Below are 63,911 nucleotides of genomic sequence, written 5' to 3'. Positions count from 1 at the left end.
TACAGGAACTATGGACAACTGAAACCAAAACACTTGGACTGATACACAAAAAATCCGCACTATTCCAACATTAGTTTCTCACATAGGCATTGAGAAATGAGAGACTACTGTCAAACGATCGGCAGCTGCTGTGAATCAGTTTATTGGGAGAGGTCCTAAGAGTCGTTTGCCAGAGTTAAAAGTCTTATCCTCTCCTGTGAATGTTGGATCCTCTAGGAAGTATGGGATCTTTCACCATTTATCCATTTGACTGCAAGTAACGTGTCAGTGGTAGGTATAGGCGTTCTGTACAGGTCAGACAGGGACTAGAGAGGACTCAGGACGTCCCCCTTAATCAACATGTTCAATGTGCTGTCTTCCACTGAAAGTGAACCAGCGGGACTCGCATCATCTGTTGGGAAACCAGTTTTCTCCCGTGTAGAGACGAGGCAAATGCAAAAAGGTGTGGGTCAATTAACCACTGGCACTTCAGACATACAATGAATAATGGTTCCCATTAGACAAATGGCAGCAAATGGAGCTCACCTCTTTGTAGGTGTCCACATTAAAACTGGTATCAGTGACCATGAGGCAGTTGTGTCAACAATGATCAGCAAAGTACAAAGGGCAACTAAAACAACAAGTAGAAATATATATATATATATATATATATATATATATATATATATATATATATATATATATATGTTCAACAAATTAGATAAAAAAGCAGTAGTGTCATAGCTCAATAAAGAACTGGAAACTTTTAGCATAGAAGAGAAGTATGTAGAGGAACTATGGATCAAGTTTAAAAGTATAATTGACTATGCACTGTGCAGATATGTACAGAAAACTTAGAAAATGCAAGTGTAGTAAAGAGATACTTGCAATATGCTTGTCTGTAATCTTCTGAAGTATTGCTATGAGGTATGGGATAAGCATCAGATATGATTGATGGGGGACATCGATAAAGTTCAACGAAGGACAGCCAAAGTAGGGGAGAGAGTTCCACAGTTATGATACGCGAAATGGAATGGTAATCATTAAAACAAAGGCGTTTTTAGTTGCAATAGGATCTTCTCATGAAATTTCAATCACCAACTGTCTCTTCTGAATGCGATGATATTTTGTTGGTGCCCAACAAGATTGGGAGATGTGATCATCATAATAAAATAAGAGAAATCAGAACTTGAGTTGAAAGATTTCAGTGTTCGCTTTTCCTGCACACTGTTTAAGAGTGAAAGTATGTTGAAATAGCTTACAGGTGATTCGATGAGCTCTCTACCAGGCACTTGATTGTGAATTGTAAAGTAATTATGTAGATGTAGATGTATGCAGCAGAACAGTTCGTAATGGGAAGGACCTACGATGGTATACAGTCCCTGTAAAGAAACTGCTGAAGAAACAGAGACCACTGCATAATAGGAGCAAAACAAAGGATAGAGCTATAAAAAATGGTTCAAATGGCTCTGAGCACTATGGGACTTAACTTCTGAGGTCATCAGTCCCCTAGAACTTAGAACTACTTAAACCTAACTAATCTAAGGACATCACACACATCCATGCCCGAGGCAGGATTCGAACCTGCGGACGTAGCGGTCGCGCGGTTCCAGACTGTAGTGCCTAAAACGGCTCGGCCAACCCGGCCGGCATATAGAGTTATAGGCAGAGTAGGCAGAGAGATACTAAATGAAACATGTCTGGCAGTTAAGAGAGCAAAGTGTGAAGCATTCGATGACTACTACAGCAGAATATTATCAGCTGATCTTTCACAAGACTCAAAGAAATTCAGGTCATGTGTAAAGGCTGTTAGTGGTACTAAGGTTAGTGTCCACTCAATCAAGGATAACAAAGAAGAAGCAGAAATGCTTAACTCCGTTTTCAAATATTCCTTTACAAAGGAAAACCTGGGAGAATAATCCCAATTTCATCTTTCTACTTCTGAAAATAAGAGTGAAGTAACTGTTAGTGTCAGTGGCGTCGAGAAGCAGCGGAAATCACTTAAACTGAACAAATCTCCATGCCCAAATGGAATCCCTATTAGTGTCTATACTGCATTTGCGTATAAGTTACCCATCTGTTAACTATAATCTATCGTAGATCCCTCAAATGAAAAACAAGCTCCATTTGTTGCGAGGAGACACAGATCACTCCCATTTACAAGGAGGGTAGTAGAAGGGATCCACAAAACTACTGTCCAATAGCCTTGCCATCGATTTACTGCAGACACTTGGAACATAGTCTGGACTCAAACATAATGAGTTATCTCGATCAGAATACCTTCCTCCATGGCAGCCATGATGTAGCCCGAAAATATCAATCGTGAAACGCCACTCGCTCCTTTCTCACACAAGGCAGTCAAGTAGAGGTAGCATTTTGATTTCTGAAAAACATTTGACTCAGTACTACATCCACATTTATTATAGAAAGTAAGATGTATGTGGGTGGTATCAAGTGGAATTTGTGACTGAATTGAGAGATTTTTGGTTGGGAGGCTGCAAAAAGTTATCTTGGATGGGTGCGACACACAGAAGCGTGTTGGGACCATTGCTGTTCATGTTGCATATTGATGACCTTGCAGACAATATTAATAGTAACCTCAGACATTTTGCAGATGATGCATTTATCTATAATGAAGTACAGTCTGTAAGGAGCTGCATAAATATTCAGTTAGATCTTGGTAAGGGGTCAAAGTGCTGTAAAGTTTGGCAACTTGCTTCAAATTTCAAAAATGTAAATTTGTGCATGTCACAAAATACTAAACGGTGTGCTATGACTGTGTAATCAGTGAGTCACAGTTGGAATTAATACCGCAGTGTAACGCTTTGTAGGGATACGAAATGAAAAGAGCACATAGGCTCAGTCATGAGTGAAGCTGGTGGTAGACTTCGGTTTATTGGTAGAGTATTGGGGAAACACAGTCATTCTATAAAGAAGATTGCTTACAAATCACCAGTGAACTCATCCTACAGTATTGCTCAAAGATGTGGGACCCACGTCAAACAAGACTAACAGGGGATATTGGTCATATACTGAGAAGGGCAGCACAAATGCTCACAGGTTTGTGAGCCTACTTACAAAGGTTCAAGAACTGTCTTTAAATCATGATTTCGGGAATATAATGCAACCCACCTACATATCGCTCCCATAGGCATCATAAGAACAAGACTAGATTAATTAGAGCGCGCGTGGATGCACTTTTCCCGCATTGCGTATGTAAATGGCATGGGAAAATAACGTAATAACTGGCAACAAGGGATCTACCCTCTGCCATGCACGTCACGATGGTCTGCACACTATAGATGTAGATGCAGACAGAGAGGCAACAGACAACATGCAATACTACATACAGGACACGGGTTAACACTAACGTTGCGAAACAGCATTTAGTGGTAGCAGGCCAGGAACAGGTTCCTCTGATTTGTGCCGACCATGGTGCAGATCCAGCCGTGTAACACCTCTATTGTGTTACCAACATATTGCGAACATCGGTAGTCCGCAGATCAGTACTATATAGCCGCGGACAATGTTGCAGAACGTGTTTCGAATTCGGTGTAAACGCGCCTTTGGACGATGCTGCATCCAGTCTCGATAATGCCAGCTATAGCATATTATTGTATGATACTAAGAAATGCCCCAATTGATGTAGCTGTTAATATCCTAGTGAACAGCTGCGAAAGCATTGCTACAAAGTATGAAAGTCTGAAGCTCTTTTAAAAGTGTGGGAACACGGCTTGGTATGTAAAGTGCAATCGCTTATCGCACGTTATATTTGGCGCCAGTTGTAAATGCTTGTGTTTATGCATTTTGTAGATTGATATTATTTTGGCTTTAATTCGGTCCTTTACTATATAATCAAAGTTACCTGTGTATAATCTGGCGTTGTTATAGCGATTTTCTGTGTATTGTTTTGTAAGTAAGCAGCGACCTACAAATCATCAATTGCGGATGCATTGGCAATACTGAAAAAAGAAAAGACGTGATTTCTGCTCATTGGCAATGTGTGTTTATGTGTTGTGTTTACGGTGGAAGTACGTGTGGAAAGGAGAATGATCGAATCTTGCACTAAAAAACGTATGGTTTTTGCTGTTACATGTCTCGGCGGGTGGGTTTTCTTCTGATACATGACAGTGAGTCTGCCACATTATCTGTAGTGAAATCTGAGTTTCGATACTAAATGTTTACTGAATTTCCTGTCTGTGTACGGACTTACTTCGCTCCTTTCATCATTTAAAAGAGGGTATTCATCATTGTGTCTATTGCAGTTTTGCCCCTTGCGTTTATGTGGAGCGTATGTAGCTGATTCTGTATCATCAATATATGGAACAATCAACTGTGATGACTGTAGACGTGTGGATCTTTTTAGCCATATTTTATTGTAGATAACGGATGAAAAGTAAACGTTCATTCGTTTTCAGTTCGTCATGATAGCTATTCGGGTGGAATTAATATTGCTGTTTAGGCTTTGATGTACGCGTGCTTTGTTCGTATTTCTGAGAAATTTATCTATCTTAATGAACTGCTTTGTTATTTGACCATCAGTAATGATGGTTTATTACACCTTTTAATTTTGTAGATGTGCTTAGTTTCCGTACTAGGAACTACTCTAGAAGTCTTATAAAAGAGGTTACGTTTGACACCTTCTGCGTCATTCACATTTTCTCTTGTAACCCATAACAGCAGTTAGGCTATTGGTCTTCAACGCTAGTGATATATACAGATGTTTGCAGGTATTAGTCAATAATGTCTTCATTGTATGTTTTCTCTTTCCTTGGAAAGTGTTACCGTAAAGCATAGCCCCACCCAACACTCGCATCTGTTGTGATGTGATGGCTCCCATATTAGTTTTATACAAATTAAAGTAACTTTGCAGTTTTTTGGCAACAGGATCCATTGAAATATACATTTACTGAGTAAATTACTTGTTTATTATTACCAACACATTATAAATACTTAGAACCATAAAATGAACAAATATCCATCTTATCTTTCTTAAACTTTGAAAGATATTTCACTATGCAATAGGGATACACAGTTCATCATTAAATTCACACCACTCTTCCAAGAGTGCTTCGAAGTAATTATGGTAAGAGAGGGGGCAAGGTTAACTTTATTCCTGTGTTACTAATCAGAGTGAAGTCCAACCTCTTATGGCATACACACATAGCAACTAAGAACATTTGTTGCTGTATGTTCTTTATAAATAGTTCTGGAACAAAGATGTTAGCGATGTTGTGTGAATCTGTTTATCTTTTAGGGCAATAGTGATATCTTGGCTTTTCTCTTGATTCATGCTGTAGTTAGTTTTTTGATACCGACAGTAAGTTTTATTTACATACTCTAGGCATTGACACATGTGCTTTTTTAAGTACCATACTTGGTTCTGTAAGGAATCTTCTCCTTGGCATTAAGTAATTAGTGTTCATCTTGTATATTAGTTGAAATGTATTGCTCCCAATTTTAAAGGGTTGATAGCATCTGTGCCTCCATTTTTGAGATTGTAAAATGTAATCATGTTATGTTTATTTGCTTCAGCAATGTCAGTATCTGTTCTGTCATCACTATGTATGGTAATACCATTATTACATTCTTGTTCTTTTTTGGAACATATGAGCAAAGGAGGCCATTATTACAAAGTTTCTCTCTAAATGTGAAAGTGCTGTTATTTACTGGCAAAACCTTTATTGATCTCAGTTCTGGTGGTGGGACTATCCTCTAAATCATCTGTAGGATAGCTACTAAGTACTGTGAGTTGATGATTAGTGTACAGTTTGTTAGTGAATGTTATAGCTGCAAAATAGTTGCCCATTGTTGAGTTTCAGCCTGTATTGTCAATGGTTGAATTAGTTGTAACACCATATTCCTTGCATCTTGGGTACTTTATAAGGATCAGTAGGGTTTTTGCCTGCATCTGCTTCCATATTTGTGGCATAAAAATTCTAAAATCACATGGTGCATGTACTTTTCTACGATATGTTGATGGCTTATTTGGATATATTGTCTGAATTTGCAACATCCACAGAATGCTTCCAGTATCTTGTCTAATTTTGTCACTGCTTCTACACTGTAACATCTCATATATTTCTTTAACTGGTGCCAGGTTGTGTGTTGCCTTCTTCTGTACCCTGATACACTTGTCATCAAATTGGAGAAGAGCATAGAACCTCCATTTGGTCATTGACTGTAGTGGTCATTGACTGTAGCCCCGCCGGAGGCTCATAGTTAATTGGTATTGATGTTTTTTTACTTTTTCACTCAGTTGTGAGGTATAAAACAGCAAAGAAAGCAAATAATTGTTCATAGTCTGTCTGTGAGCAGTCTCGGACATACATGAATATGCTGCTGCCATTCTGCATAGTTTGTAGTTTGTGTATTTTACAATATGATCAGTTGCACTGTCTGGACAAAATAATTTCCTGAAATCTTGCACCATTTTGGAATATTTTGCTTCCCATTTTACACCTGGAAGCTGTGTCTCACTATTCTGACGAGTAGCTTTTGGAGGAGGGATGTTTGTGCTTTAATCATTTTGTTTCCCACCGATAGCTTGATGCATACAACAATTTGCAGAAGTTGAGGTTACTATATTAGCAGTTTCAGAAGCACTATCAGACTACTTGGTTGCTGTGTTTATTTCAATAAGTATGCCAGACACAGACCCAACCGAGCAGCTAATGTTGTGTACTACATGCCTTCTCTTTCGTGAAGACTCTGCTACTGACTGGCCTCAAAGGCAGAATTTCAAGCAGTGAATAAGAAAAGAGTCTCAGTACATCAGTGTAATTTAATGGACAGTAGAAGTTCCTACAATGTCTCGAAGAATTTGCTGAGTCTTTTTGGAGTCCTTGATTTATGCATATAAAACTGTTTACTTGAAAAGTCCAAGTTTTCCACAACTCTGGAAAAAATCTGTTCTTCACTCTCACAAACAGCTTCACAATCTGGCCAGGTTTACACTCTACTTGCTAAAAATGTGAAACATGCAGATTGTTTCTATATAAATAGACCTATAAGTCTGTAAAGTAGTGACTGAAGATCATAAATAATCAGTTTTTTAAAATGTTACTTTTGTGGTCTGTTAGTGTCCTCCTCTGAGCCATGTCTGACTACTTCACCGGGGATTAACATTTGGTGCAAATTGTCCTGAGCTCGTGAGTTTTCTACAGTATATGGAGGACAACTGAGAGCCAACTTTAACTATGCGGAGGGTAGTATACAAACCATGATGTTTTCAAATGACACCATGGGAGGTTTGTCAGTAAACCACTTTCAAGTAGCAGGTAGTTACATAGAGTTTACTGATGCCTGGCATTAACACAGTAAAATTGTTATGGTTGCAGTATTTTTCCCCCTTTTTGTAAGTCTCAGTTAAATTCCACCATATGTTTTGGAGGCCGTTTTTATTGTTGTTTGATTTATATAAAACCTGCTTTTTTGAAACCTAGTAGATCAGAGGTGATGAAATTGGTACGAGGGTAAACTAAACCTCAATGGGCGTAATATTGGTCTCCCTCTTAAAAAGCCACACTGGTTACTTTTAAATGCTGTAGATGACATAGAACTAGTATCAAGCAGTCATATGACCCTCAGCTGCTGATGTAAGTCATCAGAGTGAAAGGATGTGGTATGTCCAAGTCTGCTATATGAAATCAGTGTCTTAAGATGGCTCAACATGGAGAGGTGACAGGATGGCTGAAAGGAGCTATCGTATTTGGACTGCCCATGACTACACTATGAATAAAAGTATGTGATTCTTTGGTGTACCACCTGCGGCAATGTAACACAGAGTGAGAACAGTGATTGTTAAAAGATCCTAATGGACAGGACTGGAGACCACTATCACATCTTGTGAATGACAGTGTTTCAAACAGGAATTTCTCCGCATGAGGCTATAGGCAGAGAACTTGTTACACAGCTTACTCAACCCTTCCTCCTATAAGGAACTTTTAATGCACACAGTGTGTTTGCGGCTGTCCAGTCATGTGCCCCAGATGTAGAGTTATTGAGAATACCTTAATGTTGCCATACACATCTCTTGGACAGGAAGCAGAGCACATACTTATGAGCATAGCCACAGGGTTGTTCACAGTTACCGATCTGTCAGTATGGTCTTCAGCTCCCACACACTCTGCTCAATGGGAAGTGGGCGAAGACATGCACTCAACGGATCTCTTCCTACTCTGGATTCACCTTCCAGGTGGAGTGCCAGAGAGAAAACCACCACAATAGATGCTGAATAAGACAAGTGGCACCATACAGACAACATTCTGAGTTTGAACATTGTGATAAAGCCCAGCAGTGGGTGTACTGTATTAGCAAATTTATCCACCATTCTGCTGAAACATTCATACCAATCCATGGACCTGCTTAAGAGGCAAATTGTCCCTTGTTGGAACAGTGGAAGCCATTCCACAATCAGGGGGAGGTGGGTTGTTGTGAACGAGTTCAAGTGCCAGCCAACTGCAGAAAACCTCTCAGCTTTGGTGGTAGCAAGAATGAAATTCTCGTAAATTATTATAGAGAACAGGAAGATACCATGGCAACATTTTCTGGCCAATGTAAACCATTCCACTAGAAGTTCAATCAGATGAGAGTTCATGAAGAGGATTTCTGGAGGTGCCCATTGGCTATTGTAATGTGGAATGGGAATCTCCAAACTCAAAAGACATCACTCAGATAATGGTAGAATATTTTGACAGAGTTACTCCCACTGCAGGCAGTATCCAGCTTTCCAGCATTACAGAGTGGTTGCTGGTGGCCAATGATGAACGATACAACTTCCACTTTTCTATGTTGGAGATGGATTCTGCATTATTTACGCCTCATGATGCTTCGTCTGCTCATGGTAGGATTACAGTATACCACAACCACCTCACAGAGCATGCAAAGAAATCCATCTTGTCCTTTTTAACTTCATTTGGGCTTCAGGACATCTTTCCAAGTTGTTGAGAGAAGCAATTTAATAACATTTTTAAAATCTACTAAGGACCGTACATGCCTGAGTAGATTTTTGTAGAGTTGTCCTCACCAGCTGCAAGGGGGGAGGGGGGGGGGGTGTTCAGAGCAGAGCAGATGGTCTACATCTACATCCATACTCCGCAAGCCACCTGACGGTGTGTGACGGAGGGTACCTTGAGTACCTCTATTGGTTCTCCCTTCTATTTCAATCTCGTATTGTTCGTGGAAAGAAGGATTGTCGGTATGCTTCTGTGTGGGCTCTAATCTCTCTGATTTTATCCTCATGATCTCTTCACGAGATATACGTAGGAGGGAGCAATATACTGCTTGACTCTTCGGTGAAGGTATGTTCTCGAAACTTCAACAAAAGCTCGTACTGAGCTACTGAGCGTCTCTCCTGCAGAGTCTTCCACTGGAGCTTATCTATCATCTCCGTAACGCATTCGCAGTTACTAAATGATCCTGTAACGAAGTGCGCTGCTCTCCGTTGGATCTTCTCTATCTCTTCAATCAACCCTATCTGGTACGGATCCCACACTGCTGAGCAGTATTCAAGCAGTGGGCGAACAAGTGTACTGTAACCTACTTCCTTTGTTTTTGGATTGCGTTTCCTTAGGATTCTTCCAATGAATCTCAGTCTGGCATTTGCTTTACCAACAATCAACTTTATATTATCATTCCATTTTAAATCACTACTAATGCGTACTCCCAGATAATTTATGGAATTAACTGCTCCCAGTTGCTGGCCTGCTATTTTGTAGCTAAATGATAAGGGATCTATCTTTCTCTGTATTCGCAGCACATTACACTTGTCTACATTGAGATTCAGTTGCCATTCCCTGCACGATGCATCAAGTCGCTGCAGATCCTCCTGCATTTCAGTACAATTTTCCATTGTTACAACCTCTCGATATACTACAGCATCTGCAAAGGCCTCAGTGAACTTCCGATGTTATCCACAAAGTCATTTATGTGTATCATGAATAGCAACGGTCCTACGACACTCCCCTGCGACACACCTGGAATCACTCTTACTTTGGAAGACTTCTCTCCATTGAGAATGACATGCTGCGTTCTGTTATCTAGGAACTCTTCAATCCAATCACACAATTGGTTTGATGGTCCATATGCTCTTACTTCGTTCATTAAACGACTGTGAGGAACTGTATCGAACGCCTTGAGGAAGTCAAGAAACACGGCATCTACCTGTGAACCCGTATCTATGGCCCTCTGAGTCTCTTGGACGAATAGCGCGAGGTGGGTTTCACACGACTGTCTTTTTCGAAACCCATGCTGATTCCTACAGAGTAGATTTCTAGTGTCCAGAAAAGTCATTATACTCGAACATAATACGTGTTCCAAAATTCTACAACTGACCGACGTTAGAGATATAGGTCTATAGTTCTGCACATCTGTTCGACGTCCCTTCTTGAAAACGGGGATGACCTGTGCCCTTTTCCAAGTGTTTGGAACGCCAGGCTCTTCTAGAGACCTACGGTACACCGCTGCAAGAAGGGGGGCAAGTTTCTTCGCGTACTCTGTGTAAAATCGAACTGGTATCCCACCAGGTCCATCGGCCTTTCCTCTTTTGAGTGATTTTAATTGTTTCTCTATCCCTCTGTCGTCTATTTCGATATCTACCATTTTGCAATCTGTGCGACAATCTAGAGAAGGAACTACAATGGAGTCTTCCTCTGTGAAGCAGCTTTGGAAAAAGTCATTTAGTATTTCGGCCTTTAGTCTGTCATCCTCTGTTTCAGTACCATTTTGGTCACAGAGTGTCTGGACAGCTGCTGCCGTATCTGGATCTTCTTAGAATTCAGGCAGTCTGGTATCACTCTGTCTTTGTTAGTATGTCCCTTCTTGTAGTATATGTGCCACTATCCTGGGACAGCTCCATGAACGGGGCTTCCAGGGATGTCTTCCAGTCTTTATATGGTACTTCATCTCACCACTTTTTATCTAGTCAGTGATGCCCTCTTACGCCATTTTGTGTCCTCAAGGTATTGTTGTAAGTGTGACTATTTTTGCCACAGTAATCAGCAGTATAACATCGCAGCAGAAAGTCCTGTCCAGTGTTTATGCATGACTTCTCCATCTTGTGTTCCTATTCCAGCCTTGCAAAGATAACCATTCAATTTCAGCTGACTATTTTAATGTTGGAGATATCGATGAAGGAGATAGGTTTTAATTTCTCAGTTGAGAAGCCTGTTTTTGTCTTTTTTAAATGCTAATGTTCTGTTTTTAACTTTTCTAAATTGAGTACATATGACACCGGTCTTAATTTTAAGAAAACAACAAGGTTTCTGGGCTTCATACTCTATTTTAAGTGTGGCGGGTGCTACACCTTAAGGACATAAAGGCACAAGTTCTAAAACACTAAATATTTTAAAATCTACTAGCCATACTTAATGGGAAGTAGACCAAACTTGTCTGTTCCAGTTTTATAGAGACTTAATGTGATCTCAGTTTGATTAAGGGGCTAACAATGTACCGGGTGATCAAAAAGTCAGTATAAATTTGAAAACTTAGTAAATCATGGAATACTGTAGATAGAAAGGTAAAAATTGACACACATGCTTGGAATGCCACGGGGTTTTATTAGAACAAAAAAAGGAATTATTGCTAGACGCGTGAAAGATCTCTTGCGTGCGTCGTTTGGTGATGGTCGTGTGCTCAGCTGCCACTTTCATCATGTTTGGCCTCCCAGATCCCCAGACCTCAGTCCGCGCGATTATTGGCTTTGGGGTTACCTGAAGTCACAAGTGTATCGTGATCGACCAACATCTGTAGGGATGCTGAAAGGGAGCTTCTGACGCCAATGCCTCACCATAACTCCGGACATACTTTACAGTGCTGTTCACAACATTATTCCTCGACTACAGCTTTGTCTTACTTTGCTATGCTAATTATTGCTATTCTGGTCAGATGAAGCGCCATCTGTCGGACATTTTTTGAACTTTTGTATTTTTTTGGTTCTAATAAAACCCCATGTCCTTCCAAGCATGTGTGTCAATTTGTACCTCTCTATCTACATTATTCTGTGATTTATTCAGTTTTCAAATTTATACTGACTTTTTGATTACCTGGTATTTATAAATGTTGGATGTGGCACACCCTGAGGGAATAGGATGACCATTAAGGCCATTACAACTAGCCTCATACCAAGCCTCTGTCTCGCTCCCCCCTTCCCCTCCGATTGGACTGGCTTGGTGGTTTACCCCCGCCCTCTGCCTTCCCACTCCTTTCCTTATGGGGTCTGTTTTATCTTGAGTGTCTATCTTGTTCACCTGTGCTTCTTCCTTCGTGCACCTGTCATTAGTCACTTTCTTTCCCTCCTCTGTCAATAGTTTGTAATTTTATGGCCATTGTAGTTACCTCTTATAGTGTGAGGTTTTATCGGTTTTAGTTATTCCAAGGTTGGGGGGACTGATGACTGCGTAGTTTGGTCGCCTGCCCCAATCCAACCTACCAATCATCATAACAAGCCTCTGGGCTGAGGCTGAGGAGCCACCACTTAACATTACGTGGCAGCTCCTCATAGTGAACAGGCTTATAAGAGAACTTACCACACTGCAGGTGCTTGCATACTGTGCCGTTGCTCACTTACAAATGGAAAGACTCTTTAATAACTGACGTCAAGCAACAAGACCATGTGGGAACGAGGCCCTGTGAGATTGCACGAGGAATTGCCTTTTGGAGATAGGTGTGGCAGATTCTAAAATTATTTTCGATTTATGTTATAAAAAAATTAATAAAGGTGACACTTCAGATTAACTTTTAAATCTTTTTTTATAATATTTTAGATAGTCAGTGTGGTTTTAAAATAGTTACACAGATGGCTGTAAGCAAGGGGATTCCTTGACTGTTCAGTCATGTTTCCTAATTAAATCTTCTGGATTCACCTTTCTAATGAATATGTCGTCATTACTGCAGACCTCTATGCAGTCCTGAAGACACTGGAGCAGATACAGGGTCTTCACAGCAAAAAGTCCATTTGTTGATATTCCTTTATGCTCTGTTGGCATTGAAGCAAATGTACATAGTAGAGAAATTGATGCAAAATATTGTTGATATCCTTTTTTGTCCCTGAACTACAAGAAAAATACGTATCATTCTGCTGAGTATCACAGAATGTGGCAAACAAGGGAAACGTGCAAACAGTCAAGGAGACCTGCTGAATCCGTGAGGTGACAGAATATGCTGCTTCCCTGGCATGCTTTCATTTTGTTGTTGAGACAGTCATACAACTGTGGGGGAAGGAGAGGCTTGCTGTGAGAGACTATAAGCTGCAGACAGTGAATTCAACAGCCAGTTGTGGTGTACGTCACACCAGTTATTGTGGCAAGATGAAGTAACACTGATGTGCCTCTGAGTAGGGCACTGTCTCATAACATCTGGCTTCATACTCATGCAAGAGAACCTCCATCTGTGACGTGTATGACGTACAATTCACTATATCTGACATTTTCAGTGAGTGAATTTTACATTGCGATGAGAGGTCTGAAGCGAATTGGGTAGGAATCTGACCTCTGTTGTAGCTGACGTCAAAAGGAGCGTGGAAAACCTTTAAAATTTTGTGTAGTGTCTTGGCTCCAGCCTAAACTTTGAAACTGGAAATTTTAGTGTGTTTTAGAGTGGCTATGGCTGCTTCCAGCATTAATTCCTTCCTCTGTTTGTTTATTCCAAGTTTTGGAGCTGATATGATGTGTAATTTCAGCAATTATGGAAAGGATAGACTGCTACTCACATTAAAGATTACACACTTAGATGCAGACAGGCTTAATGAATACACTGTTACACACTGATCTTTCGATCAAAATCTTCTTCAGAAAGGAAAGAAAACATACGCACACACACATTCACACAAGCAGGCGCACCTTACGGGCACATGACCGATACCTCCATCCACTCTGACCAGACTGCAACTGTTGTGTGTAATGGGGCGGGGAAGGGGGGGGGGGCGGTAACAGAGTACAAGTGGGGGGGATAAGTGTGCTCTCTGGCAGAGCATGCAGGGACTAGACGGCGGCAGGACAAGGTTGCCAATTACAGTGTCAGGATGCTGTAGGGGAGGGGGTGAGGAGCAGGAAAGGAGAATAGCAGAGAGGAGAAAGGGCTGGTGGGTACATTGTTAGAGAGCGGTACACAATGGCGGGAGGTGATAGGAAAGAGGGGCCAGATACTATTAGGTGGAAGGTGTGGAGAACTTGGGTTATTGTAGGTTGAGGCTGGGATAGTTTCGGTAGCAGAAAATGTTCAGGTTGTGGAGCACTCATTGAAGTCAGGCATTGAAGTTCAGCTGCATGATATGCCGAAGGGTGTCCACTTTGCTGCTTTTGGCCCCCATTTGGCAGAGGCCATTCCTACTCAGGGGCAGCTGGTTCGTAGTCCTAGCAATATAAAAAGCTGTACAATGGTTGCAGCAGAGACAGTACATAACATGGCTGCTTTACATTAGTTAAAACTTCTGGGCTGGGAGGCCATGGTCGGTCTGTAAAACTTCATCTTCCTGACGTTTAGTTGTCAACTGCGGGCAACATCTTCCGAGGTGAGTCAACGACTGGCTGCCAGGCCGCGGAGGTCCCGTTTATATAGAGCACATTGAGGTAACCGTCATACGTCACGTGGGGCTGACTGTAAGTCTCTCTCTGTCTAATGTCTTTATTCTCAATTGAAGGTAATCGATTGTCACATCGTTGGTGCAAAGTCGACCACCATATTTTGTCTAACTTTAAGCCTTCCTCTTTTCTATTAAAATTATTGTGGTGTTTCTGAATCTCTATAGCTTCACTATACATGCGTGCATAATAATGCGACGTCGTGGCTACCACACTTATCTCACTAAATTTTATTTCATGATCACAGTCTTTAAAAACATGTTCCGCTACAACTGATTTGTCGGTATGTCCCCTTTGACAGTTCCTTTTGTGTTCCGTTAAGTGGATGTTGACACTCCTTTTTATTGTTCGAATATAAACCTTCCAACAGCTACATGGAATTTTATACACTCCCATGAGTTGCTAAGGGGTGTTGTGCATCTTCCGCCAATCTTAAACACTCACTAATCTTCTTGATTGTTTCAACTTGAAATTTGGCCAGAACTTTCCCAATACGGTCCGTAATATTGTGAATTAGACGGGCAGACGGGAGTCTTTATGCCCTAAGAAAAGTCTATAGAAAAGACACACACACCAACCGTTACGACCATAACGATTCGAACCATCATCCCAAGCAGAAGAGAGGTGTCATTAAAACATTGGTGGACAGAGCTAATAAGATCTGTGAGCCAGTTTATTTACAAGATGAAGTAAATCATTTGCGGATGGCTTTTAAGAAAAATGGATTCACTGAAAACGAGATAGATCGAGCACTTCATCCCAGAAGGAAAGTGTCTGACAACATTCAGTAACAACAATTGTCAGCTGGAAAAGTTTTTCTTCCATTTATTTGCAATATTGTGGACCATATTGGGAAAGTTACAGCCAAGTTTCAAGTTGAAACAATATTTAGACCCACCAAGAAGATCAGTGACTTTTAGATCAGCGAAAGACACACGTCACCCCTTAGCAACTCCTGGGGTGTATAAAATTCTTTGTAGCTGTGGGAAGGTTTATAAAGGAACAATGAAAAGAAGTGTCAATACACACTTAACCCCTGCCCCCTGCAGGTCTGGAGGTTAGAATCGGCCCGAGATATCACTGCCCATTGTAAGAGGCGACTAAAAGGAGTCTCACAATCTTTGGCCCATTTTATGGTTTGACCCACCACTTTCCAAATTCTACAGAAGTGCAGGCCATATGGGGAAGGACGCCTTACGTGGTGCATTAGTTATCCATAGAGCCCCTAGATTCAGTCTCTTGAACCTCTTGTCATGGCTTTTCATCTCCACCTGCAATTCAACTATCTGGGTGAGGACACTTTCCGGAGTATGTTATCTTCTTCCGTCGTCTCCTGTCCTCTTTCACACCCAAGACAATATTGGATTTCTCTGCATCCAATATCCAGCACGGTAGCCAGTCTGTTGTGGTGGGGCCACCATGTACCCATTTGGTGGTAGCCCCCCCCCCCCCCCCCCCCCTGACAACACAGGGATCGCACTGCTGATTCCTGAGCTGTTAATGAGTAATGCTGTAGTAGAATGGACGGGGACTTCTTTCTACCTATGAAGCCTCAGTTTTTTTGTTGAACATCTTGAAGATAAGTTTGGAGAAGTGACAGCACTGTCAAAGATGAGAAGTGGTGCAGTCTTGATTCAGACAGAATCCCCAGCCCAATCCCAAGCATTACTCGCTTGTGACAAGCTGGGTGATATTCCTGTTTCCATCACTTCCCATAAAAGCCTCATCATGGTCCAGGGGATTATTTTCCATCGCGACCTCCTCTTGCAGTCTGGCGACGAGCTCCGCGTCAACCTAGAACAACGGGGTGTTCATTTCAACTGGCGCGTTAACAGGGGACCCAAAGACAACAGGGTTGCTACCGGTGCCTTCATCTTGGCCTTTGAGGGTGATTCATTGCCTGAAAAGGTCAAGGTGATGGTTTACCGCTGTGATGTGAAACCATATGTCCCTCCCCATGTGCGGTGCTTTGAGTGCTGGAAGTTCTGGCACGTCTTCCCGCTGCACTTCCAGAGCCACATGTCGAGACTGCGGACATCCACTGCATCCAGATACTCCATGTGTGCCTCCTCCCATTTGTATCAACTGCGGAGAGCAGCATTCCTGCTGCTGGCCAGACTGCACAGTACTCAAAAAGGGGTGGAAAATCATGGAGTACAAGACCCTCGACCAGTTGACTTACCAAGAGGTTAAACCTAAATTTGAACAATTACACCCCATTCTGTTTACATCCACATAGGCTGCAACTACATTACCATTGCTGTCTCAAGCACCAGTCACACCACACACTATGCCATGAACATTGTGCCCTTCGGGCCTCCCGAATACATCTGCTCCCTTGGTGGTAGGGGGAAAATCTTCCGTGATACCAAAGTACGTGCTTCTGGAGCAAGCACCCCCCCCCCCCTCCAAATGCAGGGAGCTGGATAAGCAACAGCCTCTCATGCAGAAGGGGTCCCTCTCTCCGAGGCGCCACAGCGGACACTCGCCAGTGGCTGAAGGAGCCAAAAGCTGCTAGACGAAGAGCTTCACGGGCTTCCTCTGTGCCTGAAGCTACTTCAGAGGAGTCCTCCCAGCAAGCCCCTAAAGAGAAGCGAGAGGGCAACCAAACAAAGAAGTTTGCTAAGAAAAGAGACCCTCTGGTGGCCCCAACACCATCACTCCATACCAGTTCTGTACCTGCAGATGAGGTGGAGATCTTAGCGTCCCCTGAGGACCTGGTTCTCAGTGATGCCTCATCCACAATACGAATGGATACAAATACTCAATCGGTGGCAGCAGGTGACCCTGAGGCGTTACCTGCCTCCTTGCGCACTTCATGCCTTCCCAGCCTCACAATAATGTCATTCTCCAGTGGAATTGCTGCGGTTTTTTCCACCACCTGGCTGAGCTACGGCAACTGTTAAGTTTTACACCTGCTTTCTGCATTGACCTCCAGGAAACCTGGTTCCCAGCAATGCAGACCTCTGCCCTCTGCGGCTATAGGGGATATTACAAGAACCTTAGCGACTGTAACAGAGTGTCAGGGGGAGTTTGTATCTATGTCCTGAACTCAGTATGGAGTGAACCTATGCCCCTTCAAACAGCTCTTGAAGCTGCGGCTGTCAGGATAAGGACAACACAGGAAACAACTGTGTGCAACATACATCTTCCTCCAGCTGGTGCAGTACCCCTGAACGCATTGGCTGCACTGATTCATCAACTCTCTAAACCTTTCCTACTTTTGGGAGATTTTTTTTGATGCTCATAAACCCTTGTGGAGTGGCACTGTGCTTGCTAGCCGAGGTAGAGATGTCGAAACTTTCCTATCTCAACTCTACCTCTCCTCTTAAATACTGAGGCTCCCACACATTTCAGTGTGGCTCATGGCACTTACTCAGCCATTGACTTATCACTTTGCAGTGTAGGACTTCTCCCATCTGTCCACTGGAGAGCCCACTTTCATTCCATAATGTCATATGGGATTATTTTCTGGGGTAATACACCAAGCCAAGCTAAAGTTTTCCGGGCACAAAAACGTGCAGTAAGAATTATATGTGGTGTGAACTCAAGAACATCCTGCAGAAGCCTGTTTAGGGAACTAGGGATACTAACTACAGCTTCCCAATATATTTATTCATTAATGAAATTTGTCATTAAAAATATATCACTTTTTCAAACCAATAGCTCAATTCATGGAATCAATACTAGAAATAAGAATAATCTTCACAAGGATTTAAAGTCACTTAGTCTTGTACAAAAAGGTGTGCATTATTCAGGAACACACATTTTCAATAACTTGCCAGCAGCCATAAAAAGCTTAACAACCAATGAAATTCAGTTTAAGAGAAGCCTAAAGGCACAATTTCAGTGCAGTAATGTGTTCACTGAAAATTTGTGTGTGTGTGTGTGTGTGTGTGTGTGTGTGTGTGTGTGTGTGTAAGTATAATCTAACTTCTGCACCATTTCAGTGCAGTAATGTGTTCATTGTAAATAAGTATTACAGTAGTTGTATTACATGTTTCTTACCTTATAAATAAATAAAAAACTTTTTTATTTTAAATTCAGTGCAATAGTATTTGTAAAATGACTCTTAGTGTTCATTAAAAAATGACGATCATTCCACTTGGGACCTGTGGAATGGTACATTAGCTTATTTGTTTTAGTTTAAATATTTGTCATGTATTGTTGTTTTTCTGACATGTTCCACATCCTGGAGGACCTCCTCACTACGGATCAATTGGAATGAAAGTAAATCTAATCTAATCTAATCTAACAATGGCTTGTGTGGTAGTGACCATTTCCCATCTTCCTGTCACTCCCCCAGCGTCATTTCCCCAAACGTGTACTAAGAGGGCTTTGAACAATGCAGACTGGGAAGCTTTCACCTCTGCTGTCGCTGTTGAATCTCCCCCGCATGGTACCACCAACGTGATAGTTGAGCAGGTCACTTTAGCAATCATTTCTGCGGCGGAAAACACGATCTCTTGCTCTTTAGGGTGCCCCCAGCGAAAGTCAGTACCTTGGTGTCACCGGAAATCACGGAGGCCATTAAATAGTGTCAGCAAGCTCTACGGTGACATAAGGGGCACCCTTCCCTAGAGCACCTAATAGCTTTTAAATGGCTCTGTGCCTGCGTTCGCCAGCTTATAAAAAGAGTGAAACAGGAGTGTTGTGAGAGGTATGTCTCGACCATTGGGTACCATACGTCACCTTGCCAAATCTGGACGAAGATCAGACGTGTTTGTGGGTACCAGATCCTGACAGGTGTTACTGGCATAAACATCAATGGTGTGTTATCTACCAATGCAAACGCAAATGCTGAGCACTGTGCTCGAGTCTCCGCATCGGAGAATTATCCCCCAGCATTTCACACCCTCAAATGACGGATGGAAAGGAAAGCGCTCTCGTTCACTGAACATCACAGTGAACCCTATAATGCTCCGTTTACAGAGCGGGAGCTCCTCAGTGTTCTTCCACATTGTCCTGACACAGCTCCTGGGCCAGATCGGATCCACAGTCAGATGATCAAACGTCTTTTGTCCGACTACAAGCGACGTCTCCTCGTCATCTTCAACTGGATCTGGTGTGATGGCTTTTCTCCATCGCAATGGCAGGAGAGCACCATCATTCCAGTGCTCAACCCGGTAAAAACCCGCTTGATGTGGAAAAAAACTGCTTGATATGGATAGCTATTGGCCCATCAGCCTCACCAACATTCTTTGTAAGGTGTTAGAATGTATCAAAAGTTGATGGTTGTGTTGGGTCCTGGAGTCACATGGCCTACTGGCTCCATGCCAGGGCGGTTTCTGCCAGGGTCGTTCTATCACTGATAATCTGGTTTCCCTCGAGTCTGCCATCCAACAGCCTTTTCCAGATGTCAACACCTGGTTGCTGGCTTTTTTGTTTCACGAAAAGCTTATGACACGACCTGGTGACATCATAGGCGGATAGTCGTCTTCAGTTCATTGGTAGAATTTTGGGAAGATGTGGTTCATCTGTAAAGGAGACTGCTTATAAAACACTAATACGACCTATTCTTTAGTACTGCTCGAGCGTTTGGGATCCCAATCAGGTCGGATTGTGGGAGGACATAGAAGCAATTCAGAGACGGGCTGCTAGATTTGGTACTGGTAGGTTTGATTATCACACGAGTGTTACGGAAATGCTTCAGGAACTCTAGTGGGAGTCTCTAGAGGAATGGAGGTGTTCTTTTCGTGGAATCGCTACTGAGGAAATTTAGAGAACCAGCATTTGAGGCTGACTGCAGTACAATTTTACTGCCGCCAACTTACATTTCGCGAAAGACCACAAAGATAAGATAAGAGAGATTAGGGCTCGTACAGAGGCATATAGGCAGTCATTTTTCCCTCATTCTGTTTGGGAGTGGACAGGGACAGAAGATGCTACTTGTGGTATGAGGTACCCTCCGCCACGCACCGTATGGTGGATTGCGGAGTATGTATGTAGATGTAGATATCTTGCCACATTCTATGAGTGGGGTCTTTGGGGCCTGCTCCCGATTTTTACCCAAAATTTCCTATCTCTCCGTACTTTCCGAGTCCAAGTTGGTACCTCCCATAGTTCCCCCCCATATCCAGGAGAATGGGTCGCCACAAGACTCTGTATTGAGTGTATCTCTATTTTTAGTGGTTATTAACAATCTAGCAGCAGCTGTTTGAGCAGCACCTACAGGGCATCCACAAGGCGCAGTCATGGGCTCTAGCGCATGGCTTCCAGTTTTCAGCCGTGAAGTTGTGTGTCATGCTCTTCTGTCGGCGTCGTACCGTTCATCCAGAACCAGAACTTTACCTTAATGACGATCCACTCACTGTAGTGAGCACATCAATTCTTAGGACTGGTTTCCTCATGCTTGTCAGCTGAAGTGGAAGTGCTGGCAGCACCTCGTTGCCCTCCTCTGCCTGAAGAACACCAACTGGGGTGCAGATTGTTCTACACTGCAGCAACTCTACAGAGCCCTTGTTAAACCCCACCTTGACTACGGGAGTCTGGTTTATGGTTCGGCAGTGCCCTCAGGGTTGCATTTACTCAACCCAGTGCACCACTGTAGCGTTTGACTGGCAGCGGGAGCTTTTAGGATGAGCACAGTGACCAGCATCCTGGTGGAGACCGGAGTTCCTCCATTGAAGGTTTGGCGTGCATAACTGCTCGCCAGTTACGCTGCACACATTCGTAGTTCTTCTGAGCACTTGAATTACCATCTCCTTTTCCCATCCACAGCGATTCATCTCCCGCATCGGAGGCCCAGGTCAGGGCTTACGATTGAGATTTGTGTCCAATCTCTTCTGTCTGAAGTGGTGTCCTTGCCTTTACCACTTGCATTCGAGGTCCATTCACATGCACCTCCATGGTGCACGCCTAGGCCGAAGCTTTGTCCGGACCTTTCACATGGTCCTAAGGACTCAGTTAAACCCGCGGCTCTCTGCTGTCACGTCCTCTCGATTCTTGATATGTACCAGGACCATGAAGTGGTTTACACTGACAGCTCGATGACTGATGGTCACATTGGCTTCGCATATGTTCATGGAGGACATATTGAACAGTGCTCATTGCCAGATGGCTGCAGTGTTTTCACTGCAGAGCTGGCGGCCATTTCTCATGCTCTTTAGCGCATCTGCTCATGCCCTGTCGAGTTGTTTCTTCTCTGTACTGACTCCTTGAGCAGCATACAAGCTCTCAACCACTGCTACCCCTGCCATCTTTTGGTAGCAACCATCCAGGAGTGCATCTATGCTCTGGAATGGTCCACTCGTTCCATGGTGTTTGTGTGGACCCCAGGCTACATTGGAATCCCAGGAAATGAACTTGCCGACAGGCTTGACAAACAGGGTACACGCAAACTGATTCTAGAGATTATTATTACACCGCAAGGTTTTTCAGCTTTGGAAGATGGAATGACATAATCTCAGTATGCACAACACACTGTGTGCCATTAAGTAGACTACGAATGTGTGGAAGACCTCCATGTGGGCCTCTTGCAGGAACTCTATGGTTCTCTGCCGGCTCTTCATTGACCATGTGTGGCTAACACATGGCTACCCCCTCCATCGCCCGCCTCGATGTCACTTTGGCTCACATATGACTGTCGTCCACATCTTGCTGGACTGCCCACTTTTAGCCTCTCTGCGGTGGGCTTTTAACCTTCCCAGCACCCTTTCTTCGATGTTGGACGACAATGCCTCAACAGCAGATTTAGTTTTATGTTTTATTTGTGCGGGTGGTTTTAATCGTACCATCTAACAGTGGGCATTTAGCATTCTCTCAGAGGCTGCCACCCTCCCTCCATTTTAACTCTGTCACACTTTCTTTGCATTTGTCTTGATGGTCGTCTTTTCCCCACATGTGTTCATCTCACCTTGTCTTTTTGGGGTGGACATTTTAATGTGTTGCAAAGTGGCTGGCTCATCCTCTTTTATTATTGTGATCAGCCAGCCCAGACCATCTGCTCTCTGGTTTTAATACCTTCGTTTACTTTTCCTTGTGGTGTATGTTTTCCCCATTTTTTGTTTGTTCCATTCATTTTCTTTTTAGGTGTGGTTCCTCATTTCTTTCCCCTCTTTTCACTTTCTCAAACGTACTTTGGGTGTTTTTGTACCTTGAGTCTTGCTTGCTTTAGGGAAAAGGGACTGATGACCCTGTAGTTGGGTCCCTTTATACCCCAAACCAACCAACCACACTTGACCGAACACAAAAGGAGCTGTCGAGTAGGACATACTGACAAATCAGCTGTAGTGGAACATGTTTTTAAAGATGGTGATCATGAAATAAAATTTAGTGAGACGAGCGTGGTAGCCAGGACATTGCATTATTGTGCATGTATGTATAGGGAAGCTATAGAGATTCAGAAACTACAATAAAATTAATACGAAAGAGGAAGGCTTAGACAAGATATGGTGGTCGACTTTGCACCGATGTGACAATTGAGAATAATGACGTTAGTCAGAGACAGACTAGCAGTTGGCCCCATGTGACATATGGTGGTGCCCTCATTGTGCTCAATATAAACGGGTCCTCCATAGCCTGACAGCCAGTCATTGACTCACCTCGGAAGATGTTCCCCGCAGTTGGCAACGAAACGTCAAGAAGCAGTAGTTTTACAGATTGGCTATGGTCTCTCAGCCCTGAAGTTTTAACTAATGATGTTTCATTAACAGCCGGCATGGCCTACACATTATGATGGCTGCTTTTGTAGTTGGCCTGGCCTATAATGGAGTAGGATAAGCCTATGACTGGACAGGAATAGAAACTGGTGGGTGGTTGGACTGGTCAGGTCATGCACCTTGGTCTTCCATATGGATATGATCCCTCTGGCAAGGGCTAAGACTGGGAATGGCATAGGGATGGACTAGGGTGTTGTGGAGGTTGGGTGGGCAATGGAACACCACTTTAGAAAGTATGGGAAAGATCTTGATCAGGATATCCCTCATTTCAGGGTGTGAAGGTAAATAATAAAAGGTCTGACGAAGGATGTCGTTCAGTTGTTCCAGTCTGGGGTGATATTGGGTAACTAAGGGGGTGCTCCTCTGTTCCTGTTCTCGTGAGTGGTGGGAGAATTGGAGGTGTTTGGGATTAGGGCACAGTAAATCTGTTTGTGGACTAGGTCAGAGGGATACTGCCTGCCTGTGAAGACCTTTGTGAGATCTTCAGTATCTGGGAAAGAGAGTTCTTGTCACTGTATATATTCTGTCCCTGGGTGACCAGGATGTATGGGAGGGTTTATTTTGGTTTGGAAGGGAAGGCAGCTGTCGAAATGCAGGTACTGTTGCTTGTTGGGCGGTTTAAAGTGGACGGAGATGTGGATGGAACCATAACAGAGGAGGCGGTCAACGTCAAGGAAGATAGTACACTGGGTTAAGGAGAACCAGGTGAAATGGATGGGAGGGAAGGTGTCGAGATTGTGAAAGAATAAGATAGGGCGCCTTGATCCTGAATTTAAATCATGTTGGTATCATCAATGAACCTGAACAAGACCAGGGTTTTGGGGTTTTTGGAGGCTAGGAAGGTGCCATGCTGGTGCCTCTGGTGTGGCTCAAATTCATTGATGCTGTTTTCATGATCTGGACTTGGGGCAAAGACACCCAACCCTAATTCTGTCTGAGCCTTAACACCTTTTCCCTCAGCCTCTTCACCTCGTCTTGCTCGACACAGCGTGCTACCTTCCTAGATGTTGGCCTCTTCCTCTCTGATGGCTCCATGCATACCTCTGTCAACATTAAACTGACAACCAGCAGTGGCACCTGCATTTTGACAGCTACCATCCCTTCCACACCGGAAAATCCCACCCATACAGACTTTCCACCAGGAGCCGATGTGTCTACAAGGACAAGAACCCCCTTGCCAAGTATGCTAAAGGTCTCACAAAAGCCTTCATAGGCAGGCAGTATTCTCCAGATCTAGTCCACAGACAGATTTCCCATGCCATATCCCCACACAGCCTCAATCCTACCACCTTACACCAGGTCTCCACACCCTCCACTCAACAGTTTCTGCACCCCCTCTCCTATCACCTCCTCCCAATTCACATCCCTTCACCTTCATTGTCTGTGTGTTTCTGGCAACACACCCACCAGTTTTTTCCCCTCTCTGCTCCTCTCCATTTCTGCCTCCCCCTCCCCGTCCTCACCTCTCAAAGCTTCTTGATGCTGCATCTGGCAGCTTTGTCCTGCACACTCTGCTCCAGAGTGTGCTCTTCTCTCTCCCCACCTGTATCCTGTTATCCCTCCCCCATTCTGGATTGCTGCTTTCGTCAAATGCTTGTTGACTCTCTCTCTCTCTCTCTCTCTCTCTCTCTCTCTCTCTGTGTGTGTGTGTGTGTGTGTGTGTGTGTGTGTGTGGGGGGGGGGGGGGGGGGGGCAGTGGACCAAATGACGCAGGCATTGGGACTGTAACTGACTGGAGGCTTGTAATGTACTCAGATGAGACATAATTTTGCCTCTTTTCAAATGATGCTAGGCATAGAATGCATCAGTAGCCCAGTGAAGCACCACAGTGCATGGTGGGTGTAGTTCAGGCTGAAAGTGATTTTGTGCTGTTTTGGGAGTGTGATTTTGTGCTGTTTTTGGAGTGTTTTTTGTACCATGATTTGGGGCCCTCTCATTCATGTTACCATGAACGTGAGACAGGGTATTTATTTCAACAAGTGTTGCCCTTTTTCTACATCTTCATGATGAATATGCAGTTGACACTTCTATTTTACAATGTAACGGACATCATCACGAGGTTGCATGCACACCTTTCTGGTTTGAGAACACTCAGGCACCATTTGCACCTTGACTGGTCTGCTATCTCATCCAGTCTTAATCCCATAGATGATGTCCGAGACTATTTGAACCTGTAGGTGAAACATAGCAGTCATAGCTTTAGATAAAAAATGGTATATGGCATTAATGAATACAAATATGAAAGTAAACTAACATTCGATAGTTTCATTGGCTTTGGGAGGCAATACTTCCAATTAAAGTACTTATAAACCATTGTTTACAAAATTTTCAAAATTTATTTTTCAATTATTTCCTTCTGTCAGATACAGAACAGCGTGAACATTGCTTCATGAAAGTTGCTAATTTGCAGAAAAACATGGTGATCACTGTAGACATTTCATTTACTGCTCCATGGATTGGTGTTTATATGGTGGACTTTGTTGTGATTCTTGTCATCAACCAGAACGAAAGTTTTTAATTAGAAATACTGTTTCACCATCAGTTTCAGAGAACATTTTGATCACTGAAGGATTTGTTTCAGGCTGACTTTGTTTGTACTAATAATAGAAAGCCATCTTACATCGAGCTCAGGTGCAAACCATTCAAATCCTGTTACAAGAAATTCTACAAATGATTGCTGGTTAAAAGAAGACTATGAAATTGTTGAATCATGCCATCCCTGTACAGGTATGTTACGATTTTCACACTCATAAGAACAACCAATTCCTACTTATTTCTTGTGGAAATGAGTTAGTCTGTACTGTTGCCTGCTGTTCAAAGAAATTAGAACTTCATTATAAGTTTGTGTGTAATCGTTTATTTGATAAGTCATAATACAGTAATTTTACTGATGGTTGATCATTAGAATGTTTTAAGAATCTGAAACATAGCAAGTGACCTGAATTTCTTCTCTGTGTGTGTGTGTGATGTTACATTAGCTAACTGCGTTTTACTCCTGGCAGTTTGTTTATGTTGTGAAGCTTTATTATGCTTCGGTTCTCACACTAATTTTAAGATTAGCTTCTCTTTTATTAAAAATATGTTTCATTCTGTATTTAGAAGTTTTTTTATGCTGAATAGTTGGCTTCTGTCACACAGCTTGAGGCTGCTGCCAAGGGGAATCACGGGGGGGGAGGGGGGGGAGGGAGGAAGCCAATGGCACTCCGTGTGCATACTAGAGGGAGTCATTTCGGATGTGGAAAGGCTGCTTCCGGATGACATGAAAATTACAGGGTGCATCCAATTGCAGGTGGTGGCTCATGTCGGTACCAATAACGTATGCCGCTTTGGATCGGAGGAGATTCTCTCTGGTTTTGGGCGGCTAGTGGAAATGGTAAAGACTGCCAGTCTTGCTTGTGAGATTAAGGCGGAGCTCACCATCTGCAGCATCATCGATAGAACCGGCTGTGGTCCTTTGGTGCAGAGCCGAGTGGAGGGTCTGAATCAGAGGCTCAGGCAGTTCTGTGACCATGTAGGCTGCAGATTCCTTGACTTGCGCCATCGGGTGGTGGGTTTCCGGGTTCCACTTAATAGGTCAGGAGTCCACTGCACACAGGAAGTGGCTAGTGGCTACACTGGTAGCGGGGCTGTGTGGAAGGGACTGGGTGGTTTTTTAGGTTAGAGGGCCTCAGGGAACCACAAAAAGGGTGTCTGTCTAAAGGGGGGCAGGTAAAACACAGTAAGTTAGTTGTAGAAACCATTGGTATTATAGTTGTAAATTGTCGTAGCTGTGTTGGGAAAGAACCAGAGCTCCAAGCCCTAATTGAAAGCACTGAAGCTGAAATAGGTATAGATACAGAAAGCTGGCTAAAGTCAGAAATAAGCTCAGCAGAAACTTTTTCTAATGATCTAATAGTGTTCAGAAAGGATAGATTAAATACATTTGGTGATGGAGTATTTATTGCTGTCAGAAGTAGTTTGCCTTGTAGTGAAATTGAAGTAGATTGTTCCTGCGAAATAGTGTGAGTAGAGGTTATACTTGACAATCGGACCTAACAATTAATTGGGTCATTTTACCGAGACCCCCCCCCCCCCCCCCTCCCGACTTAGAAGATATAGTTGCTGAACGGTTCAAAGAAAACTTGAGTCTCATTTCAAATAGGTACCTCACTCGTACAATTATAGTCAGTGGTGACTTTAATCTACCCGCGATATGCTAGAAAACTTATATGTTTAAAGCCGGCAGCAGGCATAATACCTCATCCGAAATTGTACTGAATGCTTTCTCAGAAAAATATTTTGAACAATTAGTTCATTAGCCCACTCGAAGCATAAATGGTTGCGAAAGCATACTTGACCTCTTAGCGACAAATAATTCTGGACAAATAGTGAGTGTCGGACAAATACAGGGATCAGCGACCAAAAGGCTGAATACCGTAGCTCCTACAACCATAAAAAAGAATCACAAAGTATATCTATTTATAAAAGCTGATAAAAATGCTCTTAACGTCTATTTAAGAGACGGTCTGCACTCCTTCCAATCTCATCATGTAAACGTAGAAAAGTTGTGGAATGATTTCAAAGAGATAGTATCGACAGCAATTAAAAGATATATACCATATAAATTAATAAGTGATGCTACTGATCCCCCACAATACACAAAACGGGTCAGATCACTGTTGCAGAAGCAGTGAAAAAAGCATGCCAAATTTAAAAGAATGCAAAATCCCCAAGACTGGCAAAGTTTTGCAGAAGTTCGAAATATAGTGCGTACTTCAATGCAAGATGCTTTCAATAATTTCCACAATGAAACTGTGTCTCGAAATCTGTCAGAAAACCCAAAGAGATTCTGGCCATACATGACGCACATGTGGTGAGATGCAGTCAGTACCTGCACTGTGCAATAACAATGGTGAAGTCACTGATTACAGTGCCACTAAAGCAGAGTTATTAAACATGATTTTTCAAAACTCCTTCACCAAAGAAGACAAAGTAAATATTCTGGAATTCCAATCAAGAACAACTCCAATATGAGAAACATAGAAATAGATATCCTCAGTGTCGCAAAGCAGCTTAAATCACTTAATAAAGGCAAGGCCTCCGGACCAGATTGTATACCAGCCAGGTTCCTCTCAAGAGTATGCTCATAAAATAGCTCCATATTTAGCAATTATATACAACCATTCGCTCACAGAAAGATCCGTTCCTAAAGACTGGAATATTGCTTAGGTCACACCAATACCCAAAAAAGGAAGTAGGAGTAATCCACTGAATTGCAGGCCTATATCACTAACGTCGATTTGCAGTAGGGTTTTGGAACATATACTGTATTCGAACTTTATGAAGTACCTCGAAGAAAACAATTTATTGACATGTAGTCAGCAGGGATTCAGAAAATATCGCTGTTGCGAAACACAACTAGCTCTTTATACTCATGAAATAATGAGTGCTATCAACAGGGGATGTCAAATTGATTCCATATTTTTAGATTTCCAGAAGGCTTTCGACACCGTTCCTCACAAGCGTCTTCTAACCAAACTATGTGCCTGTGGAATATCGCCTCATTAGTGTGACTGGATTCGTGATTTCCTGTCAGAAAGGTCACAGTTCGTAGTAATAGATGGAAAGTCATCGAATAAAACAGAAATAATATCTGGCATTCCCCAAGGAAGTGTTATAGGCACTCTATTGTTCCTGATCTACATTAACGACATAGGAGACAATCTGAGTAGCCCTCCTAAATTGTTTGCAGATGATGCTGTCACTTACCATCTTGTAAAGTCATCAGATGACCAAAATGAATTGCAAAGTGATGTAGATAAGATATCTGTATGGTGCAAAAAGTGGCAGTTGGCCCTGAATAAAGAAAAGTGTGAAGTTAATCATATGAATACTAAATAAATCTGCTAAATTTCAATTACACAATAAGTCACACAAATCTGAAGGCCGTAAATTCAACTAATACTTAGGAATTACAATTACAAATACCCTAAATTGGAACGATCACATAGATAGTGTTGTGGGTAGAGCCAACCAAAGTCTGCGATTCATTGGCAGAACACTTAGAAGGTGTAACAGGTCTACTAAAGAGACTGCTTATACCACGCTTGTCCACCATATTCTGGAGTATTGCTGTGTGGTGTAGGATCCACATCAGATGGGACTGACGGATGACATCGAAAAAATAGAAAGAAGTGCAGCTCGTTTTTTATTATCGTGAAGTAGGGGAGATAGTGCTACATACATGATATATGAATTGGAGTGGCAATCATTAAAACAAAGGCATTTTTTGTTGTGACGGGATCTTCTCATGAAATTTCAATCACCAGTTTTCTCCTCCGATTGCAAAATATTGTGTTGGCATGCACCTACATGGGGAGAAATAATCATCACAATAAAATAAGGGAAATTAGGGCTTGCACAGAAAAATTTAAGTGCTCGTTTTTCCTGCACGCCGTTCGAGAGTGGAACAGTAGAGAGACAGCTTGAAGGTGGTTCATTGAACCCTATGCCAGGCACTTTATTGTGAATAGCAGAGTAATTACTTATATGTAGATGTGTAGATGTAGAGATAAGTTCATACTTTCATGACAAAAAGCAGAGGGTCAGTATTGTTTGTGTAACTTGACATGTTGCTCATTCACGGGGGCACTCCTTCACAGAATCCAATGTGATGAATGACAAATTACACCACAGGCATAAAATCAAACACAGGAGTGGCACAAAAATTGCCCACATTTGTTGCTCATGTTTTAGTGACACATTTGATGGGGGAAGCCAGTAGTATTCAAACCTAGACTTGAATGAATCTTTCACTCTGCAGTGGAGTACAGGCTGGTTTGAACTTTCAAGCAGATTAAAACTGTGTGCTAGACAGGAACTCAAACCCAGAACTGTTCCTTTTGAGGACGATGTTCTTATTAACTGCGATATTGAAGCAGCTTGAATTCTGCCCGTAACCACTTCTAAGCTAAGGGTAAGCCTTTCTCTGCTGTATCTGCCCTTCAGGGAGTGCTAGTCCAGCAGAGCAAAAAAAGTAGTAAATGAAGGGTACTGGCGGAATTGAAACTTTAAGGGCAGATACCAACAGCTCAGTCAGTAAAGGCATTGCTTGTAAAAGACAAAGTTCCAGCTTAGAGTCCCTATTTGGCACACAGTCTTAATCTGCCAAGAAGTATCAAGCCTAGACAAACTTCTTTAGATTCATAGCCATAGAACAACTGCATGTGAAACTATTGGAAGAAATGGGCACTACATGTCAGAATAACTGGGAAAAAGCTGAACTCAGAAGAAATTCAGTTTGTCAACTGATACTGCACTTAGAAATCAAGCTGAGTGACAGAAGAAAAACCTGGATGGTGACACCTATTGTATCTCGAATACGCTTGAACTAGAAAGGATGAGCTGGAAGTAAGTATCAATAGACTGCAATTTTCTATTGATTACAACTTGAGTATGGGGCAGGTGCTCCCTCTGACCTTAATCATATTGGAATAACAGCACTGATAGTTCATTTTTAACATCCTCAAACTGTGAATTTTTATTTCTCATAACCTATGTTGGATAATAACAGGACAATGTTTAGTGTTTAGTCTGTCTCTGGTATGAGAACTGATAAAGACTGGGAAAAGTGTGGCAGTGGAGGAGGCTTTGATAATGAGAATATTCTACTTCCTACTGGGAGACATTTTGAAAATGTTTTGTAAGGGACAATTCCAACAAAGATGTCTGTATTCGCTTGAAATATGAAGTGCGCCATGAAAACCCATGTGAAAACAAAATGTACAGTATACCATTCTGTATTGTACTGTGTTCTGAGATGTGCCACAGAAAAAAAAAATTCCTGACCATCGTCTCCAAAACAAGAAATATTGAAATGAAGGTGCAGTTCTTAGTTAAGAAAGCAATTTAACTTGTATGTGTTTGCCAATACAGTTGCTCATTATATAAAAACTTGGTCAGAAATGAACTGTCTGAATGAGTTACAGTCACTGTGAAATATTCAGCTCAGTGGAAGCAACTTGTGTGACCCTCAGCACCTTTCAGCACCACCAACCTAAAGCCCTCGGCTTAGATCATCTGATTAGGTGATAATACGTTACATCCCAGCAGCAATGTCTCAGCAGTTAGCCCCCTGCAGGTCTGGGGGTTAGAATAGGCCCAAGGTATTCATGCCTGTCGTAAGAGGTGACTAAAAGGAGTCTCAGGCTTTTCGGCCCTATGGGTTCAGGTCCCATTCTATGGTTTGACCTGCCACTTTCAAAATTCTACACAAGTGTGGGTCATGTGGGGAAGGACGCCTTACGTGGTGCACGAGTTATCCATAATGTACTTAGATTCGATCTCCTGAATCTCTTGCCATGGCTTTGCATCTCCACCTGCGATTCAACAATTTGGGTGAAGACACTTTCTGGGGTATGTCATCTTCTTCCGTTATCTTCTGCCTTCTTTCGCCCCGATGCCAATATTGGATTTCTCTGCACCCATATCCGGCAGGGTAGCCGTTCCATTGTGGTGGGCCCATCATGTACCTATTTGGTGGTAACCCCCTGACAACACAGGGATCGCACTGCTGATGCCTGAGCTGTAACCTCCCCACAGTGTTCATTTCATCCGGCACATTTACAGGGGACCCAAAGACAACAGGGTTGCTACCGGTGTCTTCATCTTGGCCTTTGAGGGTGATTCATTGCCTGAAAAAGTCAAGGTGATGGTTTACTGCTGTGATGTTAAACCATATGTCCCTCCCCCTGTGTGGTGCTTTAAGTGCTGGAAGTTCGGGAACATGTCTTCCCACTGCACTTCCAGTGCCACATGTCGAAACTGCGGACATCCACTGCATCCAGATACTCCATGTGTGCCTCTTCCCACTTGTATCAGCTGTGGAGAGCACCACTACTTCTGCTCGCCAGACTGCCCAGTACTCCAAAAGGAGTGGAAAATCATGGAGTACAAGACCCTGTACCGGTTGACTTACACAGAGGCTAAACGTAAATTCGAAAGATTACACCCCATTTGGTTGACGTTGACATATGCTGCAGCTACGTCACCATTGCCGTCCCAAGTGCCAGTGGTTCATCACTCTGTGCCACATGCCATGGCAGACACTCATCAGAGACTCAAGGAGCCAAAGGCTGCTGGAAAAAGAGCTCCATGGTCTTCCTCCATGCATTGGAGCTGCTTTGGAGAAGTCTTCACAGAAAGCCTGTAAAGAGAAGAGAGAGAGAGCAAGCAAACTAATAAGAAGTCTGCTAAGAAACAGGACCCTCTGGTGGCCCCAACACCACCACTTCCTATCAATTCTGCATCTGAGGATGTGGTGGAGATCTTAGCGTCCCCTGTGGACCTGCTTCTCACTGATGCCTCGTCCACCATAGAAATGGCTACAGTTACTCAATCTGTGGCAGCAGGTGATCCTGAGGCATAACCTGCCTCCTTGCACACGTCATGCCTTCCCAGCCTCATGGTAACGTTATCCTCCAGCGGAATTGCAGCGGTTTTTTCCACCACCTGGCTGTGCTACGGCAACTGTTAAGTTTTACACCTGCTTTCTGCATCGCCCTTCAGGAAACCTGGTTCCCGGAAATGAGAACCTCTGCCCTCCACAGCTATAGGGGATATTACAAAAATCGTAGTGACTATAACAGAGTGTCAGGTGGAGTTCACATGTGTGTCCTGAACTCAGTATGCACTGAACCTGTGCCCCTTCAAACCTCTCTTGAAACTGTGGCTGTCAGGATAAGGACGACACAGGAAATAGCTGTGTGCAACGTATATCTTCCTCCAGACGGTGCAGTACCCCTGAACTCATTGCCTGCACTGATTGAGCAACTCCCTAAACCTCTTCTGCTTTTGGGAGATTTTAACGGTCATAACCCTTGTGGGGTGGCAGAGTTTTTACTGGCCGAGGCAGAAATGTTGAAAATTTCGAGTCACAACTCGACCTCTGCCTCTTAAATACAGGTGGCCCCACACATTTCAGTGTGGCACATGGCACATATTCGTCCACTGATCTCTTGGTTTGCAGTCCTGGCCTTCTCCCATCTATCCACTGGAGAGCATATGACGACCTGTGTGGTAGTGGCCACTTTCCCATCTTCCTGTCACTTCCCCGGCATCAGGCCCATGGACTTGCTGTTGAATCTCCCCCACATGGTAACATTGATTTGGTGGCTGAGCAGCTACAATTATCGTTTATGCAGCTTACAATGCGATCACTCGTTCTTTAGGGTGCCCCCGGCAAAAGACAGTCCCTTGGTGGTCACCAAAAGTCACTGAGCCAATTCAAGAGTGTCGGCGAGCTATGCAGCGGCATAAGCGGCACCCTTCCCTGGAGCACCTCATACCCTTTAAACAGCTCCGCGTTCGCCAGCTTATCAAACGATGAAAACAAGAATGTTGGGAGAGGTATGTGTCGACCATTGGGTGCCATACATCAACTTCCCAAGTCTGGGCAAAGATCAAATGAGTTTTTGGGTACCAGACCCCAACAGGTGTTCCTGGTGTTAACATATATGTCATGTTATCCACCGAGACAAACGCGATTACCGAGCACTTTGCTGAGCACTATGCTCGCACCTCTGTAGTCTCAAACGACGGATGGAAGGGAAAGTCCTCTCATTCACTACATGCCACAGTGGACCCTATAATGCCCCATTTACAAAGTGGGAGCTCCTCATTGCCCTGACACAGCTCCTGGGCGAGATCGGATCCACAGTCAGATGATTAAACATCTCTCGTCTGACTACAAGTGACATCTCCTAGTAATCTTCAACCGGATCTGGTGTGGTGGCTCCTTTCCATCCCACTGGCGGGAGCACACCATCATACCAGTGCTCAAACCTGGCAAAAACTGATTGTGTGGATAGCTATCGGCCCATCAGCCTCACCAACTTTCTTTGTAAGCTGCTGGAACATATGGTGTGATGGTGGTTGGGCTGGGTCCTGGAGTCATGTGACCTACTGGCTCCATGCCAAGGCGGTTTACACCTGGGTCGCTCTACCACTGATAATCTTGTGTCCCTCGAGTCTGCCATCCGAACAGCCTTTTCCAGATGCCAACACCTTGTTGCTGCCTTTTTTGATTTACGTAAAGCATATGATACCACCTGGCGGCATCATATCCTTGCCACATTATACGAGTGGAGTTTCTGAGGCCAGCTCCTGATTTGTATCCAGAATTTCCTGTCACTTTGTACTTTCCGTGTCCAAGTTGGTGCCTCCCATAGTTCCCTCCATATCCAGGAGAATGGGTTCCTGCAGGGCTCTGTATTGAGTGTATCTCTATTTTTAGTGGCCATTAATGGTCTAGCAGCAGCTGTAGAGCTGTCTGTCTCACCCTCTCTGTATGAAAATGACTTCTGCATTTTGTACTGCTCCACCAGTACTGGTGTTGCTGAGCGGCACCTACAGGGAGCCATCCACAAGGTGCAGTCATGGGCTCTAGCCTACAGCTTCCAGTTTTCGGCCGCAGAGTCGTGTGTTATGCGCTTCTATTGGCATCGTACCATTAATCCGGAACCAGAACTTTATCTTATTGATGTTCCCCGCACTGTAGTGGAGACATATCGATTCTTAGGACTTGTTTTCAACCAACTGGGGTGCAGATCACTCTACACTGCTGCAGCTATACAGAGCCCTTGTTCATTCACGCCTTGAATATGGGAGTCTGGTTTATGGTTCTGCGTTACCCTCAGTGCTGTGTTTACTCGACCCGGTTCACCACTGTGACATTCGACTAGTTACTTGAGCTTTTAGGATGAGTCCGGTGACCAGCGTCCTGGCAGAGGCTGGAGTCCCTCCACTGCAGGTCAGGCGTGCACAACTGCTCCCCAGTTATGTTGCACATGTTCGTAGTTCTCCTGCGCATCTGAATTACCGTCTCCTTTTCCCACCCACGGTGGTTCGTCTCCCACATCGGCGGCCCAGGTCAGGGCTTCCAATTGCAGGTCACGTCCAATCTCTTCTGTCTGAACTGGAGTGCTTGCGTTTACTACCTAAACTCGAGGTTCATTCTCATACACCTCCATGGTGTACACCTAGGCTGCAGCTTCGCCTGGATCCCTCACATGGTCCAAAGGGCTCAATACACCCCGCGGCTCTCCGTCGTCACTTCCTCTCAATTATTGAAATGTACTGAGGCCATTGAGTGGTTTACACTGATGCCTCGATGGCTGATGGTCACATCGGCTTTGCATATGTCCATGGAGGACATATTGAACAGCATTCCTTGCCCGATGGCTGCAGTGTTTTCACTGCAGAGCTGGTGGCTAATCTCGCGATCTTGAGCACATCCATTCATGCTCTGGGCAGTCGTTTCTTCTGCGTACTGACTCCTTGAGCAGCCTACAAGCTATTGACCAATGCTACCCTCGTCATCCTTTGGTAGTGACCATCCAGGAGTCCATCTATGCCCTGGAACGGTCCGGTAGTTCAGTGGTGTTTGTGTGGATCCCGGGAAATGCCGGAATCCCAGGCAGCGAACTTGGTGACAGGCTGTCCCAACAGGCTACACGGAAACCACTTATGGAGATTTGCATTCCAATAACTGATCTGCATTCGTTTTTACACTGCCAGGTTTTCGGATTTGGGAGATGGAATAGCATAGTTTCAGTACACACAACAAACTGCATGCCGTTAAGGAGGCTACGAATGTGTGGCAGTCCTCTATGCGGGCGTCTTACAGGGTCTCTGCCAGCTCTGCGTCGGCCATGCTTGGTCGACCCATGGCTACGTCCTGTGCCGTGAAGACGTGCCTCAGTGTCGATGTGGCGCTCGGTTGACTGTGGCCAATATTCTGGTGCACTGTCCCGTTTTGACTGCCCTGCGACAAAATCTTTGGTTACCGGACTCATTGCCGCTAATTGTATCTGACAACACCTCATCAGCTGATTTAGTTTTATGTTTTATTTGTGAGGGTGGGTTTTGTCATTTGACCTAAGTTTTAGCGCATGTCCTTTGTCCCTCTGTGTCCTCCACCCTAGTGTTTTTAGGGTGGAGGTTTTAATGTGTTGCAGAGTAGCTGGCTTCTCCTTTTTATTTTCATGGTGAGCCAGCTATGGTAATCTGTTTTATCATTTTAATCTCTTTCTACCTGTTGCGTTTATGTGTTTTTCTTCTCCCCTTTTGTCCATGTAAGTGTTTGTTATCCTTCCGTTGTTGTTGTGGTTTTTTCTTTCCCTCTGTTTTGTGCTGTCAGTCTTGCTTGTTTTATTCTCACCCTTGTGGCATTGTTTTATTCGGAACAAGGGACTGATGACCTAGCAGTTTGGTCCCTTTCCCCCTCTTTTAGACCAACCAACCAATCTCTGCAGTTACCATGCTGTGTAACAGGCATTGTTGCAACAGTTAAATTTTTTATAATTATGTAAGGGTGTAAAAATTGATTTTGGTTCAACATATTTGGCTGGAGAGAACTTGGAGATATAAAATTTTCATGTGGATTTTTATATTGTTTAGTCATTAGAGAAAATGTGGAATTCATATCTATGTTACTAAAATGCTGTCTCAGAGTAAGATACCAGTTGCAGTGCAAGGGCAACAAAATTTCAATTTTCTGTATTTCACATGATTATTGACCAAATTTAAAATCTGTCATAATCTACTCATCGAGAGGAATAATCTTATGTTAAAAGCGTAACATAGTAAGTCAAATATTACAGTTAGCAGTCGTGTGTTGTCTTGAGGCAGTGTATCCGATGGCACACAAATACATGAACTTCATTCATCCAGTATTTGCAAAAGAGAGCACTTTTCGACTTCCAAAACAAATTTTACACTTAAAGTCAAACCTTTTTGAAAGTTTTGTTGCCGAGACTCCCAACAAAATAATGAAAGAAAGAAGTTTACAGCTTACTACAGCTTACGTTTTTTACATAAATTTAAGTAGGACCTCAGCAAAGGATGGTCTCTTTCCCTTTTTCTTCTAAACCTGCAACCATGAGGATAACTGAACTCTTCAGTGAATTATAAGCATACTTCTACCATGGAAATTAAACAACAGTTAAGGACAATTCACAGATTTTATTTCATCAACTTCACATTTTATGTAAATTTAATGTGTGTAATGCTTGTTTGTAGTAATGTAAACTTTTTTAGGCAGATACTGAATTAACATGATAGCATTAAGAACTGATATTACTGCATTAAAATTTAAATTATTTTAAAAGTAACAGTATAGAGTGGATTAGACATTTGGACATCTATAACCAGTCATCTCCAATCACATGATAACAGATTTGATGGTTTCTTCTCTCTTCTTGCCGTAACAATTTCATATTTATCAATGAATACTGGTTTTTATCTTGAAGACGCTATTGTCAGACAATAACCTAACAGTCCTCTTGTAAACCAAAAACTAGCCCACAACTGAAATGAACATTTTAGACATTCACAATTTATGTATTCGTTGATAATACATGACTCTTCCTTGCTTGTACATAATTTCTTGTGATATTTTCTTAATGTTGTCAGGCTGAAGTGAAGTGTTAGAATTCGTCATAGTGTTTTAACTATTATAACTTATTCAACAGTGTAATTTAATTAAGGAAGTCAATTAACTGTGAAATGGATGTGTATTGTGCATTTCAGCATTTGAAATACGCAGCAGGATGATAGCTGCATGCCTGCCTACACATTATAAGGAAGTTTTAAGGTGCACAAACTCTGGCTCAAATGTCATTAGAAGGTAAGTTGTATTCAGAACATCGTCTGAGCTTGGGAGTAGTTTTTGAATATTTGCTTTTGATATTTGTGTTTATTTCTGAAATGCATTAGCATTTCAGTTCAGCAAGAAGTTTTGTAATAAGATAGTTAATCTATATGGAAATAATTCTGTCATGTTAAGTTTTAGACCTTGACCTATGCTTACAAGCCTGAACGCAAGGTTTCAAACATCTTGTCCCATCCACATTGTCCACTGTGCACGGAGCATGAAATTGTTACTGTTTTGACGGAGAGAGTGGGTTATAGTGTTTTTGCCCATACAGTAGATGCCACAACTGGCAGTCATCACCAAATGGTTTGTAGATAAACATTTTCCTCATGCGAGAAATAGGTTGTGCAATTGCTGTTTTTTCTTGGTAAAACTCATGTCTCAAGTTGCTTATGCACCTGGTTGGGTTCTGATGGGTGTCAGCCAGGATGATGCAAGCTAAAGCAATCCCCTCTCTGTTCATGTTTTTAGGATGTTTTAATTTTTAAATGACCGCTCAAAATCTTGTGCTTCTACATCCCCTGCAATGTAATGTGCTCAATGGAAGAGTCATGAAGAAATATAATGGCCTCCGGGCAACGAAATTACGACCAGACTGAGAGGAACACCACGCAGCTGTGGTCAAAATGTTTGTTTTATTCAGTGACTGTTCTACATCTGCGTCTATACTCTGCAAACTACTGTGATGTACGTGGCAAAGGGTACATCCCACTGTACCAGTTATTAGGGTTTCTGCCTGTTCCATTACCGTGTGGAGCATTTTTTGAATGCCTCTATGCAAGCAGTAATTATTGTAATGTTATCCTTACAATCCACATGTGAGCAATACTTAGGAGATTGTAGTATTTTTGTAGAATGATCATTTGAAGCTGGTTCTTAAAAATTCGCTAATAGACTTTCTCGTGATAGTTTATGTTTGTCTTCAACAGTTTGCCAGTTCAGTTTCTTCACTATCTCATTAACTCTGTCCCCCTGATCACACTGACCTGTGACCATTGATGCTGCCCTTTTCGGTATATGTTCAATATTCCCTGTTGGTCGTATTTGGTTGGGGCCCTACACACTTGAGCAGTATTCTAGAACTGGTTGCACAAGTCATTTATAAGCAGTCTACTTTGTAGGCTCATTACTCTTCCCCAGTATTCTACCAAGAAACGAAAATCCACTACCTGCTTTACCCATGACTGAGCCTATGTGATCGTTCCATTTCATATCCCTAAAAAGTGTCACACCCAGGTATTTGTATGAGTTTGCAGGTTTCAGCAATGACTCATTGATATTATAGTCGTAGGATTTTCATGAAGAGCACTATTTTACATTTCTGGATATTTAAAACAAGTTGCCAATCTTTGTACCTCTTTGAAATCTTATCAGGATCTGACTGAATATTTATGCAGCTTCTTTCAGATAGTAGTTTGTTATAAATAACTGCAGCATCTGCAAAAAGTGTGAGGTTACTATTATATTTGTCTGCAAGGTCTTTAATAAACAACATGAACTTCAAGGGTTCAAACACATTTCCTTGGGGCACATCTGAAGTTATTTCTACATCTGACGATGACTCTCCATGCAAAATAAACTGTTGCATCCTCCCTATCAAAAAGTCCTCATTGCAGTTACAAATTTCACTTGGTACCCCATGTGATCGAACTTTTGATAATAAGCGTAGGTGTGGCACTGAGTCAAATGCTTTTTGAAAATCGAGAAATATTGTTATTGTGTGATGGGGCATGTCACTATACCCAGAAACCTTTTGTGTTTATTTGTTGAACTTCATGCGTTAGTATTCTAGTAGCATTAGTAACTTTAGTAGTGTCACCAAACTATTTGCCCACTTCAGTTGACTATTAACTTTGACATTTGACTACACTGCTCCTATACTACAGGTGCACTTGTTATATTCACTGTTGACTGCAGGAGGTATTTATTTCATAGTTGCAGTTTTGACCTTAAGGCTGATATTGAAATTAATTTATACAGTCATTGGTGAACTATGATGTTCTTTAAAAAATTCTACATGATTTGAACCCCAGCCATGAGAAGTTAAACAGTGTTTACTTTTATGATTTGTGCTGATTGTTTTGTATTTTTCCTGGAATCTTGTTTCAGTTGTGACAAGGTAACTTGGCTTGAGGAAAGAAACTTCTGGATATTTGAAGGATTGGCATTTGCTACTGGATTTGTCTCTACAACTGTTGTGTATGTAAGGCAGAAAATACTAGATCATCGAATGCTACGCCGAATTCAAAGGCAATTGGCAAGTGGAGTTTGAATAGACAGATTAATTTGGTACGTACTCTGCTAGTTGTAAACACTTCAAAGGCAGCAAGCTATGTATTGTGTGAGAGGTGTAAGCTAACAACAAATTACTGTTTTAGAATTTTGGAATGCTGAATAGAATATGATTTCTGTAATTTTTTGAGTCACATAATCTGAAATTGAAGCTTAAATTTCTTGATTGGCTCTCATTTTTGAGAGTGTGGTTCTTGTTGTATGTATCATACGAGAAAACATGAAAATACATGAAAAATTATCAGCTGCCTGATGAGGTAATTGAGCTCCCCTTTTGTCATTTATGACTGTAGGAGGACTAAATTTTCTGTTTAGCATTTATTAGGGCTGAGAAGAACCTTTTCTGAAGATTCAGATTGGACATTCTTTGTAATGAGGTGCAAGGTGGGTGACAGTGTGTATATTAGGATATACAAGTCTTGTTCTTCTTTATAGGTATTCCTTTGTGGATATAAGTAATTCATTAGTGTGGTCAGTAAGTGTCATCAGCCGGCCAAATGGCATCCATCACAATGACATCTACACATTGAGGTTGGATTAATTTGTAGTACAGCATACATGTAGTGTACATTTTTTGCCCTGGTCGCCTATCTTAAGGCCAGAACACTAGACTAAAGCCCTTTTTTAAAACAAAAGATGTAATTTAACACAACAACACTACTGATCATGTTCTAAACGCATGCAGAGCATGTACCTTGTTGTGCGATGATATTAGACACTTTCAGACATTACTGGCAAGCTGCTTAGATGTGGAGTCCAATATTTATCAGAAAATTGTAGTTATACATAATTGCTGCAAAAAAAGGACTAATATTTGAATTTCAATGTCATTTTTAAATTCAGTAACTGCAAATTAACGAAGTTAAATTGATTTTGTTTTTGTAACTTTCTGTTATTGGCATAATGTAAATGATAACAGTCTTTGAATTGAAATGTGTAGTACATAAATTCAGAAAACATATCTATCATAAATTGTCAACACCTCAAAAATTTTGACTAATAGTTAAGTTCAATCAATCTCCAACATTCATTCATTTGACAAGTGTGCTCTTTTGTTTATGCTTTGTTGTGAAAATTGAATAGGAGTTCTGAGTGTTGTACAGTTTGGCACATAAGTAGTGAAAGTTTGGTTAAAAGGTAGACATCCTTACAAAATGTAAGACCAGAATAATAGAATTAAGGATCTAGCAATAATACTAGTTCATTAACAATTTTCATAGTGGATATTTTTCACAAAGGTCTTGTGATAAATTCTTCATACAGCTGAGAACAGAAAGAATGGCAAAAGAGTTGTCCAAACACTTCAAAACATCAACTTTTATTTGATTGAGAAAATATTTACTTACAAACACATTGAACAATATTTAGAAGGCAGTACATATGCCTGTTTACTTTATTCTTTGTGTATTCTTGTGCTCTCTTAGTGTCAAATAACATCAGAACTCTTTCTCCTCCAATAGAGTTGACTTCACACTGTTGAAACAGTTTAATTAAACAAACATTTGCAACATAATAATGTACAATGTACGCTTTTTCTTTGTCCACATTATGTAAAACTGTAGTACCATTTTGCTGCCAGATATTTTGTCTTTCTTGTGGGAGAACACTCACATGAAAAAAAAAAAATAAAGTCCTCTTCAACGTTTTCAGAATGTTTTGAAAACAAAGTAAAGAATAAACTAAAGATCAAGAAGACCCAAAAGCACATTATCCATTCCTATAACACTAGTAAGCATGGAAAGAATTGGTTAACGAGTACTGTACACAGATTGCAGACCTTGTACATCCCTTCATGATGACCTTGTTTCCTAAAGGTAATAATAATAATGTCGTGTGGCTAGGGCCTCCCGTCGGGTAGACCGTTCGCCTGGTGCAAGTCTTTAGATTTGACGCCACTTCGGCGACTTGCACGTTGATGGGGATGAAATGATGATGATTAGGACAAAACAACACCCAGTCCCTGAGCGGAGAAAATCTCCGACCCAGCCCGGAATCGAACCCGGGCCCTTAGGATTGACATTCTGCCACGCTGACGACTCAGCTACCCGATCAGACACATCTGGGATTTGATTGAATGTGGTGCCAGAGCTCATCACCCGCTCCCCCGGAATTTATGGGTATTAGGTGTCTTGTGTGTGCAGATCTTGTGCCGGCTTCCTCCTGTGACTTACCAAGGCTTCATTTCTTCCATGCCATGACGTGTCACCACTGTTATCTGTGCCAAAGCTGGACATATCAGCTATTATGTCGATGGTCAAAATGTTCTGGCCGTTAAGTGCAGATACGGCATAGTAATGATCAATGGCTTCCCGCACCTGCAGTACGATGCTCCAGTGTATAATAATTACAGAATACAAATTTTACCGATCCAAATTTTAACTGATTACATTTTATATTCATGAAAGACGGAATAACTTGTTTAGCTGCCCACTTGGATGGTGTGGAGGTGACTGAGGTTCAGATTTTTAAATGTTATGAGATGTCCAGCTCCCTACAGAAATTATAGGACAGAGTTCTTAATGAATTATCTGGATGGCTGGGTCATAAATTTTTGTTTGTGACCATTCACCCTCACATTCCTGAAATTTGGTTTTAAACGTCAGTTAACAGATTTACATTCTGTATGCTTGGGTGGACAAAAGTGAGACTGTTTGAACCTCTTTTATGTCTGAATATTTTAACAACATTCCTAATAGCCATTTTGCTGAGTGCTTCCAGTACATTGAAGTAGTTCTCCACATGGGGCTGGTGAATAACCCCCATCCAGCTGTGTAGTATATTGTTTTTGGAAGAATTCTTTGCATAAAAGGTGTTTCAAAGAATTGTACTCCATCAAATATTTGCAGTGTCGAATTATAGTTTGCTGATTTGCATCTACCTACATCTACATCTACATTGATACTCCGCAAGCCACCCAACGGTGTGTGGCGGAGGGCACTTTACGTGCCACTGTCATTACCTCCCTTTCCTGTTCCAGTCGCGTATGGTTCGCGGGAAGAACGACTGTCTGAAAGCCTCCGTGCGCGCTCTAATCTCTCTAATTTTACATTCGTGATCTCCTCGGGAAGTATAAGTAGGGGGAAGCAATATATTCGATACCTCATCCAGAAACGCACCCTCTCGAAACCTGGCGAGCAAGCTACACCGCGATGCAGAGCGCCTCTCTTGCAGAGTCTGCCACTTGAGTTTATTAAACATCTCCGTAACGCTATCACGGTTACCAAATAACCCAGTGACGAAACGCGCCGCTCTTCTTTGGATCTTCTCTATCTCCTCCGTCAACCCGACCTGGTACGGATCCCACACTGATGAGCAATACTCAAGTATAGGTCGAACGAGTGTTTTGTAAGCCACCTCCTTTGTTGATGGACTACATTTTCTAAGCACTCTCCCAATGAATCTCAACCTGGTACCCGCCTTACCAACAATTAGTTTTATATGATCATTCCACTTCAAATCGTTCCGTACGCATACTCCCAGATATTTTACAGAAGTAACTGCTACCAGTGTTTGTTCCGCTATCATATAATCGTACAATAAAGGATCCTTCTTTCTATGTATTCGCAATACATTACATTTGTCTATGTTAAGGGTCAGTTGCCACTCCCTGCACCAAGTGCCTATCCGCTGCAGATCTTCCTGTATTTCGCTACAATTTTCTAATGCAGCAACTTCTCTGTATACTACAGCATCATCCGCGAAAAGCCGCATGGAACTTCCGACACTATCTACTAAGTCATTTATATATATTGTGAAAAGCAATGGTCCCATAACACTCCCCTGTGGGACGCCAGAGGTTACTTTAACGTCTGTAGACGTCTCTCCATTGATAACAACATGCTGTGTTCTGTTTGCTAAAAACTCTTCAATCCAGCCACACAGCTGGTCTGATATTCCGTAGGCTCTTACTTTGTTTACCAGGCGACAGTGCGGAACTGTATCGAACGCCTTCCGGAAGTCAAGAAAAATAGCATCTACTTGGGAGCCTGTATCTAATATTTTCTGGGTCTCATGAACAAATAAGGCGAGTTGGGTCTCACACGATCGCTGTTTCCGGAATCCATGTTGATTCCTACATAGTAGATTCTGGGTTTCCTGAAATGACATGATACGCGAGCAAAAAACATGTTCTAAAATTCTACAAGAGATCGACGTAAGAGATATAGGTCTATAGTTTTGCGCATCTGCTCGACGACCCTTCTTGAAGACTGGGACTATCTGTGCTCTTTTCCAATCATTTGGAACCCTCCGTTCCTCTAGAGACTTGCGGTACACGGCTGTTAGAAGGGGGGCAAGTTCCTTCGCGCACTCTGTGTAGAATCGAACTGGTATCTCGTCAGGTCCAGTGGACTTTCCTCTATTGAGTGATTCCAGTTGCTTTTCTATTCCTTGGACACTTATTTCGATGTCAGCCATTTTTTCGTGTGTGCGAGGATTTAGAGAAGGAACTGCAGTGCGGTCTTCCTCTGTGAAACAGCTTTGGAAAAAGGTGTTTAGTATTTCAACTTTACGCGTGTCATCCTCTGTTTCAATGCCATCATCATCCCGTAGTGTCTGGATATGCTGTTTCGAGCCACTTACTGATTTAACGTAAGACCAGAACTTCCTAGGATTTTCTGTCAAGTCGGTACATAGAATTTTACTTTCGAATTCAATGAACGCTTCACGCATAGCCCTCCTTACGCTAACTTTGACATCGTTTAGCTTCTGTTTGTCTGAGAGGTTTTGGCTGCGTTTAAACTTGGAGTGGAGCTCTCTTTGCTTTCGCAGTAGTTTCCTAACTTTGTTGTTGTACCACGGTGGGTTTTTCCCGTCCCTCACAGTTTTACTCGGCACGTACCTGTCTAAAACGCATTTTACGATTGCCTTGAACTTTTTCCATAAACACTCAATCTTCTTTTTCCAGATGTATGGAGGCTTTTTATTCTGGTGGTTCTATCAAGTGTGAAATGAATGAATTGGGCTACCATTAAGATTCACAGGAAATATTGTTTTGTTCTCAATTTTGAAATGAAAAGAACCTGCAGCAGGCAGTAAAATATCAATTTTTGTCAAGTCGAGAGTGGTTTACTTTCTAAAATGGTTTTGAAAATCACTTTGTTACACACCAGGCATTTATAGAAAAAAATAAAACAATTTTAACTTTGGGGGACTTACATGTAAAAACAGATTTGGTTAAGTTAGATGCATGAATTAGCTTTGTTTACATATCATCCAAGGTGATCTGATTTCAGAGATTTTTTCATTTGGGGATATGCCAGAGAGATTGTTTGTGAACTTCCACATGTACGAATACTAGTAGAGCATTGAATGCATCGGTGCTGCTTTGATGACAATTAAGGACAGAGATTTTTCATAGAATATGAACCAGACTCAGCTGCTGGTTGGAAATATGCATTGGAATACAGATGAAACGTTTATACCATACCAAATGTAAACTTAGAGCAGGGTGTATATGCCCTGAGGGAACCAGGGTAAATACGCAAATTTTTTCATCTGGGAAAACCACAGGAATTTTTCATTGTTTTAGTTTTGGGATAAATTTTTGTAATTTTGACTGGTAAGAACTAATACTTTAACAAAGAATTTTGCTTTTGCCCACTACTGCAGCTATAAAATACAAACAATAGAATTAACATGAAAATAAAACTTTGGTTGCAAAGAAAATGTGCAGTTTACAACAACAAAACACAGTGCACACACAAGTGTTTGCTGACAGCAAAATGCATCGAAGACTTTAGGACAAAGACTATGCAAACTTTGCAACAATAAACTTTTTTTTGATGTCACAACTATTTACATTTGTGAAGGGCCCCACACACAAGCAACCCTTTTGCAACAGTCCATTGCATGGGTGACGAATCGATTCGTAGATTGCGTGTAAGTGGGCAAATCACACCAATAAGTTGCTGATAGCTGGTCAGGTGAAAATCCCAGGCAAGCTGATGGATCAATTCATGTATGCGCTATTTCTACCTGGCTGGTTAGCAGTGGTACGTGGCAATATTGCAGTGACTCATTTATCTGTTTATGAAGCATGGTTGTGCGGATTTGTTTCGTTTCACTTTGCACACATTGAGTAAGGAATTTATGTTGGAATTTAAAGTTACCTGTGGGCCACGAACTGCTCTAGGAAGTGAAGTGGAAGCCGATGTTACCATTTACATTAAGAAGTAACACAAAATACACCCTCTAATTTTGCAAAAATTAGCATTGTAAAGCTTATACTATAGAAATAGAATTGGTGAGAAGTTCACAGATATGATATAGTGGGCTCCCTTTCACGATTCTAATTTATTTTATGAAATAATTACACGCATTATTAAAGTTTCTAACTTGTAAACAGAGTGACATATGTACCTACTGTAATGTTAAGAGGACAAAGTGTTTCAAAACAAGTTTAATAAATTATAATGTTTATTTATTTAATATTTATCTTTGAGAAGTATTAATGGGGATATGGAAATCAGCTGCAACTGCTATTAAACATAGCACTTCATTTTCCATAGCAGTACTTCATGATACAGTGGCGTTCATAATACTGATTGAAAATGCTTGGCAAATTGCTCGTGTGGAATATCAAGGCAAGTGACTGATTATAGGCGATATCGCATTTAAGGGATGACTGCTGTCGCTTGTATGTTGGGCTCTTAACAAGTTGCAGGAAAATATTGCAAATGATGGTTCTAGAAGCGGTACTTTCAAAGTAAGTTTTGTTTTAAGTAAAATTAATTACGTTACATGTGAGAATGTGCAATGATCTCAAATCACGGAGCGTTTGACTCTTATTCAAAACTTAACACTTTGAGGACCAGCCACATAGAAGAATTTCCTATCCAGAAGACCAGCCATTTTTTTCATTATTCAAAATTTTACTTGCACATTTGTGTTTCACATATTTAAAGGGAAAATATATATTAGCCTTTCTTGTAGCTACACTGTTATATACGAGGGTTGGAACTTTAATAGTGGCAGCTATTTATTTACAGCTCGTACAAAATAGATACGTGTTTCAAAATTTTACTGACCTTCAGAGTAGTCACCAGCATTGTGTATAACCCACTGCCGGCGATGTGGAAGTTGTAGGATACTCTTAGCAGTGCCAGTTGTATTGACAGTTCAAGCGACACGGTCTATTGCCCAGTGAATTTGTAGCAGTTCTGAAGCGAATGCCGTGAAGTGTTTCCTTCAGTTTAGAAATTGAGTTGAACTTACGAGGGTTTAAGCACTTTGCAGTCCCATCAGTTAAACAAATCAGTAACAGCTTGCACTGTACATGCTTGAGCATTGTCCTATAAAATGATGGTCAGGTCCTGCAGAAAGCGTTGTCACTTCTGTCTCTATGCTGTTCATATTTGGAACAAAACCTATGACCAGCTTAGAGACAGAGGTGATGACACTTTCTGCAGGACCTGACCATCATTTTACAGGACAGTGCTCAAGCATGTGCAGTGCAAGCTGTTACTGATTTGTTTAACTGATGGGACTGCAAAGTGCTTAAACCCTCGTAAGTTCAACTCAATTTCTAAACTGAAGGAAACGCTTCACGGCATTCGCTTCAGAACTGCTACAAAATCGTCGGGCAATAGACCGCGCTGCTTAAACTGAAAACATAACTGGCACTGCTAAGAGTATCCAATGACTTCCACATCACTGGCAGTGGGTTATACACAATGCTGGTGACTACTTTGAAGATCAGTAAAACATTGAAACACGTGTCTATTTACGAGCTGTAAATCAATAGTTGCCACTATTAAAGTTCCAACCCTCGTATATTTCATTTAAAACATTAACTTTTTCTTTTTATGTGTTCAAACTACTTAACAGTAATGTTGCTATTGGCCAACTACATCACATGTTCTTGCTCTGAATATCATATATGCTGTCATTGGCAGGTGAAATCACGTGACATGAGCTACGGCTGGCTGACTGAAGCACATCATAATCTCAATTTCTGCACTTCAGAAGCTACCGTGCTGTATTTAGTGGAATTTGTATTTATACTTTCATAATGCAAAAATATGAAGTGTACATTATGCTGCGCATCAAAGACATTTCCAAAATGAGTCGTTTGTTGCTGGATTTCATTTGCTAAAATGTCAGGAAGTTCTACGCCAGTGTATAAAACCGCAAGCACGTGAAGAATTGATATGTATACAGCTTTCAAGGAAACTATGTTGTCATTTAATTATTTTTTTTTCCCCCTCTCTCTCTTGTCCATGTATATACCCTGATAGACTTTCCACAGTCATTTTGATGTGAGTAGTGCTGTAGAAAAGTAACATTTTATTTAAAGAAATGAATTATTATACCAGTATGTGTGGATCTGTAGCTAGCAAAATACGTTCTAGACAACAAAAGTCCTTAAAGCTTACAATAACGAGATACAAATGTTTTAAGGTGACCATAAATAAAATTGTAAATATACTTGTGCACTGGGCTTTGACTGATTTTTTTACTTTCTTTATAGATGTGAAGTCATACCATGAATTTCAGAATAGCTTCAAATGTTTATAGCTGTGATTTATTTTATACCACTAGTGGGCACATCTCAAACTGTGTCAGCTGATGAACAGTCATCACCACCAGTTTGCATGGAATTAACATCACATTCTGCTCCACTTTCTGATCTGCTAAACTGAGTTTCAAACGCAGGATCACTATAGCCACGCACTTTTAGAAGCGCTGCTTAAACAACAATACAGGACAGATGCTGAAAGTGCGCATTTTGCTGTCATATATCCAAAGCTGCACATAGAATAGGTAATATTTACCGACAACCACATCAACTCAAAACATAACAGCAAGGATACAAATGCAGGACTGGATGCACTCTAGCACTGAGACGGACATAAGTAATGACAAGCAAGGTTTTATTTTTTCAGAGGTTTCTTCTTATGTTGCCATGTATACTCATAAGTTTAAGTTTACATCGAGGGAGAGGGAGAGAGAACTTGATAGTATGTTATGAGATTAATCCTCAGTTGGTACTAGTACATTTTCTGTTGGTTTTCACTTCCTCCACCTCTGGCAATGATTTGTTAATTTGAATAATTTCCAGTTGAGAACATCTTTACTCATGGAAGTATAATTAAGAAGTTTTGTAAACAACATTTCTAATATCATAAAAAATTATAGCAAGACTGTAGAAAGGCTGCAGATTAGGCTGTTTAATTGTAAAATATGTGCTGCTCTACTTCACTATCATTTTTAAAATAAAACATTTTTGCTTCGAGTAAAATTTATCCAGATGTAAATAACATTAAATCATTTTTTTAATCTATGAAATTTCCTGTTCTTTATTTCTGGAAACTAATACCAATAGCAGGTATGTTCATAAATTTCAGAACTATGTAAATTTTTATTTTATTTTATTTTCACAGAAATGGATGGACTGTATGTAGAAGTAGCAGAGGAGCCCGGATGTTCAGCTAATGTGCTAGCACCACTGGAAACAGCTGTATGCCTGTTTGCTGTGGATTACCTGCAGTTGCACAATGAAGTGTCAGTGGCATTTATAGTGAAGAAGACTAATGATCATGAACTGCTCCTCATTGACATATCGAAATTACAGTATTGTGTAGTCAGTGAGCCTCCACCTACCTCTAAGCTGTGTCGCTTACCACTCATACTAACTGTTTCTGGCAGAATTTGTGTAGCAGGTCTATGCAGTGTTTTGCGCCAACTTGTTAAGATGTGCCCTGCCAGTTCTGGAGCACAACAGCTATTAGGTTTTCGTCAGGGCTGCCTTGTAGCTTCAGCTGAGTCTTCACTTTGGACACGCTTCTGTGAAGTGGATATGGTTGGTACTGTTAAGCATATTCTTAGGTCCAAACTGCAGTCAGGAGAAGTAATGCTTCCTCTTGATTTGGCACGTTTTGAGATTCACATGAGCCAACCTGTTCGTATTCACAATATTGGGAAGCAAAAAAATGATGCACTTAAGTGTAACCTGGCGAATGTGATTGAACACACATTTTCAGAAGGACCAAACATGACACTTGCAGACATCATGTTGCTGCCATGCATCCACATTTTATTTCAAGCACTTAATGTGGTTTATCTTAAGCAGCACATTCCCTTAATGATAAAATGGTATGAGAATATGCTGCTGCAGAATGGTGTGAGAGAAGCGCTCTCTGTTATTAAAGACATTACAAGTAGAGTGTCTGATTACTCGTATATCAGTTACGTTCTTCCTCAGGTGGAAGAATACAGCCTTTACAAAAGTGATCCTAAACGTTACAAACCAAAGAGCAGGATATTTACACATCAAACGGAAGTTGAAGAGTCATTGAGAATAGTTTCACAGTTGGGAATATTCCCTCGTAAAGCACAGATGCCATTTGGAAATGAAGTACCATTTGACTGGTCATGCCTCCCATACAGATCACTGCCTGAAGGTGGCAATATCCCACCATCAAGAATGCTGAGGAAGAAACAGCAGTTGGAAAATTTAGCTAAAGCCGTTTTAAAAATTGCAAAACCTGGATTCACTATAGTTGATTTCTGTTCAGGCACTGGACATTTGGGTATAATACTTGCTTATATGCTTCCACGTTGCCGCATAGTCCTGTTAGAAAATAAGGAGGAGTCTTTGAATCGTGCCTGGGAAAAAGTCTCTCTCTTAGGATTGTCAAATATTGACCTTTGTCAAACAAATCTAGATTACTTTGATGCATCATTTGATATTGGTGTATCTCTGCATGCATGTGGTGTAGCAACAGATTTAGTAATTCAGTGCTGTATTACTCAGAAGGCTGCATTTGTATGTTGTCCGTGTTGTTATGGAGGTGTCCAAGATAATCATGTCTTGTGTTATCCTCGCAGTAAAGAATTTCGCAATTCAAGCTTGAATGTTCATGATTATTTAGTATTAGGCCATTGTGCAGACCAGACACATGGATCTGAAAATGCTAAGACAGTTCAGGGACATATGTGCATGTATGTTATAGATACTGACCGTTGTCTTTATGCCAAAGAACATGGCTATACTGCACACATAGGAAAGTTGATACCAGAAACATGTACTCCTAAAAACAATCTTATAGTCGGCATTCCTCCAGGAAGGAAATATCTTTGTAATGCATTTAGTTAACATACTACCATGTTTCCCTTTAAGAAATGGAACAAGTATTGTTTCAGGAAATACAAATAAATTTTATGATTTTTGTGTTCGTGTTTAGACCAACAATAAAAACTGTAATTTTGATAATTATTGTATTAACAATTATTGTTTTTATGTAAGTATTGTGTGTTTGTTAATAATGAAATTATTTATATTTTTAAGCTTTTTGGTTTCCTGCATTCATTTTCTCAAGAGCTTTGTCTAGTTCTTACAATTTACCCCTCACTGTAAAGAAACTGCCTACCTTAAAGTAGTAAAGCAAAAAAATAGTGAAGAACTTATTTATGCTTGTTATATCAACAGAAACATAGAAGACATCATTGCAGAGTTGTTTAAGAAAATATTGCAAGGAGACCTGACTCCTTAAATGCTAATGCACAAGTAATTCTCTATTCTCTCTTCATAATTATTCAACATTTTTTGGAAGTATGCAGCATTTTTTACCAGTTGTTATATGTATTTTGTCTTTACAGGCACCAGCCATAAAAAAAGGATCAAGTATCAAACTTCAACGAAATACACACCCACACACACACACACACACACACACACACACACACACACACACACACACACACAGAGAGAGAGAGAGAGAGAGAGAGAGAGAGAGAGAGAGAGAGAGAGAGAGATATGAATTCCTTTCTGTCTAAGAACAAGGCTAGAATAAAGTCTAAAAGGAACTTCATATAGGATCCTGGTGCAAGAGTGGCAAAACAAACTAGAAAGACGACATAATTTACATATAGAGGTTGTAACAAAATTATACTGACAGACTTTGAGGAATTGTAGAGTGTATATTGAACAACCCATTTCCAAAAACTCTTAAAATGAAACTGTTGAGGGTCAAAATTATATGGTTACCTTTTCAGTAGCAGACTTAAGTTTTGACATTGGGCTTAGTGGGCTCTACAGCATTGTCAGAGGTGCGAGCATGTTCAACACCATTTAATGCTCTGAACACTGTTTGACCCCTAGTAAGAAATTCCACTTGTCCACCGGGCTACAAATTCGCATTTGCTGCTGAAGAGGTGGCCAGGTTTATACCATGGGTCCATGTAACTGTGACACTCATCCAGTCACTGAATTTGTTTCCAGACCAGTAGTGCTGTTCTCAATTTGTTTCTCGTGACATCCTGTACAATCCATCAAACACATTCGTAGCTTTCTGTTAGCTCGTAAGTACGAGATGTGTGAGAAAAGTATTGAGACTGATTTTTTTTATCTATCAAAAGTTTTATTATTATTATTATTATTATTATTATTCAAACAGTTTGGTCCCCTTCAAAGTAGTTCCCTTTGGCAGCTGTACACTAGCATAATTGTTGTTCCCAGTCTCAGTAGGAGTGCTGAAAGCCTTCAACTGGTAGGGCCTTTAAAATGTCACTCACATTGCTTTGAATATTTTCTGGAGCCCCAACATGACATTTTTCAGTTTCAGGAAAAGAAAAAAAGTCACGACTACTCGGATTGGGTGAATAGAGGGACTGTGCAACAATCAAAATGCCTTTTGAGGTAAAAAAATTCTGTGGTAGAAGTGACCATGTGACATTTTTTCATGATACAGCATCCACTTATCTGCAATATCCGGTCTCACTCAATTGATTCTTTTCATGAGCTTTTCAAGGACATCTTGAAGTTTGTCCTAGAGGAACAAATTCTATATGTGTGATACCCCTCCTGTCATAAAAGCAAATCGGCAATGTTTTGATTTACTCATTTGAGCTTTTCTTGGTTGAGAAGATGTCTCAGTGTGCCACTCCTCACTTTGGTGCTTTGTCTGAGGTTCGTTCGAAAAAATCCATGGTTCTCGATGTGTGGTCACAAGGCTGAACAATTCATGGTCATTGGCTTTCCTGTCAAGATGATCAATGCACAAGTTTCTTTGATTGTCTTTCTGCTTAGTTGTGATGTTTTTCAGCATCATTTTGGTACAGACCTTTAGAATTTGCAAAGCAGTGGGATACAGAAACACTGAGGAATTGTGAGCTGCATTTTAAGTCATCGGGGGCTATGGATACTGTGATAATGACTACCACAGTAGGCAGTTGAGTTGAAGAGGAATTCACAGCTCTAAAAACAGCAGTAACGGAAGTTGGATAGTCAAATATATGTACAAGGAAGGTAACTGTGAAAACACCATAGGTAATAGAAGAAACACATCAACTGATTGTTGGAAAAAGGGAGTGCAGAAATGTTCATGAATACAGAACCATAAGTCAGTTAGGAAAGAAATAAACAGTAAGTGCATGGATGCTAAGATGAAATGGTTGCATGCGTAGGATACGTAGGAGTTCAAGTAATAGAGTTAACAGTTTAGTAGCACTTTGGAAGTCTTGTGATCAAATAAGGCAATAGGAATAGGTAATGTTCCTTCAGAATTTCTAAAGTAATTGGGAGGGTGGAAGGCATGGTAACCAAGTGACTATTCAAGTTGACGGGTAGAATCTATGAGTCTGGAGACGTACTGTCAGACTCTGAAGAATATCATCCACACAATCCCGATTGTAGTAAGAGTGGATAAGTTCAAGAACTATTGCGTAATCAAATGAACAGTTCATGCCTTCAAGTTGTAGGTAAAAGTAATATTCAGAAGAATTGAAAAGAAAGTAAAGGACTGTTAGATGATCAGTTTGGGTTTCAGAAAAGTAGGCACACAGAGTGTCAGTTCTAAAGTTACAATTGATAATAGAAGCAAGAATTAAGAAAAATAGACACACAGAATTTTCAGACTGGAAAAGATTTTCAACAATATAAAATGATGCAAGGTGTTAAAAATTTTGGGACAAATAGAAGTTAGCTACAGAGAAAGACATATAATGTACAATATGCACAAGAACCAAGAATACGTAAAAAGAAGGGAGGGCCTAGAACGACACGCTCAGATTAAAAAGTGTAAGACAGGGTTGTAGCCTTTTGCCCCTACTGTTGAATATATACATTGAAAGAGCATTGACAGAAATAAAATACTCAAGAGCAGAAGTAAAATTCATGGTGAAAGGATATCAACAGTAATATTCACTGATATATTGTCATTACAGGATCTGTTGATTGGAATGAAAAGTCTGAGTACAAGATGTGGATAAAGAGTAAACCAAAAGAAGACAAAAGTAATGAAGATTAGTAGAAATGAGATGAGCAATAAATTTAATATCAGATGAAGCTAACTTGGAAGCAAAATAATGCATGACAGGTGGTGCAAGGAGGCTATAAAAAGCAGATTAGCATAGGCAAAAGAGGGCATCCTTACCAAAAGAAGTTTTCTATGCAGGACTGAACTTCAGCCTTAATCTGAGGAAGAAATCTGAAAATGTATGTTTGTAGCACAGCATTGTATGATAGTGAATCATGGACTGTGGGAAAATTGGAAAAGATCTGAAGCATTCAAGATGTGGTATTGTAGAAGGACATTGGTATTTAGGTGAACTAATAAGGAATGAGTAGGTTCTCCACAGAACCGGTGAAGAAAAGACGATAAAGAAAACACTGACAAGCTGATAGGACATGTTAAGACATAAGGGGGATAACTCTCTTGGCAACATACTAGAGGCAGATGTAGAGGGCTACAGTCTAGGAGAAGGCAAAGACTAGAATATAACAAATAATTGAGGATGTAGGGTGTGAGTGCTTAATAAGTTGAAGAGGCTGGCATACGGGAGGAATTCATTGTGTGCCATATCAAACTGTTCAGAAGACTGATGCCTCAAAAAAGGAAATAGGTGTGACAAGAGATCTAGAAAACAATATTAAATGTCTTTCATGGAAACTCCTTGGAAGCCCATTGATTATGGAAATATCAGATGGCTGTACATACTGTTCTTATTTGGGCTGCCCATATTGAACTAGTATGTGTTCATAACTAAGCAGTGGCAACAACGGTTTCTGATGTGCAAATGGCAGCTAAAACAACTACAAAGATTTACATGTTCAGTAGCATTGATAGAGGCTGTAATGTCACATCTGAAGGAAAAACAAAACTTTTAACTGTAGGTATTAACATGTAGAGGGACTGTTGCTCAGGTTGTGAAGAATGCGTGACCGAGCATTGGATAGATATGTACCCAGTAGAACAGTTACTGATGGTGTGGATGCTCCAAGGTATAAAATCTCCTTAAAGAAACCTCTAAAGAAGCAGCAACTACTGCTCAATAAGTATAAACCACTGACAGGGCCAGAGTTAAGAGCAGTGACAAAAGAATGATAGTGGGCTAACAGGAAAATGCGTCAGGCCTTGCACGACTACCGTAGTAGAATTTTATCAAGAAACCTGTCACAAAATGTGAAGACCTTCTGGTCATATGTAAAGGCCATCCATGACATTAATGTTAGTATCCAGACATTCATGGATGACACAGGAACTGAAATTGATGGTAGTGAAGCAAATAGAGAAAGGCTGAACATTTTCAAATGTTCCTATAAAAAGGAGGACTCTGCAGTATTGCTCCAGTTTGTCACACAACCTGTGATTTAATTCTCTCATCTTTTAACCATAATCTTCCATAGGTCCCCAAACAAAATGTTGTGGCCAATATTTGGAGCACAAGTCAGCATTGTTTTACAAGAAGGGTAACATAAAGAGATCCACAGAACTATGGGTGACTTTGTTAACCTCTGTGCATTGTAGAATCTTAGAACATATCCCAACTTTCACTTTTTCAAATGACATCCTAAAAGCCTTAGATCAGGGCTCTCAGTTAGATGCCAAACTAAGTACCTATTGACAAAATTCTCACAGAACCTTAGTTCAGTGGATTCTTTGATAATGCTGTCCTAATAGCTGGTTGCTTGGCATTTCAACTTGGTGTTCTCAAAATCAAAAGAGCAATCTTCATCTACACTAGGCTCTGCCACTGCTGATTTTGCTGTGTCCTAGTCATACATACATAATGTGTTCCTTGCAGTGTTTTGAATTAACAGTGTTGCATTTGCCCCTTGTATTGATGGGCACATCAAGGAAAGTTACTCATCTTAGGCAGTGGATGAAAGTCAGTTTTGATGTTGCATTTTCTGAGCAGCCTCGAAATTTTGGCTAAGAGTGGCTCCAAGTAAGGAAGGAAAGTGAGTCTCTTGCCTCCTTCCTCCTCTTCCCAGTTTTTCTTTTCTTGAACACCCTTCTAATCTGTACCTCACTACCCATTTTTTCATAATGCCTCCTTTGTGTGTTGTTGTGAGCTGGCAGGCTTTCTTTTGTCACGGGGGATGTGCACCTTATGTACCAGGATGGTTAACACTGTCCACCTCTGTGCTGGATGTGACAGCTCATTACTAGCTGGTAGAGATATGTTTGCCCTCTACCAATCATCCATTATCCTCTACTTCCATAGTGGTTACAATGCTTTAATGGATGGTGTGAGTGTGGTCCAGAAGTTCATCCCACACCTGTCTGCCTTGTTCCCACACTACAGGCGTATGATGATCGACACAGTGGATAGGCAGACCATGTGGCAGGCAAGTGATGAATTAGTTTCTTGATCATCTTAACAGCATCATTGGTGTGTAAATAGGTGAAAAGTTGCACATGTACCCTTCAGGTGTTTCTATGGTGTGACTGGCCTTAGGAGGAAAAAACGTTCCTGAAAAAGAGCAGCATGTTGTCACCTACTGTAATATAAATGTAAATAAAGTAATATTTGTGTAAATTATTTGCTTGAAATGTATTGTAAAAATGTGGATGATAAATGTCTAGTCAGTTCTCTTCACAAATCAATGGCAACAATTTTGACAAGCTGTGTTGGAGTCTCACAGTGTGTCAATCTTTCAAACTATGTTGTTGATACATTGGTTTTGACGTTTGTCACAAGACTTTTTTCTTGATCCCTTTTGACACATTACCCAAAATCATGTGTTCTTATAGTTCATCTATAGAGTATTTTGTACCAAAATGAACATAGATAATATGAATTTATTTTATCAACGAGGTGGACAGGGGGAGACAATTCCCACTAGGCTGAAGCCACAGTTATCTCTGGAAAAGTATATCCTGACACTTCGAATAATGTAGGAGGAATTCAAAAAGTAAGTTACATATTATTTTGGCAGGCCAGGTAGCTCTTATTGAATGCTGTACTCGAACTGACATCAGTACATGACACTGGTTTTCAACACGATCACCAAGTCTCTTTAAAAAAACAGTCGAAACGTTCTACCAGTCTTTCAGTACCTCGAAGATAGAAATCCTCTCCTTTATCGTGTAACTATTTGAGAATAGCTGTGGGAATGTTCTCATTCCTGGAAAATGTGCGATTGCTGCAAATCAGATCTATGATTGCCTGGACTTTGTGTGGCCTTGGTCAAATGATTGGCACCATTTCACCACGGGTGGACACAACATTACATTTGGTGCATGTATCACCAGAATTGCACTGTCCCACATAATTCAACTTTGGAGTAAGTTCCCATTTGCCGCACCATTTAATATGTACACTGTGAGGCATCTGTTGATACTACGTCAGCAGAATGTCAGTTGGAAACGCAGAACATGTGCTCTCGTCTGACAGTAACAATTCTGTTACTTCCATCACGCGTCTCACTTACAGACCACGAGAACGTATTTCCTTTTTCCACGTGCTATATACAAATGCAGTAAGACAAAGTGGTTTACACTAGACCACAGAAGGGAAATTTCATTTTCTGTTTTCTTGAAGACACCTATGAAACACAGAGGTGTCCCTACCTAGGGATTGGATGGTTGCATTCGAAGCTACTGTAATACTAATTTTATGCTACATATAAACATGGGCAACACATATAAACATGAGCAACAGATTCATTTTACTTGAGTGACAGACTTCTGTGCGCTTCAGACTCACTTGTTTAACTGGGCCCTCCTGTAAACTAAATTGAAATTAGGGTGAAATTGTCAAGGATTATGCGAATACTGAAGCTCGGAAAGTACATTCTCTATATATGGTTTAGTTATTTTTAAAATTCAAAGACTATTTATATGTTTTAGTGTTGTGTATGTGATGATACACACGGACAAAAAAGTGAAGCACCCAAAAAATTATAAAGTCTTCATTTATAACTGCTACAGTTGTGTTCACAGCATCCAGCAGTTATTCTAAACGGTGAAGGATGTAATAAGTGGAGTTTCATCTCATTGTAGCATCTTCAGTGAGCGATGTTGTTATTAATACCAGGCCATTCTGAGCTACAGTTAGTTTTCCAGCATGTGGTATATACTTTACCGTGCCTACAGAAACTGTGTTTGTTTTGCAGATAATAATGAGTTTGAGCTATTTGATGATTGGAAAAGGCTGGAAATCTATTACACATCACTTTAAGAGAATTAACTGCACTTGATGTAATCTGTGAATTGATGCTTTATTTACTGGATGTCCTTTCTCCACATATTTTTCACGTTTTTTACAGCTGTTCTGAAGCATACTGGTTAATAACAACTAGGACATTAGGTTACCTTCCATTAGGAACGTGGGTGCACTCAGCGACTGTGATACGATATATAAATGATGGAAAACCTTAATCAGTCGGCCATTTTTGCAGGTTTTATTTGGCAAATCTAGATTTCGGTTAGTGACTACGTAGTAGCAATGCATGTCCGTTCCCTGTTGTTCAGGCGTCTGTCACAGTTCTTTCAACTCTCTGCAAAAAAAGGACAACTGATTGCTGTGCTGTATCATTTGTAAATTATCACATTGTTAGTTTCGTCTCTTAAAGAAAAAATGTTCCCATAAGAGGGGAAAGTAATAATTTACTCATTGATGACGACAAACCCACCGGGTGACCCCCCCCCCCCCCGCTTCCGCCCCCCCCCCCTCCCCCCCACACACACACCTGAATGTAAAGTTACTATAGTTAACCTTGCTACACTCTACCGCATTTTTATAGTAAGCGAGAACAGGACTATTCGAAAGAGTACAGCCGGCTGGAGTGGCCGTGCAGTTCTAGGCGCTACGGTCTGGAACCGAGCGACCGCTACGGTCGCAGGTTCGAATCCTGCCTCGGGCATGGATGTGTGTAATGTCCTTAGGTTAGTTAGGTTTAATTAGTTCTAAGTTCTAGGCGACTGATGAACTCAGAAGTTAAGTCGCATAGTGCTCAGAGCCATTTTAACCATTTGAAAGAGTACATAATAATCACTCTATGAATTGTGAACGAGACACATCTAATGCAACGGAACTCGGTACAACTTGCTTGAGCGCGGAACGGTTGAAAATGCTTCAGAAGGAATCGAACTCGATTACTTATTCAAGAGAAAGAGCTTCAAAAATTGAACAAATCAATAATGCGTTGGCCCACCTCTGGCCCTTGTGTAAGCATTTATTTGGCTTGACATTGATTGAAAGAGTTGTTGGATGCTCTCCTGAGGGATATCGTGCCAAAATCTGTCCAATTGGCGCGTTAGATCGACAAAATCCCTAGCTGGTTGTCGGGCTCCGCCCATAATGCTCCAAACGTTCTCAGTTGGGGAGAGATCCGGCGACATTACTGGCCAAGGTAGGGTGTGGCAAATACGAAGGCTTCGGCTACACTTGCGTTTTTTGAAGCTGGACGCTCAGCGTTTAAAGAAGCAGCTTCAAAAGTCGCCTAGTTGTGGCCACAATCGACCGTGTATATAGCTTCTTTCAGCGCAACGCGTCCTAGCGACCAAAGACGTGAATGTAGCCATATATGGCTCAGTAGCGTTTCAAGCCATGCCTGGGTGACATCGCAGCATTGAGAAATGAATGTATTAAGTAAACAATCTGCACTAATAATATGTGCTGCATTGTTACTGATTCGACGGAGACGACGTAGACAAAAAAGACGTTTTTGGACTCATCCAATAATTGAGGACAGATCAGAGAGTGGAACATTCAATGTGCTACACAACAAACTTAAAGAAAACCCTGAAAAGTTTTTTTGAGTACTACAGGATGTATATTAAGTCATACGAAACTCTACTGTCTCATGTGTCGAATCCTATTGCTGGAAGAAACACTCGACTACGTGATTGTATAAGGGCTGAAGAAAAACTATCATTACTCTTTGAGGTAAGTGAAGTTTTATTACTTATTGTATTATTTGTTTACAATGCATAAAAGGACAGGATTGAATCTTCTGATTTTTCCTCGAAGATCATTGTAGGTGAGCTGCTTATGGTCTGAGATGATTGTTGGTCACTTTCAGATGTAATTCTGGACGGCTGTGCATGTGTGTAGGACTGAACCAATATTTCAATTGAAAATCCATCTTGTAAGCTGGGCTAAAGTTCTTAATAAGGGGCATTTGCGAAAGTAAGAACATTTAATATGGATCATTAGTTCTAGGTTCCTTTGGATGTGATTGTTGCAAACTCGTTTCCAAAACGCCCAACAACTTTTTTTCAAACTCATCCTGTTTTCGTTTCTTCAGAAAAGGACTTTATTTCTCCCTTTGCGCTATGCAAGGGGCTTGGATGTAGTATGTTGTATTTCCGGTGTTGTGCTTGCTTCTTGTTGTGCAGTGTTGTTTCCAGCGTTTTGCGTACTTTCTGTTAGATCGACAGTCATATTCCCAGATGTCCCGTGGTTAAAAGAGAAAACTGTAATTGTCCATAGTAAAATTTTAGAATTTGTGGCCATGCATTGCTCGGTCTGGAACTTAAAAATGCACGAACATTATAAATATGGAATACTCACTCTCATTCTACACATAAAGATTGGAGAAATGACCACTGTTTGTGATAAATGTAATGTTTCCTGGATTTTAATGAATCGCCACTTTTCCTTCGTGCATTTTCACATTTTTGTAGTAGCAATCCTTAATGCTCTTCCACTTTTTTGACATCCTTCCCTAAAAAAATTAAAAAAAACACTTAATATAAATATTGGTTTTACTTTTAACCCATTATCAATGTTTCATTGTAGGTATCTAGCAACTGGCAATTCCATCAGATCTCTACACGTCCAGTTTCTACTTGGACGTTCAAAAATTTCAAAGATTATTCGTGAGACATGCTCAGCAATCTGGGTAACAATGTAAGGCCAATACATGAAACAATTAACTGCTGAAGATCGGTTGAATATTAGTTTACAGTTAAAAAAAAAAAAAGCCAATTTTCCACATTGCATGGGATGTATTGATGGTAATCATATTAGCGTGATCAATCCATGGGGATGGAGTAGTGAATACTTTAACTATAAGAAATATTTCTCAGTAGTTTTAATGGCAGTAGCTGATGCAAATTACTGCTTCAGATATACAGACGTTGGGGCCTTTGGACACGAGGGTGATTCAAACATCCTGAAAAGTACTAATTTTGGCAAGAAACTCTATTCTAACAATTTAATTACCAAACGATACATCTGGTCTGTGTGGAAACCTGAGACCAGACCCCGGTAAGGACATGACTAACATTAAAAGAATTTTTAACTACCGTTTATCGACTGCCAGGCGGTAAGTGGAATGTACATTGGGTATTTTAGCCAATAAATGGCGTATATTCCACCGTCCGATTGACGTCAATATCTATTTGGTTGGCATCATTGTTAAAGCTACTTGTGTACTGCACAACTCTGTGTTGGAAAACGATGGGTACAACTTTGAAGACACATCATCATATCCTTTGGACAGCATTCCGGCCGAGGGGACAAGAGGGACCGTGAAAGGAACACACACACAAGAGATCAGTTTGCTGAATATTTCTGTTCTACCGCAGGTTCGGTACCCTGGCAAAATCGATATGCAAACATCGCTGAGTGAAAAAGTTCTGGCATAACAAGACACCTCTAATATTCTACAATAAAGCGCATATATGGTGACTTGTTGTACTTACTTAATATAACAAATGTAATTCACCAGATGTCTTTTATAAAATTTAAATATTTTATTGTATTTTTGATCTTTTATACTACCCAAATTAAATGTTTTTACTACACTTACCTAAGACTTCTTTTGTTTCTTTGTCCATGTTGTCCCAACCTTCATCAACAACATTAGATGTCACAGCTAGCCAACTGTCTATTCTTTTTTGTCTGTTTTTATAATCCGCATTTTGAAAGTCGTTTCCATCTCACACATCGAAAAAACTGTAATGAAACACTTGACTACACACACTACTTTGTGTTGACACACTGCAAAGTTACTACTAAGTTCACATGGGAACGCAATGTGAGAAGCGTCTTTGGACGCAGGGAATGCCCCCCCTCCACCCCGCAGGCCCATCCGACTGGCGTCTGACCTTGAGGATGCGCCTTCCAATCGGACGTTGGCAGCAAAAGACACTGTGTGTGGCCACTACCGGCCTTCTCCAGCCTGTCTGTAATTGTGGCGTCTTTTGACGCTGAGCGTCCAGCTTCAAAAAACGCAAGTGTGGCCGTAGCCTTAGACAATCAGTAGATCTTTCAGCGTGCGCCAGCGGACATTGTCTTGCTGAAATGTAAGTCTAGGATGGCTTGCCACAAAAAGTAACAAAAGGGGGAGTAGAATACCGTCGACATACCACCGTGCTGTAACGGTGCGGCGGATGACAACCAAAGGGGTCTGGCTATGAAATGAAACAGCACTCCAGGCCATCAATACTGGTTGTCGAGCCGTATGGCGGGCGACAGTCGGATTGGTTTTCCACCTCTGTCCGGGGTCTATCCAGACACGCCTCCGGCCTGGAGTCTCTCAGACTGGGGTAGAACTGTATTCAGTGATGAGTCCCACTTCGAACTGAACCCCAATGACCAGCGAAGAAGTGTCTGGAGACGCCCCAGATAGTGGTGGGATACGAAGATGACTGTTGCCCCCTGTGGTGGGATAGCAACCTGACTGTCGCCTCCTATCGGCCCGACAGCCCAGAGTGGTGGTCTGGGATGCTATTTTTTTTTTTTTTTTTTTCATAGCAAGACCTCTTTGCTTGTCATCCGAGACGTTGTAGCACATGGCTAATTTTCTCTCCCTCTTTTTTAAATTGCCAGTTTGCATTTCATATCCTCTACTTCGTCTATTGTCAGATTTTTGCCCACCAAATCGCAAAACGTGTCTACAACCTTCAGCGTCTCATTTCCTAATAAAATTTTTTCAGCATCACCTAATTTAATTTGACTCCATTCCATTACTCTTTTCCGTTCAACTGAACTTCCAAGCCTTTTGCTGTCTCTGACAGAATTACTGTGTCATCAGCAAAACGCAAAGTTATATTTCTCCTTACTGGACTTCAACTCTCTCCGCAAATATGTCCTTGGTTTCTTTTACTGCTTGCTCAATGTACAGTTCGCTTAACATGGGGATAGGCTAAAACCTTATCTAGCTCCTTTCTCAACGAATGCTTCTCTTTCATGCCGCCTGGTTTCTATGCACGCCTTTCGCTCCCTGTACTTTACCCCCACTATCTTCAGAATTTCGAAGAGACTATTCCAGTTAACATCGTTAAAAGCTTTTTCTAAGTCTACAAATGCTATAAAAGTAGGTTTGCCTTTTTTTAACCTATCTTTTAAGATAAGTCATAGAGTCAATATCTACCTCACATCTTGTTACATTTCTCGGGAATCCAAATTGATTCTCACCGAGGTCAGCTTTATTCATCTTTTCTTTTTTCTGTAAATGATTTGTCTCACTATTTTGGAACTATGACTTATTAAAGTGCCAGCACCTACTTTCCCTGGAATTGAGATTAC

The 63,911-nt window shown here is 41.3% G+C and overlaps 2 protein-coding genes and 1 long non-coding RNA gene across 3 annotated transcripts; 2 read left to right on the top strand and 1 right to left on the bottom strand.

The window, feature by feature from the left end:
* The first annotated feature begins 3,936 nt into the window (after positions 1-3,936).
* LOC124544828 (protein JTB) lies at positions 3,937-40,199 on the top strand. Its single transcript, XM_047123527.1, has 4 exons — positions 3,937-4,084; positions 25,800-25,945; positions 37,787-37,883; positions 40,020-40,199. The coding sequence occupies exons 1-4, from the start codon at positions 4,029-4,031 to the stop codon at positions 40,180-40,182; spliced, it is 462 nt and encodes a 153-aa protein (XP_046979483.1). The 5' UTR covers positions 3,937-4,028; the 3' UTR covers positions 40,183-40,199.
* Positions 40,200-49,587: 9,388 nt separating this feature from the next.
* Positions 49,588-51,491, top strand: LOC124544819 (glutathione S-transferase C-terminal domain-containing protein homolog). The gene has a single exon (XM_047123515.1). The coding sequence runs from the start codon at positions 49,588-49,590 to the stop codon at positions 51,298-51,300; it is 1,713 nt and encodes a 570-aa protein (XP_046979471.1). The 3' UTR covers positions 51,301-51,491.
* An 8,839-nt stretch (positions 51,492-60,330) lies between these two features.
* LOC124544813 lies at positions 60,331-62,426 on the bottom strand. The gene is made up of 3 exons (XR_006967567.1): positions 62,191-62,426; positions 60,948-61,101; positions 60,331-60,850 (listed from the first exon to the last, which is right to left on the bottom strand). It is a non-coding gene; the product is annotated as an uncharacterized LOC124544813 (long non-coding RNA).
* Between the last annotated feature and the right edge of the window lie 1,485 nt (positions 62,427-63,911).

This window comes from Schistocerca americana, chromosome 1 (genome assembly GCF_021461395.2).
Source record: "Schistocerca americana isolate TAMUIC-IGC-003095 chromosome 1, iqSchAmer2.1, whole genome shotgun sequence".
Lineage (NCBI taxonomy): Eukaryota > Metazoa > Arthropoda > Insecta > Orthoptera > Acrididae > Schistocerca > Schistocerca americana.
This window is presented reverse-complemented; position numbering and strand designations above follow the sequence as displayed.

Excerpts from the sequence above, each read along its gene's own strand:
- LOC124544828 (XM_047123527.1), top strand. The coding sequence starts at position 4,029 with ATGATCGAATCTTGCACTAAAAAACGTATGGTTTTTGCTGTTACATGT. Across the intron at positions 4,085-25,799 it reads GCTGTTACATGTCTCGGCGG|GCTGACTTTGTTTGTACTAA; the intron begins GTGGGTTTTCTT and ends GATTTGTTTCAG. Across the intron at positions 25,946-37,786 it reads ATCATGCCATCCCTGTACAG|CATTTGAAATACGCAGCAGG; the intron begins GTATGTTACGAT and ends TGTGCATTTCAG.
- LOC124544819 (XM_047123515.1), top strand. The coding sequence starts at position 49,588 with ATGGATGGACTGTATGTAGAAGTAGCAGAGGAGCCCGGATGTTCAGCT.